This window comes from Elephas maximus, chromosome 8, assembly GCF_024166365.1.
Source record: "Elephas maximus indicus isolate mEleMax1 chromosome 8, mEleMax1 primary haplotype, whole genome shotgun sequence".
NCBI classification, from domain to species: Eukaryota; Metazoa; Chordata; class Mammalia; order Proboscidea; family Elephantidae; genus Elephas; species Elephas maximus.
The window spans coordinates 92,002,171-92,073,127 of record NC_064826.1 but is presented as its reverse complement, the minus strand read 5'-3'; the positions used below and the strand labels follow the sequence as shown (position 1 = coordinate 92,073,127).

The 70,957-nt window shown below is 50.9% G+C and overlaps 1 protein-coding gene across 1 annotated transcript; it reads left to right on the top strand.

The window, feature by feature from the left end:
* Positions 1-35,725: 35,725 nt before the first annotated feature.
* On the top strand, positions 35,726-68,925 carry CRHR2 (corticotropin releasing hormone receptor 2). The gene is made up of 12 exons (XM_049893675.1): positions 35,726-35,987; positions 36,149-36,274; positions 52,107-52,192; positions 53,824-53,927; positions 54,150-54,267; positions 55,717-55,870; positions 56,398-56,458; positions 58,019-58,091; positions 66,060-66,145; positions 66,335-66,470; positions 67,000-67,041; positions 68,508-68,925. The coding sequence occupies exons 1-12, from the start codon at positions 35,885-35,887 to the stop codon at positions 68,646-68,648; spliced, it is 1,230 nt and encodes a 409-aa protein (XP_049749632.1). The 5' UTR covers positions 35,726-35,884; the 3' UTR covers positions 68,649-68,925.
* Positions 68,926-70,957: the final 2,032 nt, after the last annotated feature.

Sequence of the window (70,957 nt, the reverse complement as noted above, 5' to 3'; positions counted from 1 at the left end):
AGCAGGGGGATATGCAGACCCATCTGAATTTCCTTTGTCAGTGTCCTAGTACCCACCAAGGGGAGCAATAGCAGGTTGCCCAATGAATACCTCCTATTATCAGCTGAATCAATGGCATTGTGCTCAGTTTCAGAGTGTGGTCTTTCTTAAGGAAAGAAAAAGCTTTTAAGTGAAATTTTAATACTCCCTTCAGGTAAGGGGTACAACCCACTGCCGGCAAGTCAACTCTGACTCATAGCAACCCTACAGGACAGAGTAGAACTGCTCCATAGAGTTTCCAAGGAGTGCCTGGTGGATTTGAGCTGCCGACCTCTGGGAAAACAAGGGCGGTATTTCTGCAGCCCTTAGGTGGTCCTCCCCATAGAAAGAAGGGCACTATAGCACAGTAGTGAAGAGCTTGAACTCCTGACCCAAACTGCTTGGGTTCAAATCCCAGGTCCATCACTTCTTAGCTCTATGACCTTGGGCTTGTTACCTGACCTTTCTGTGCCTCAGTTTCTTCAACTCTAAAACACGGACAACAGTAAGATTTTATAAGGATTACATGCCGACCTTTTGGTTATCAGCCGTCGCTCTTAACTGCTACATCACCAGGGTTTCCATAAAACCATACAGGATATGTAAAGGGATTAGAATCATGCCTTACGGGGAACAAGGTTATATATATGCATTAGCTGTTATTATTACAATTTCAGGTAACTCCCAAAGCCTTTATCTGGCCTGGAAATGTCGAAGTCAAGGGTCTAGGTATGTGGTTTTACTTTTCCGTTTAATTTACTGTCTTCTAAGAATGGCCTTCCCTAAGAGGATGGGGTGGGACTGGGCAACATTTGGTTCCATTGTTATATTGGTTCGCCCTGAGTCAGGAGCCAACTCAAGGACAGTTAGCAGCAGCAACAAGCACAAAGCAATGGAGGTAGTTTTTTTTTTTTTACTTTCTGCCCCCGCCCCCATCCAATCTTTCCATTCTCACCTCCTTTCACTCCCTTTCTGGAAAACTCCTTCAACTGTTCGGGCCACCTCCCATTCCTCCTCTAGACTCTCCCAGCCCTGAGCTCACAGCCAGCCTAGGCTGCTTCTCAACTGTGGGCAAGTCAGCCTTCCTGGGAGCAAGGACTGAATGTTCCTCTGCTTCTTCTCACCCCCTCTTTTATCCCCCCTAGACTGATGGTCCCTGATGGGCCAGGTTGCCTCTTCCTGTCTTTCCTGAACAGAGCTGAGCTGGGCACATTGAAGGAATCAGAGGAAGGACTAGCTCATTATCACCTGACCACAGGGGACGAGGTCCTGGGAGGGGACCCTGGGGTAAGGCTGCTCATCTGTACAGCAGTCTACAGATCATGAACTCCAGTGACCATAAAAGGGCTGGCTGAAGCACATTGTCCTGACCTGATCCTGAAGTAGATCTCCCAGGATTCACTCCCCCACCATTTCCTGGGGGCTCCCATGAGGGGGCAGCCAGGTATTCAGGCTCCAGGGTCAGAATTAACCCAGAGACCTCACTCTGCCTGCAGTCAGCAGCCTCCAAGTTTCTAACTGGCCTAAACAGCAGGACTCCCACATTCTACCACAAGATGGTCAGCAAGGAGAGGGATGGCCCAGGCCTGGGAATTAGCAGGCCTGTGGGCTCTTCCTTGGTGATCTTGCTAACATGTCCAGCCTAACCCACACAACCGGGAAGCTGAGGGAAATCCCTTCTCTCCCAGTACAAGATGTAGCCAACCTTTCCCCACTAAAGGCTAAGGCCTACATTTATTTATTTATTTTACTAGTGAAGAGTACAGCCACTAGTCTGTCAGTTTGTCATACTGTGGTGGCTGTCACATTGTGATGCTGGAAGCCATGCAACCAGTATTTCAAATACCAGCAGGGTCACTCATGGTACGCAGGTTTCAGTAGAACTTCCACACTAAGACTACGAAGAAGGATCTGGGAATCTGCTTCTAAAAAAAAAAAAAAAGGATCAGTGAAAACCTTATGAATAGCAGCAGAACATTATCTGGTATAGTGCCAGAAGATGAGTCCCTCAGGTTAGAAAGCACTCAAAATATGACTGGGGAAGAGCTGCCTTCTCACAATAGAGCCAACCTTAATGACTTGGATGGAGTAAATAAAGCATTAGGGACCTTCATTTGCTGAGGTGGCATGACTCAAAATAAGGAGAAATAGCTGTAAACATCCATTAATAATTGGAATGTGGAATATATGAAATATGAATCTAGTAAAATTGGAAGTTGTCAAAAATGAAATGGGGTGCATAAAGATCAATATTCTAGGCATTAGTGAGCTGAAATGGAGTGGTACTGGCCATTTTGAATCAGACAATCATATGGTCTATTATGCCAAGAATGACAAATTGAAGAGGAATGACATTGCATTCATCATCAAAAAGAATATTTCTAGATCTACCCTAAAGTACAATGTTGTCAGTGATAATATCCATATGCCTACAAAGAAGACCAGTTAATACCACTGTTATTCAAATTTACCCACCAACTGCTAATGCCAAAGATTGTATTCTCACCAACTTCTGCAGTCTGAAATTGATCAAACACGCAATCAAGATGCATTGGTAATTACTGGTAATTCAAATGCAAAAGTTGGAAACAAAGAAGCATCTGTAGTTGGAAAATATGACCTTGGTGATAGAAACGACACCAGAGATCAAATGATAGAATTTTGCAAGACCAACAATTTATTCATTGCAAATATCTTTTTTCAACATAAACAGTGAGTATACATGTTGACCTCACTGGATAGAATACACAAGAATCAACTCAATAACACCTGTGAAAAGAGAAGAGGGAAAAGCTTAATATCAACAGTCAGAACAAGGCCAAGGGCTGATGCAGAACAGACTATCAACTGCTCATATGCAAATTCAAGCTGAAGTTGAAGAAAATTAGAACAAGTCCACAAGAGCCAAAGTATGACCTTGAGTATATCCTACTTAAATTTAGACACCACTTCAAGAATAGATTTGACACATTGAACACTAGTGAACAAAGACCAGAAGAGTTATGGAATGACATTAAAGACATCATACATGAAGAAAGCAAAAGGTCGTTAAAAAGAGTGAAAAGAAAGAAAAGACCAAAATGGATGTCAGAAGAGGCTCCGCAACTTGCTCTTGAACGTAGTGTAACTAAAGCAAATGGGAAAAAAAAAGATGATGAAGTAAAAGAGCTGAACAGAAGATTTCAAAAAGTGGCTCAGGAAGACAAAGTATTATAATGAAATGTGCAAAGAACTGAAGTTAAAAAACCAAAAGAGAAGAACACGCTCAACATTTCTCAAGCTGAAAGAACTGAAGAGAAAATTCAAGCTTCGAGTTGCAATATTGAAGGATTCAACAGGGAAAACATTAAACGATGCAGGAAGCATCAAAAGAAAATGGAAGGAATACAGCAGAGTCACTGTACCAAAAAGAACTGGTTGATGTTCAACCTCTTCGGGAGGCAGCATACGATCAAAAACTGATGATACTGAAGGAAGAAGACCAAGCTGCACTGAAAAGAATGGCAAAAAACAAGGCTCTAGGAATTGATGGGATAACAATTGAGATGTTTCAACAAACAGATGCAGTGCGGAGGTGCTCACTCATCTCTGGCAAGAAATTTGGAAGACACCTACCTGGCCAACTGAATGGAAAGAGATCCATATTTGTGCCCATTCCAAAGAAAGATGATCCAACAGAATACAGAAATTATCGAACAATATCATTGATATCACACGCAAGTTAAATTTTGCTGAAGATCATCGGTTGCAGCAGTGCTTAGACAGGGAACTGCCAGAAATTCAAGCCAGATTCGGAAGAGGACATGAGCCTTGAACAGTCAATAGGGTGCTGGCCCTGGCAGAGTCTCTGTCCCCCCAAACAAGGGTGGGTGATGCCTGAGCCAGGCAATGTCAGAGAAGGCAGGTCCAGGTGCAGCCGGAGAGGAGGAACAGGGTCTTGACTCAGGGAAGTAGAGAGGGGTCTCAGGGCAGAACTTCCACATAGCAGGAGTGCTGCACCCCTGCTTCTCAGCTGGGGGCTCGGAGAAACACAGATGTGGGGCTGTGCACCAGAGCTGGGACTCTGACCAGAGGCGACCATGAGAACTAGAGCTCCCAGGAACATATCAGCGCCTGGAGAGGTCACTGAGCCTCCCCTGGGACGCTGGATGGCGTGCTTACACCAACTTCAGTTAAATCTCAAAAGACAGCTGTCATCGCATGATAAGAGAAACGGATGGGGAGCCGGGGAAAGAGAAGCCCTTGGAACTCAGGGACGCATGATGGCTGGAAGGAGGGCTTATGCAGCCCACGGCCTTCTTCAGGCCTCTCCGTGAGATTTGAGGAGTTACATTTCTCCCCATCTCTTCTTATTGCTAGCCTTCAGCACTATTGATGTTTTTGTGTATCTTGGAAAGGTAGGACCGGTAAGGGTAAGTCAGGAGGTGCTAGTTTTTAGCTGTCATGGCCTCGATGTCCCCTAATTTGTACTTTTCAGGGCCTTGTCTTGTTCCAGGAACAGCTAAGGGCCGTAGAGAAGAGATCAGAGTCGAAGGGAATGGATCGTAGCCCATGTCACTGACAGGCTTGGGTCAGGAAGCAAAGCAGAGTCGCCATGCTCCCATGGGCCTGATGGTCAGGGTGTCTGTCCCCAGAGTGGCCAAGCAGAGACGACATGAGCTCCTGGCACGGAGGCCAGGCCCCCGAGAATCTGCATGTCTCCAGCCTCTTCCAGGACCTGTGAGAGTCCAGCCACAGGGACAATTTCTACCCTCATTTCACAGATGAGAAAACTTAAGCCCAAAGGATGGAGCTTCCCTCCCACGGCTCACAGCCAGTAAGTGCGGCAGCCCCAGAGTCTGGTCTCCTCCCAGCAGCCCAGGCTCAAGCGCCAAGTGGGAGAAAACTCACAGGGCTCAGGGCCTCACCACCCCACCCTCCACCATCCCACTGACTGTTGGGGGCGGGGAGGGAGTCTCCTCCCCCAACCCAGGCTCAGGGGCCAAGTGAGGAGACAGGCGCCACACTCCCAACTGTCCCACTGAAGTGGATGTGGTGCCTGCCAGACTCTGGCTTCCTCTGGCTTGCTCCTCTGTCCTCCCACAGGCCAAGGGGCAGGCAGCTGTCTGGGCACAGAAGACTTAACTAGAAAAGGCCACCTTCCTGCCAGGCCAGTATGACTCCCGCTGGCCCTTGGCTTTGTCCCCGCATTCGGTCACATTCCCTGGTTCAATCTGCTGTGTCTTGGCTGCCGAGCCACTGGGCCTGACCTGTCCCCAACTAAGGGCTGAGTTCCAGCCTTGCCAGTCACAGAGAGCACTAACCTTTATTAACCTGCTGTCCTGGACTCCCGCCCTCTGGAAGACCCCAAGCTCAGGGATCCCACAAGTCATCTTGCAGCAGAGGAAGCCTTGTGCAGAAGAAGAGGAAGGACATGTCTCCGTGACTCACCTTCTTTGAGAGAGCCAGAGTACACAGGCAGAGAGGGGCAGGGGAGAGGGCAGCTGAGCAGCAGAGGAAGAAGCCTTCCAAGGTGCGTGAGGCACCAGGCCTCTCTGGGCCTTGGTTTTTCCACAAAATGAGAATGCAAACTGAGTGATTGTTGAGGTCCCTGCGAGCTCCTATGGTCCAGCTCAGGACCAGAGCTCAGGCTACTGCCACTTCTTATTTGAAAATCCTCCTGGCTGGTCTCCTGCCTCTCAGCTTGTCCCATCCAGTCCACCAGCCACACCGTTCTTTCTACAATGGCAGTCTGATCATGTCACTCCCACAACCAAGACCTTCAGTGGCTGCCTGACCCAGCCACATGTCCCACAGCCTGAATTCTGTGCATTGCTCAGCCTCACCTTTCAACCGTCGCCCACTCCCAGCCCATGATAGGCAACGGCCTCTGTATAAACTATCCACAGCTGCACTAGCCGAGCCTGCCTCGTTCTCTCTCGCCTCTGGCAAGTCCCTCCCTCCAGTGGCATCATTAGAATAGGTGTCACCCAGTGTGGTAACTCACAGTGTCACCCCCATGGACCCCCTCCTATACTAGATCATATAGAATCCTTAGTAATGCTTTTTGTACTAATGTCACTCATAAATCATTAATTCCTGCATACCACGTCTTCTTTTCCTTTAATCATTACTTCATTCTCAAAAAAGGTTGTTGATATAGGTTCACAAATACCAATTACCACAATATTGTAGCTAAAACACCAGATAATTGGACAAAATCTGTGACTATATAAACACCAGCAACAACACAAAAAACAGCACATGCTTGTAGCACATGCAGAAAAAATCACGTAATTCAAAGCATCACTGTAATTGGGTAATAATGACGGCTCTGATCAGAGCGCATTAGAAGGTTTAGAAAGTAAATTAGCATAGAGTTTTAGCTTCATAGGTATATTGATACATGCAAGCTGGGCTTCTGAAAAATGTTTCTGCTGTTATATCTACAGGGAGATTTTTATAGACGGTCATTTTCGTGTTGCCTACTCTGACTGTGTCACCCAGTGCGGCCCTCACCCCTTGCACCACCCTTATGATACCACTGCCTCCCTCCACCTTGAACGCTCCTTCTGCTTGCCCCTGCACCTTCACCCTTACCAAGCTGAGCTCTACTTACCCTCTTCCCTGCCTTCTCTAACCCCTGAGGCTGGGTTCCCATCACACCCATACTCATCCTCTCCCCAGAGCCCTAATCCTAATCACTCGCCTGTTTACTTGCCTGTTTCCTCCACCAAGCTAGGGGCCTTGTGGAGACAACCAGTGTTTTCGATTGCTGCATTTAATTGGTGCTCAATAAACAAGTGATGAATTCATGCTAAGGACTGTCTCCTGCCTCCCAGCCCAATTCTCTCATAGGCATCCAGGAGAGGAAAAAGTGGGGAATAGGGATGGCAACCAGATTCCACCCATTGTGCAAGAGATTTCTCAAATCCTTCTGTCCCTGACCATTCCAGGCCTTCAGCCCTGAAACTCCCACGGTCATTCCCATTCACTCATTCATTCGTTTGACAAACATTTGTCAAGAGTCTGCTCTACAAGAAAGGGAAATAAAAGGCATCCGAATTGATAAGAAGTAAAACCATCCCTATTTGCAGATGATATGATCCTATACATAGAAAACCCCAGAGATTCTAAAAGAAAGCTATTGGAACTAATAGAAGGATTTAGCAAAGTGGCAGGGTACAAGATCAACATACAAAAATCAGTCAGATTTCTCTACATTAACAAAAAGAATTCCGAAAAGGAAATCAAGAAAACAATACCATTTACAGTAGCCCCCAAAAGATAAATACTTAGGAATAAACCTAACCAGGGGTATAAAATATTTATATGAAGAAAACTTCAAAACATTAGAGCAAGAAACCAAAAGAGATCTACATAAATGGAAAAACATACCATGCTCCTGGATAGGATGACTCAACATTGTGAAAATATCAATTCTACCCAAAGCAATATAATACAATCCTGATCCAGATTCCATCAACATTCTTTAATGAGATAGAAAAACTAATCACCAACTTTATATGGAAAGGAAAGAGGTACCAGATAAGCAAAGCATTATTGAAGAACAAAGTAAGAAGCCTCACACTTTCCAGTCTCAGAACCTAGTATATAGCCATGGTAGTTAAAACATCCTAGTACTGGTACGAAATGACAGACACATAGACCAATGGAATAGAATTGAGAATCCAGACGTAAAGTATTCACCTATGGAGAGCTGATCTTCGACAAAGGGCCAAAATCCATTAAAGGAGAAAGAAATAATCTCTTTACCAAATGGTGCTCGCAAAACTGGATATTCATTTGCAGAAAAATGAAACAGAATCCATGCCTCACGCCATACACAAAGACTAACTCAAGATGGACAAAAGATCTAAATTAAAAAACCTGAAACTATAAAGATCATGGATGAAAAAACAGGGGCAAATTTAAAGACCTAGTCTGTGGCATAAATAGGCTATCAAATACAACTAAAAATGCATAGATAGCAGAAGATAAACTAGAAAACTGGGACCTCCTAATAATTAAACACTTATGTACATCAAGGACCCCTGGTGGCACAGTGGCTAAGAGCTTAGGTGCTAACCAAAAAGGTAGGCAGTTCGAACCCACAGCTGTTCCGTGGAAACACTATGGGGCAGTTTGGAATCGACTTGATGGCAATGGGTTATTTTGTTTGTTTGCTTGCTTTTTTTTTTTTTTTTTTTGATTATGTGCATCAAAAGACTTTCCCAAAATAGTAAAAAGAGAAACTATAGATGGGGAAAAAAAATTGGCAACAACATAACTGACAAGGGACTAATCTCTAAAGTTTATAGAGAAAACTTCAACAACCCAACAACAAAAAGACAAGCAACCCAATTAAAAAAATGATCAAAGGACATGAACAGACACTTCACTGAAGAAGACATTCAGGTGGTCAACAAATACATGAAGAGATGCTCACGATCATTAGCCATTAGAGAGATGCAAATCAAAACTACAATGAGATATAACCTTACTCTGGTAACAATGGCAATGTAAAAAAAAAAACAGAAAATAAATACTGGCAAGGTTGTGGGGAGACTGGAACTCTCATACACTGCTGGTGGGAATGTAAAATGATACAACCACTGTGGAAAACAGTATGGCACTTCCTTAAAAAGTCAGAAATAGAAATACCATATGATCTAGCAATCTCACTACTAGGTGTATATCCTAGAGAAATAAGAGCTATGACACGAAAGATACATGCGCCCCATGTTCACTGCAGCATTACGCACAGTAGCAAAAATATGGAAACAACCTAAGTGCCTGTCGACAGATGAATAAACAAACTTCGGTATGTACTCACAATGGAATACTAGGCAACATTAAAGAATAACAATGAATCTGAGAAACATCTCACAACATGGATGAACCTGGAGGACATTATGCTGAGTGTAACAAGCCAATCACAAAAGGACAAATATTGTATGAGACCACTCTTATAAAAAGTCAAGAAAAGAAAGAAACATTCTCTGATGGTTACCAGGGATAGGAGGGGGAGGGAGGGGAAATTACTAACAAGACAGTAGACACGTATTAATCTGTGTGAAGGGAAAGACAATGCACAATATGGTAGAAGTCAGCACAACATGACCAAGGCAAAGGAAGACACTGAGAGGTACACAAGAGTAAAAGGTAACAACGGTAAATACTATTACGTATAACCCATTGCCGTTGAGATGATTCCAACTCATAGTGACCCTACAGGACAGAGTAGAACTTCCCCATAGACTTTCCAAGGAGTGGCTGGTGGATTCAAACTGCTGACCTTTTTGTTTAGCAGCCATAGTACACTGTAACTCTTAACTACTGTGGCACCAGGGCTTCACTATTACATATACAATCTTGTAATAACAATCAGTAAATTACTAGTGGATACACAGGTAGATATGTAAGCTGAACATGTGTGGGATGGTGTATGGGAGTACGGAGAATATTTCTATAAACACATTTGTATGTGCTGTAGATATAACTATGTATATAGTAGAGCACACAAGGGGCACAGTTATGAAAACTTTCTAGCCATAACTAAATACCTCAAGGGGCAGAGTCATTGGGCTTGAGGGCTTATGTCCCCCCACCAATAGTCTTGGGGGACATCTCGGTCAGTTGGCATAGCATAGTTCATAAAGACAATGTTGTACATCTTACTTTGACAAGTAGCAACTGGGGTATTAAAAGCTTGTGAGCAGCCATCTAAGACACAACTGTTGGTCTCTTCCCATCCAGACCAAAGGAGAGTAAAGAAACTCAAGGTCTCAAGAAACAATCAGTCCAAAGGAGTAATGGACCACATGAACAACAGCCTCCACTAGCCTGAGACCAGAACTAGATGGTGCCCGGCTACCAAAACTGGCCACTCTGATCAGGATCACAGTAGAAGGTCCTAGACAGAGTTGGAGAAAAATGTAGGATAAAATTCAAATTCATAAAAAAGACCAAACTTACTGGTCTGGTAGAGACTGGTGGAACCCTTGAGACTATGGCCCTTAGACATCCTTCAAACCTGGAACTGAACCTACTCCTGGAGATCACTTTTCAGCCAAACAATAGAGAGGCCTATAAGTGAACAATAACACCCGTGAAGAATGTATTCCTCAGAACAACAAACCATATGTCATGAATTGAATGATGCCCCCCCAAACATGTGTGTATCAACTTGGTTAGGCCATGATTCCCAGTATTGTGTGGTTATCCTCTATTTTGTGATTGTAATTTTATGTTAAGAGGATTAGAGTGGGATTATAACACCACCTTTACTCAGGTCACCTCCCTGATCCAAGGTAAAGGGAGTTTCCCTGGGGTGTGACCTGTATCTCTCAAGAGATAAAAGAGAAGCAAGCAGAGAGTTGGGGACCTCATGCCACCAAGAAAGCACCACCAGGAGCAGAGAGCGTCCTTTGAACCCAGGGTCCCTGCACCTGAGAAGCTTCTCGACCATGGGAAGACTGAGGACAAGGACCTTCCTCCAGAGCCACCAGAGAAAGAAAGCCTTGCCCTGGAGCTGACGTCCTGAATTTGGACTTGTAACCTACTAGACCGTGAGAAAATAAATTTATCTTTGTTAAAGCCATCCACTTGTGATATTTCTGTTATGGCAGCACTAGATAACCAAGGCACCATACTGGACCAAAAAGGCAGCATTTGCCCAAAAACAACGTTCAAAAGGCAGGAAGGGGCAGGAAAGATGGGCAAATGGAAACAGGAACTCAGGGAGGAAGTTGGTAGAGTGCCGTCATATTGAGGTGATTGACACTAAGGTCACAAAACAAAATGTGTATAAATTGTTGAACAGGTAAAAAATTAGCTCTGCAAACTTTCACTCAAACCACAATAAAATGTTCAAAAAAAAAGAACTGGCTCTGCTCTAGGCATCCTGTGGTCATTCCCTGGTCAGGATCTTGGTATAATAAGTCCTCAGTAGGACTTTGAACTAGAAGAAAAAAAAAATTTTTTAATGATAACTATGATATTGCCTCATTTCTATAAAACAGCTGTACACACTTGTTCTCATTTGATACGTATAATGGCCCTCCATGGTAGGTGTTATTACCTTATTTTGCAGGTAGGAGAACTGAGTGGGAAAGGGTGGAAGGCATCATAGCAAATACTGGGGCAGGGCAGAGGTAGGTCCATAGACCAGCACCAGAAGCCCAGCACAGGCCACTCCTTCCCAGGGACCACAGTGTCCTGTCCCTGACTGCCCTCAGGATCCCTTCTGTGGGTGTCTGCCCAGCCCAGCCCATGGCGCCTGCTCCTGGAAGGAGCCTGCACCCGGGACAGGGGGACAGCTGTAAAACCACAGAGACGACAACCAGGAGCCAGGGCCTGAGTGCCACCCGGCACTGGAGCCTGAACTGTTCCCGAAAGTGCAACCCCTACAGCTGTTCTCCAGGCACAAAGTTCAAGGCTTACTTCACAAGCAGGTAAAAACTCTGCCAGGGCTGACTTAATCTCTATTAATCAAACATGATGGCTTGTTTTTCTTTAGAGACGAGTGACAACACAGTTGCATCACAACTCAGGCTTGGAACTGGGCTCCCTGAACCAGTATTTTGGGGGAAAAAGAGAGCTCAAAGTAATATCCCACAGAACCCATGAAAAATGTATACAAAAATGGGCAAAATCAATGCCTGCTCTTCCTGCAAATGCTATAAAATTAAGCTCTGAAATTGCACCACAAGAGCAGATTCTGTAGTCTGAGGCTAAATTGGCGTAGCCACAGCTAAAATAAGGAGGCAGCCTCATAAACTGGGGGGATGTCACCTGGCCACAAGTCTGGGGAGAGGAGCTCTCCCTGCAGGACTCCAGGTCCCTCATCTGCTGTGGTGCTAGGTCTGAGCAGTCTCAGTCCCAGACAAGAGACAGGGTCAGTGTAGGAGACTCCTGTCTTAGTCATCTAGTGCTGCTATAAAAGACACACCACAAGTGGATGGCTTTAACAAAAAGAAATCTATTCTCTCATATAGTCCAGTAGGCTAGAAGTCTGAACTCAGGGTGCCAGCTCCAGGGGAAGGCTTTCTCTCTCTGTTCGCTCTGGAGGAAGGTCCTTATCATCAGCCTTCCCGTGGTCTGGGAGCATCTCAGCGCAGGAACCTCAGGTCCAAAAGATGTGCTCTGCTCCTGGTGCTGCTTTCTTGACGGTATGAGGTCCCCCTGTCTCTCTGCTTGCTTCTCTCTTTTATATCTCAAGAGGTTGCCTCAAGACACAATACAATCTTGTAGATTGAGTCCTTCCTCACTAACCCAGCTGCCACCATTCTCCCTCATTAACATCATAAAGGCAGGATTTACAACATATAGGAAAATCACACAATACTGGGAATCATGGCCCCATCAAATTGATGCACACTTTTGGGTGGGTCATAATTCAGTCCATGACAACCATCATGGTAGGAAAAGGAGTCTGGCTAATGTCCCCTTCATCATGCAGGCCCTGCCTTCTCCTCAGACTCCTCCCTGGACTGAGAGGGCTATTTTCTCTCTTTCCTGGGTTGCTGTACTGGCCTAGTGTGCTCTCCTTAACTTCAGACTTCTTAACTTCAGCTTCCAACTCAAGCCTTCAACCCACCCTGCTTCCTGGGGAAACCTTCTAAAACGCAGACCCAACCCTGTCCCTCCCCTGCTCAGAAAAAACGCAGACCCAACCCTGTCCCTCCCCTGCTCAGAGACACATACAATCTAAGTCTTCCTGAGTCGCCCCTTCCTTTTATCACCACATAACAATGACTTGACTGCCCCCATCCCATTAGATTTACATAAAGTCTGGGCTCTCCCCAACAGTCCTGACTCCCAGACATGGGGATACGGTGTCTTACATTTTCCTAGTCACCTTTTATGCTACATTCTGCTCCCATTCAATTCCTTCTGTATTGGTCAGAATTGCTTAGGTAGTAAGTGACAGAAACGTACTTCAAATTAGCTTGGGCGTAAGGGATGATTTATTGGAAAGCTGCCTTACTGGGGGAGAGGCAGAGCTGGCTTCAGCCTCATCTGGAACCACAGCCTCAAAAGCCACCAAGACCTTATCTCCTTCTCTCTTCTCTGCTCCCCTCCATATGGAAGCTTCACTTCCCTCAGCTTGACTTTCTCCAAACAATAGCAAACAGCCATACAGATCCTGCATTTGGCAACTCTCAGTTTCTCCAAAAGAGAGGAATAGTCCCTCTCTTTGGTACAAAGTTCAAAAATCCCAGGGAAGGGCTCAGATTGGGCCAGTTCAGATCATTTGTCAATTCCTGCACCAATCAACTACTGTGGTCAGTGGGGAAGGCCCTCTCATTTGTCTAGCCTGGTCAGGTGGGTTGGGCCAATCAACATTGGCCAGCTGCCAATCAAATCACATGGTTGGAGTAAAATACGTACTCTCAAAAGGGGGCAATATCACCACCAAGGGGGCAGAATCCAGTTCTTTTGGAGGCAAAACAGTCTTAGATATTTCGATGATTTGAGGTCCTTCAAAGGGCTGTAGTGCATAAACAGATATACGGTACGTCTGTGGTATTAAAATATCATAAGAGTGGGGGAAATTAGGGGAAAAAAAGTCTAAAAAGGCCCCTTAAAGGGATGATGATGAAAAGAGTGGAATCCCTGGTGGGTTAGTGGTTAAGAGCTATGGCTGCTGACCAAAAGGCTGGCAGTTTGAATCCATTTACCACCAAAAGGAAGCTCTTCCAGCCCCATCCCTCCTTAGACCTGGCCTACCACCCCGTTCCTTGCTCCCTCTTCTCACCTCTTCTCTTTACTCAGTCCCTGAGACAACCCCCTGCCAAGATACTACTACTCTTATCCCTTCTCCATCCTTGATACCCCACTAAATCTAAGAATTTCCATTGCTTTACTTTTCAAAGCAAGTTAGGTCTCTTTCAGCCACCTCTTTTCTAGACCACTAAGCTTGCCTTTCATAAAAAGGCCATGAAGGCATTTTCAAAAAGCAAAAAATCTGCTCTACCCCAGAGTCCACCATCAAAGGGATCAAGTCCAGAATTTCCAACTTCTAGGCTTTCTTAAAGGAGCCCTGATGGTGCAAAGATTAAGCGCATTGCTGCTAATGGAAAGACTGGCAATTCAAGCCCACCCAGCTGCTCCATGGGAGGAAGGACCTGGCGATCTTCTCCTTTAAAGATTATACCCTAGAAAACCCTATGGGGCAATTCCACTGTCATAGAGGGTTACTATGAGTCAAAATTGACTCGACAGCACCTTACAACAATGTCAAAAGGCTCTCTTAAGGAGTCTATGGGTGGCGCAAATTGTTAAGCACTCCACTACTAACTGAAAGGCTGGTTGGTGGTTTGAACCCACCTACAGGTACCTCGGAAGAAAGGCCTGGCAATCTATTTCCAAAAGGTCAGCCGTCGAAAACCCTATGGAAAATTCTACACTGACACACATGGGGTTGCCATGAGTCAGAAGCCACTTGATGGCAATGGGCTTGTTTTTTTAGGCTCTCTAAAAGGTACATGAACATTCCTGTGCAGTAGCTTCTTAAGGAAGTGTCCCAGAAGAAGCTGCTACAGGAGGGACAAAGCAAGACAGAGGAAAGAGACCCCAGGCAAAGTCCCAGCCTCAGCCTGATCCCACACGGGTGCTCTAGAGTGGCAATTACACCTCAGGGCTAGTCTCAAGGCAAGGGAGTGCCATAGTCATTGCTAAGGTTGCTTTGGGCAGAGGGGATGTAAACTCCTGGGTACATCTGGCCCTCTACATCTGTGCAGCAAGCCACAAGTGGCTCTAGTTGCCAGAGGGCACTCTCCTAGGAGAGTCCCAGGTCAGTAGGGGTGGGAGGGGAAAGGAAGCAAAAGGAAGTGGGCAAAGGGCACATAGAGTCAGTACAAGAGATACCAGGAAGGGATCTGAGCCCAGCACCAACAGTGCCTACTACTTAGACCCTCTGAGAGCTAGAGAAAATCTCATTCTCACGTACCTTCCAGCCTCGGCTTCCACTCCCTGGGCCTTCCACTGCCCCCCACCCTGCCAGGCTGCAGCGGAGCCAGCCTGTACTCATCCAGCTGTTGAAGCCTTCAAGGTGTTCCTGCAGCATCTTCCCCAGGAAGTCCCTCTCTCACTTCCCTGAGCTGCCCCAGCACAATGTAATACCTCTCTTCTCCCATCTCAGCTAGTTATGCCCAGAACTGTGGGCTCCCCGTTCCTTCCTCCACCAGCATGCCCACCACCCCTCACTATAGGCTATGAGGTTGGCCTTGAGGACAGGGCCTTTGCCTTGTACTTTACAGCACCTGTTGTGAGGCCAGCCCTTGAACATGTTCCAGTAGCGCATGCTGAAGAGAACCATCAACTCTTCTTCAGCGTCTATCCACCCTTCAGACTCCTGCTGAGCAGTCATCTCCTACAAGGAGCCCTCTCTGACCAAGCCCATCTGACTGGGCCCAGTGAAGTCATACCCTGTCCCAGGACAAGGGATGGGGTGTCCACCCTGTCACCTTCAAATGAATGGTGGTATGCGGTCAATTCTTCCTCAGCTTTTCCCATATAGTCCCCTGCACCACTGGGCTAAGCTCTCTGCAAAACAGGAGGGAGGGGCAAGAGAAAAAAGAGGAGAGGGAGACTGTTAGGGATTGAATTGTGTCCCCTCAAAACATGTTGGGATTCTATACTTGTGAACGTAATCCTCTTTGGGAAAAGCGTTTTCTTTGTTATGTTAATGAGGCCGTATCAGTACAAGGTACATCTAAGACCTAAATAGATCCCTGGTGTGACAGTGGTTAAGAGCTCGGTTGCTAACCAAAAGGTTGGCAGTTCGCATCCACCAGCCACTCTGTGGAAACCCTATGGGGCAGTTCCACTCCGTCCTATAGGGTTGCTATGAGTCAGCATCGACACAACAGCAACAGATTTTGGTAAAATCTAAACACTTTCAAGGCATAAAAAGGGCAGATGAGACACAGAGAGAAGCAAGCACAGATAGGGGAAAATAGATTCCATGTGGAGGTTGCCAAGGAACCAGGAAAGCCAAGGCTAAGCAGCTGAGACAAGGATCTGCCCCTGGAGCAGACAGAGACTTCCCCTAGAGCCAGTGATGAATTCGGACTTCTAGCCTCCTGAACTGTGAGAAAGTAAATGTCTCTTCTTTAAAGCCATCCACTTGTGGTATTTCTTTTACAGCAGCACTAGGAAACTAAGACAGAGACCGCCAGGCTCTGCCCTCTGGATCCACTCCCCGAACCCAGGCTGGTTGAGGATCAGACTCATCCACTCAGGGCCTTCAGAGACCAGTCCACACCGGGGAGAGACTTGGGCCTATGAGATCTCAGAAGAGGGGCACAGACATGGGAGCTGCCTGGAGGAAGGGGTAGAGGGGAGAGCCCTGAGAACAGAAAGGTGTCCCACGCAGGAGCCAGAGGGAACCAGAAAGTCTGAGTTTCTTGAACTCTGAGTTCTCCAGGCCCTGTACCCACCCTGTGGGTGCCCTCCAGGAGAAAGCTGGGTGCCTCACTAATCACATTCCTCACATGCTTTCCCAGAAGATCCTAACAACGCTGCAGCTGGTGCTAAAGATTTTAAACCCTCGGCACTGCCCACCTGACAGGAACTGCCGCTGAGGGTGCTTCTGCTCTTCCCCAAGAACAGATCTCTTCCTGAGTCCTAACCTGGCCCCAGGTTGGACCTGTGCCCGCCAAGACCTGTACTGCTGAGCCCTGCCTGACTAGGATCACTGAGCAGATTTTAAAACAGGCTGATGCCTGGATCCCACCCCAACCTGTGTAAGCAGAGTCTCTGGGTGGGATTTTGTTGTTACCGTTGTTTGGGTTTTTTTTTTAGCATTTTATTTTGACATAATTTCAAACTTAAAGAAAAATCGCAAGAATTGCCAAATGTTTACATTTTGCCCCATTTGCTTTACTCTCCTATAAAAAAAAAAAAAAAAACTTTTTTTTTTTTTTTTACTCTCCTATGTCTATCTATATATCCATACTTCTGGGTCATTTGAGAATAATTTAGAAATACGGTGCCCTTTAACCTTAAACAAGGACATTTCTTTTATCTTACCACAGTGCAGTTACAAAGCCCAGGAAGTTTTAACAATGACATACTATTATTTAATCCAGCGTCACAGTCAAACTTTACCAATTGTCCCAATAGGCACCGGCACCCATTAAAAGCTCCCCAGATGATTATAATAAGCAAGCAGGGCTGGGGACCCCAGGCCTAGATGAGACTGAGCGCAGCCCCACTCTGTGCTCACGCTGCCTCCAGAGCCTGAGGCCCCCTCCTTCCTTTCTCGTTCCTGGCAGATCCCCTACATCAGTAAATCGGTGGATAAAAGGCATTAACCCCTTCTCTCCAGGCTGGAGAGAGAGTTTGGCCCCTCGGCCGCCCGGACAGAAGCTGCTGCCCAGCACCGCTATAAATAGCCTGGAGTGGTGGGGTGGGGGGAGCGCTGTGTCGCCGCTGCCCTGGGGAAGGGGGCGGAATCCTGGGCCCAGGGCCTCACCTTGGCTTCTTCCAGGACGGTGGCGGGGTGGAGACCGAGGGGGCCGACCCCGCTCTGGCCGGGGGGAGGGGCGGGTCCGGGCGGGACCGGCTGCCCTGGGGCGGAGTGCTTCAGTGCTGGCCGCCGCAGGCATGGGGGGTCCCGCGGGGCCCCTGCGCCTGCTGCACGTCCACCCTCTCCTCTGCCTGCTCTGCCTCCTCCCGCCGCTGTTCAAAGTAAGCACAGGGAGTGGGGGTCGGTCTCAGGGTCCGCGTGGGTGAGAGACTCCGGGAAAAGGGAGCTCCCCCTGAGGGGTGACTGAGTGCTCATTTTGGGGGCCAGTTTCGCTCAGCCCAGTTCAGAGTTGGGGAGCAGGTCTCAGGGTTTGGTGAGCAGCTTGGGAATCCCTGCCTGATTATGGGATGGCAATCTTATGTCCGGGTGAGGGGGCCAAGGGGAGGGGAGATGACCCTCTAACACCAGCTGGGATGGGACCCGGAGGCCTGGGGATGAGTGGAGGTTCTGGGGTGCCGCCTTAGTGTCGCGGACGACGTGCCCTTCCACGGGTCCAGAAACTCCCTGTCCCCGGTGCTCTCTGCCTTCTCCCCATCCCCCCCAAGGATCCTCAAGTCCCTAGCCCAGCCCAGTTCTCTGCCGCCCCCACTCCCAACAGCTCACCACCAGAGCGCTGCCTCCCACCCACAATGCTGCCTAGTCCCCACCCCTCTCCTTGGTGCCTGAAGTCAGGCAGCCCTCGGTGCCAAATGAGCAATAGGGACAGAGGGGCACAGAAGAACCATCCTGTCCAGTGTTTCTCCAAACCATGGGCCCTTCCCTGACCCTTGGTGGAAGTCAGGGCCTGCAGGTGGGGGCTGGGGTTGAACACGTGGAGAAAAACTACATAGAAAGAGCTAAAGGAGTGGGCTTGGAAACAGAAACCAATACAGGAGGAATTGTATTCCCTCTCCCCACCTTACACATGGGGAAACTGAGGCACAGAGAGGATAGTAACCTGTCCTAGGCCTCAATTTTAGTGAAGAGTCACAACAATAAAAGGGACCAGAGAGCAAAACGGGCTAGAGGTCACACAGTGCAAGGGACAGAACCAGGCCAGAAATCAGGAGGCTTGTTCCTGTCCTGACTGCCACAGACTGTCCTCAGGGACCAGTCTCTGTGTCTCCATATGTAAGAGGGCTCATTCACTCAACAGCCCTTCAATAAATACACACTGATCTTCTACTGATTGTGGCTAAGTGACTTTGCCGACAGATCCAATTCAAATCCCTACTTTGCCACTTAGTGTGTGATCTCAGACAGATTACTTAAGTTTTCTGAGTCTTGGTTTCCTTATCAGCAAAATGGGCATGATATTGGTGCTTATGGAATAGGATTGTCATGAGAAATAATTGAGATATATGTAAGGCACTTGGCATAGTGCTTGGTACAGAGTAAGCACTTGGCACATGCCAGCTAGTATTTTGTGCCAGGTGTTAGAGATCAAGCAGGAAAAGACATCAGGGCCCCTGTCCTCCCAGGGTATCTGCTCAAGTGGAAGAGGGGGCAGGAGCGGGCACCATGCTGAGGTGTGTTCGGTGGCCTAATGGCCCAATGGCCAGATCCTTTGAATGACATTTCCAAGACACATTTGGAGGTTGTGGAGGGGGTTCACTACCCACCTGATTTTCTGGCTTTGTGTTCTTTTTGCCTCCTTCCCACTTGTTCTCTGGATGATAGGTGCCTTTCAAGAGAGCAAGGTGTTGGGGCAAGGGTTGCCCCTGGCTCCCCTATATTGAGGTCCTGATGCTACCTGCCCAGGCCTCTGACTGCTGCTCCAGCGCCAGGCAGGCCAGGTGGTGGGGTCAGTGGAGGAGAGCTTTCCCTGGGTTTTGGAGACGTCACAATTGGGAATCTCAGAAGCAACAACTCTACACTCGAACTACCTAGGAAGCCTACTAAAGCTCTGTCTCTAACTCTCTCTCGAAGACCCCAAACTGAGACTGAAAAGACAGAGTTACTCAGCAAGTAACCGGCTGTTGTTGTTGTTGTTAGGTACTGTCGAGTTAGTTCTGACTCATAGTGACCCTATGTATCACAGAAATGAAACACTGCCTGGTCCTGTGCCATCCTCGCAATCATTGTTATTCTTGAGCCCATTGTTGCAGCCGCTGTGTCAGTACATCTTGTTGAGGGTCTTCCTTTTTTTCGCTGACCATTTACTTTACCAAGCATGATGCTCTTCTCCAGGGACCGACCCCTCCTGATAACATGTCCAAAGTATGTGAGTTGAAGCCTGGCCATCATTGCTTCTAAGAAGCATTCTGGCTGTACTTCTTCCAAGACAGACTTTTTCATTCTTCTGGCGTCCGTGGTATATTCAATATTCTTTGCTAACACCATAATTTTCAAGGGCATCAGTTTTTCTTAGGTCTTCCTTATTCACTGTCTAGCTTTTGAATGCATATGAAGCCATTGAAAACACCATGGCTTGGGGCAGGTACATCTTAGTCCTTAAAGTGACATCTTTGCTTTTTGACACTTGGAAGAGATCTTTTGCAGCAGATTTGCCCAGTGCAAATACGTCGTTTGATTTCTCGACTGCTGCTTCCATGAATGTTGATTATGGATCCAAGTAAAATGAAATCCTTGACCACTTTGATCTTTTCTCCCTTTATCATGATGTTGCTCATTGGGAACAGCTAGACAGGAGTAAACTTTGATCTTTTTGGCCCCAGAACTCAGTCTTCCTCCCTCTGGGCCTTCTTGGTGATGGGGTTTGTTTTCTGGGTCCTATTCCTACTACTTTGAGATTGCTGCTCCCTGTGAAATGAGGATATGAGACTCCCTTCAGTGAGGAGGGAAGGCAGTACCAGGGCGGGCTGCCAGCCTTTTTACTTATTCTACCAGTGTTTAAGGAGGACTGCACACATGCTAGCACACGCTGAGAACACGGGCGAGAAAAATCAAGCCATGGTTTTTGATCTCATGGAGTTTATAGCCTAGCAGGAGACCCAGGCAGAAAGAAAACAATGGCAAAGAAATAACCGTATATGTACAAGCCCTCATAATTGCAACTAAGGAAACCTGGCTGAGGGTATGAAAGCTTCTGATTGAATGGCTGAGGTGGGAGTGGGGGCGGTCTGATGGGAGGTAGATAGGATGGCAGGGGTGGAGATGGAGTGGGGTAGGGGAGGGGAGGCCCTGACCCAGATCTTTGAGGCTGCCGAGGGGCTTGAAGTCAAGGCGTGGGGATCGGATTTTATCCCAAGGGCAGGAGCAGCCCCTTAACTGGGGAGACCTGATCTGGTTTATAGTTGTAAAGGCTCCTGTGAGGTTTGGGTTGGGAGGACACCCTGGCTCAGCCCACACGTGGAGGAGTCCCGCTTTGAGCACTGAGCTCCCTGGCATGGGAAGCTCCTGATGGAGGCAGTGTGGTAACTCTCAGCCAGTTCTCTGCACCAGACCCTGTGCCAAGTGCTTTACCAAAACCCCAGAGCTCATCTGCTCCTCACTGTTATCTGGGAGGAGTCCTTGGGTGGCGCAAACAATTAACCCCATCAGCTGCTAACCGGAAGGTTGGAAGTTCAAGTCTACCCAGAGGCACTTTGAAAGAAAGGACTGGTGATCTACTTCCAAGAAATCAGCCAGTGAAAACCCTGTGGAGCACAGTTCTACTCTGACACATGAGGTCACCATGAGTTGGAGTCAACACCACGGCAACTGGTTTTATTACCTGGGAAGGCAGAGACATTAGTTTATAGAGAGGAAATGAAAGTTTAGCAAGACTAAGCCATAAGTCTGCCAGAGTCCATAGCTCTTGATTCTAACCTTTCAGCTACCTACCTCCCCCTCTGTGAAGACTCCAGGGATCCACTGGCCCCTCAGAATTCTGGGCAGTGAGAACATCTCCCATAGGATCTCAGGACAGAGCTCAGTGGCCTCCAACTGCAGGTTCTGGCCTCTGGTAGGGCCATTTCCCAGGGAAAGCTGCATGTCTGCCCAGAGAAGGCTCAGCAAAGAGAGAGATGGTGGGCCCAGAGAACTCCCCACAGTGGCCCGTCCCCAGGAGCCTGGACAAAGCAGCGGGAGAACAAACAGTTGCACGTTCCTAACCAAGGCCACAGTCCTGCACCGCCCCCCACCCCGTACCCCTGGGTCTGTAGGGCAGGGGTCTCAAGAGCCATTTGCCAGAGACTAATTCACTTAATGACTTTTCCCCAAATTTAACTCTCTTCTGAGCATTTTCTAACCTAATCAGCTAATTTAGTTTTTTTCTTTTTTCCATTTTGCTGATGTTTTAGGATCTTTTAAAAACCAATTTGTCTGAGGGCACTGCCCACTTAATCCTGTATCCCTAGTAAGTCTCAAATTTGCAGCACTTTACAAATTATGGGACTATTCTATATCCTCTTAGCTTTCATTTTTCTATTTTATCTAATTTTAACCATTTTAAGTACTCCTCAGCCAGTTTGTCTAAGTAACTTTATTCAAAATTCTAATTTATTAAGATATCATTTCAAGGCAAAGGGAGGATAGATTAGTCAATAAGCTTATTTTATTTATTTTGTTTAAGAGCTACACAGGGTTTACAGCGTGCTGGGCACTGTTCTGAGCACTGATATTCATTCCCTGTTTTAAATTCACAACAGCCCTATGAGATGAGACCGTTATTATTCCCATTCTACAGATGAGGAAGCTGAGGGGAGGTCACTTGCCCAAAGTCACATGGTTGTAAGTGGCAGGGCCAGGATTTGAATCACACAGCCTGACTCAGATTCCCTTCTCTTAACAAAAAAATTTAATGTTAATTTTAAGGTCTGGTTATTCTTAGGATATTCAGACAGATGCCAAAACAAATCAAAAAGGGAGTGACTTTTAGGCAAACTGGCCATTGGATGGAACCCTGGTGGTACCGTGGTTAAGCATTTGGCTGTTAACTAAAAGGTCAGCAGCTCAAATCCATCATAGGGCAGCTCTACTCTGTTCTGTAGGGTCGCTATGAGTCAGAATCGACTAGATGGCAACAGGTTTGGTTTGGTTTTTGGACATTGGATGAGTTAAAAATTTAGGGAGATAATTTTGAGGCCTGTTGCTGGGGCTCCAGCTGGTGAACTTCTTCCCCCTTTCCTGGGCCAAGGTATTCCCTCCCTCCCAAGGCCCCCCTTTTCCCCTTCTCCCTGCCTTCTTCCTTCTCCCCTTAACATCTATTCAAGTGCCTACTGTGTACAGTGCCCAGGGCTTGGGAAGGGTGAGGAGAGAGGGACAGAGGGGAGCAGGGAGCCACAGGCCTTCAAAGCGAAGAAACAGCATGAAGGGGAGATGCTGGGGGTGGGGCTCAGGGATCCCATCTGAGGAAGGCCTGGAAGTCTTTCTGGAGGAGTAGGAGGCTGAAATAAGACTCAAAGGGGGAGTGAAGCAGCAGCAAGAGCATCCTAGGAAGATGGAGCTGCTGGAGCAAAAAGGAGAAACTGCTGGAGGGGAAAACCCGCTTGACTCTGCTGAGGGGCTCTTGAGGTCCTCACACAGGTCTATAAGTAGAACCTAATGCCTAAATTCTCCTTCCAGGAAGTCTGCCAGATGTGCCAGCAAATAAGTACCTACTTCATTGATATGGCTTCCAATCCCTCACCCTCTGCCTCAGCTCCAGTATCCCATCAGATCTGCCCAGACTCTGACTCCTTCCCTCCTCCCCACCTTTTTCCTCTCTCCTCCCCCTTCCCCTCCCTACCCTGGTCCCTCTCCCCATTCTCCCTTCTCTCCCTCCGAAGTCCTCTTGTCTTCCCCTCCCCTTTCTTCCCCCTCCTACTTCCTTCGGTTCTCCCCTCCTTCCTCCCCCACCCCCTTACCCCTTCATCCTCTTCTCCCCCTGCTCCTTTTTCCCCCAGACTGAAGGAACCTGAGTTTCTTCCTCCTCAGCCCCCTGGACTCTAAGCCAACTCAGACAGAATGAAAACCACTGAATGAGAGATACCCGTGGGGAGGACTCCTCCCCTTCCAGCGGAGTCCTTCTCTGACCTTGGGCACAGAGCAGCAGAGAGGAAGGGGTGCAGCCAGGGAGCTCCCTCCTTCCCCTCCCGTCACTGGCAGTGGCCACAGGGCCTGTAAGCTGTAAATCTCCCAGGTTTAGAGCAGTGCTAAATTTAGAGGAAGCATTGTCACCGGGCCCAAGAAGGAGCACTGGGCTGGGCCAGACCCCTGGCTCCAGGGAGTGGCTCCTCTGAGCCTTCTCTGGACCCAAGAAGAGGGTACACAGGTTCTTCCTGGACAGAACCCCACATGGAGGAAGAGCAGCTGGAGTCCTGGCTCTGACTCTCTGCCTCCTCCCACCAGGCCTCCCCTTGCACTTTTGGAAGATGAGATTCCCAATGCCAGGCTTACAGAGGCCTGGGACCAGGACCCAGGCCACACACAGGCTGGGCTTAAAGTGAAAATTCTGAGAGAAGGGTATCTGACAAGCGGGGAAAGCCTAGAGGCAGGGCTCCCAGAATTGGGGCTGGATGTAGCTCAGCCTGGCTGAGGGGCTGTGGTCTCATCTGTCCATCCTGCCTCGCATTCAGCCAGTCAACAAACCTTTATTGAGCATCCACTACCTGTCACCCTCTGGGCTGGGAGCTGGGGACACGGAGGTGAACCAGAGACATGCGTGGTGAACTCACACAGCCTACAGTCTTGTGGGGTGGGGGTGGGGGCAGCTCTCCACCTCCTAACAACCAAGGGCTGATAAATCCAGAATTTCAAGGTGTTCCCCTCAGAAGAGAGAATGGTGGGGCCTATTGGGAGATCAGAAACCCTGCTGTCATAGTGGTTAAGTGCTACAGCTGCTAACCAAAAGGTCAGCAGTTCAAATCCACCAGGCGCTCCTTGGAAACTCTATGGGACAGTTCTACTCTGCCCTATAGGCTCACTATGAGTCGGAATCGACTCAACAGCAACGGGATTATTGGGGGCTCAGAATACCCCTTTTGGCACAGTAATTAAGCACTTGGTTGCTAACTGAAAGGTTGGTTTGAACCCACCAGCCGCTCCTCAGGAGAAAGGTGTGGCAGTCTGCTTCCGTTAAGATTACGGCCTTGGAAGCCCCATGGGGCACTTCTACTGTGTCCTATAGGATTGTTATGAGTCTGAATCAACAATTCAACAGAGGTTGTTAAATCTGAACTTCTGTCCCTTGCATAAGGCCCTCCAGGCAGGCTGAAGTCCTCCTGTGACCCACCGCCCACTCTACGGTGGTGAGAGGGGGCTCTTTAGTGGCTTCCTGAACTCTACAACCACCTGTTTGGGCCTGGGGTTCTCTCAAAATCCTAGGACAACAGGCCTTCATTTCCTCCGCTAGGACCAGTTCTTCCTCTGTGTATCTGACCAAGCTGTAACCAACCAGTCCGGCTCTGCCCCTTACGACTATGTGACCTTGGGAGGTTACTTCAGTTCTCTGGGCCTCAGTTGCCTCATCCATAAAACGGGGATATTTGAAAATACCTCAGGGGGTTGTTTCAAGGATTGACTAAGCTGTTATAGGTAAAGCATTTAGGACCATGTCTAACACATAGTTGGGAGCCCTGGTGGCACAGTGCTTAAGAGCTGCAGCTGCTAGCCATAAGGTTGGCAGTTTGAATCCACCAGCTACTCCTGTGCTATAAAGGTGCTGGCTTAGCACAAAAAAAGCCCCCTCTCCCACCTATCTCGCACCTCCCTCTAATGGTACCCAAAAACCATGTACCTTCTGTTTCCTGAGCAGGCCCTGTGCTTCCCTGCCTCAGTGCCTTTGCTCAAACTCCCATTCCTGGGATCCCTTTCTCCTGTTTATATCCTCCGCCCTGCCCTTTGTCTAAGCCCTCCAGTCTTTTTGGACTAGGCTCCAGTGCCATGTCCTCCAGGAAGCCTTCCATTTACTCAGTGAGTGTTCACTGAGCACTGCTGAGAATTAAGCCCAGTGAGGGAGATGGCGGCTCTGTCTTCAGGGGCCCAGTGTCCACAGGAGGGGAACCGAGGGCAAGGGAGGCCACTTTGGCTAGAGATTTTGGGGGTAGGGGGAGGAAAAGTACAGAGTTTCTAGAAAGTTTTCTTGGAGGAAAAGGGCTTGAGCTGGGCCTTGGGACACCCCACAGTGAGGTCTGACCCCATGTCTCTGAACTCTCTAACCGGGCCCCTCTCCTAAAGTCCTAGAGGAGAACCACCACATAGCATGTGCTTTCCATGTGCCAGGCTCTTGACAGGCAGCACTTTGTTTAATTCTCCCAAAAAACCCTATGGGGTTTATGTTATCCCCATTTTAAAGATGAAGAGACCAAGGCTCAGAGAAGTTAAGTGATTTGGCCTGCATCACAGAGCCAAGAAGCAGCATCCCCAGAAGCCTGAACACTGGGATGTTTTCACTCTACTCCTTCTGAGAGCTTTTCTCAACAGGCCTTGGAATATAATCATTCATGCCTGTGTCCCTGCCTTCCCTGGCTCACTAAACCATATGCTTTCTGAGGACAGCAGCCTCTCCCCCCTCTTCCTCCTCTCCTTCCCTGTCCCCTCACCCCCCCACCCCCCACCACCACTACCACCCTGCCCACAGTAGGTACCTTCAAGGCATGTTGTTAGCTTGAACTGAATCAAACTCGCCCTTCAAGAGAATGAATGTCTTTGGCTATATCAGCTTTTTGGACAAGGGAAAAATTACAGGAGATAGAGCCGAGACCTGGAGTTATTTCAAAATCCACCTCTGATCTGCTCATCCATCTTGCCCAGGCCTCAACAGTACACAGTGATACTGAGCTCGGAGGCCCTGTGGCCTCCAAGGAGACTCAGCTCAGCAAGGAGACTAAGCCACAGCCTTAGACCACCATGTCTGGGACAAGACAGCCCAATGCTGCCTGAGCCCTGGTGGGAATCTGAGACCATTCTTCCCTGGGCTTAGACCCAGGCATTCAGACCCCTCAGCAAGGCTGATATGAGAGCATCTGAGTGTCTGTGCCACCAACACTGCAGCTGGAGGGGGGGCTCTGAGTGGAGGGGAGTGGGCAGGGAGGGACCTCTGAGACCCTCACAGCATTGAGATACAATGTCTTTGTCCGGGTGAGGGTCAGCTCAACACCTCATGGCACTGAGCTGAGCATTGACTCTGCCATGGTCCTCCAAGGCTGGGTGGTTCCTGGGAGCACAGTCCCTCCAAGGAGTTGGTCACCAGCTGCTTCTCAAATAGACCAGGCTGGATTCAAGTGGGAGGGTGATTGGGAAGAGGGAGTTGAGGATGAGGGTGATGGGTCAGGCTCAGAGCCCAACACTCTACTCCGATGCAACTGGGGATGGAATCTCAAGACTTCTTGGACCATCCCAGGGCCCGGAGACTTCCATCCCTTCCCTAGGCCACCTTCCCCTGGCGGGGGCTCGCTGAGCCAGCAAGGCCTTCCGGATACCAGGGAAAGCCAGGCTCTCCAGGCCTCCAGCCCAGGGCTAGCTTCTCAGCTGAGCAGCTCTGGGCAACCCCCCCAGATGTGTAAAAAGTAAGACTGAGGCCTCCAGTTGTCTGTTCCAAGGCCAAGTGGCCAGGGCTACCTGCCGACTGCTCAAGAAGCCCCCGCAGCACCTGTACATACACACACGGTACACACACACACACACACAATGCACATTCTACGTATACACTACTTATGCACTCAGCCATACATACCACACACACAGTGTACACATACTGCACACCCCACACTCACAAATAACCACCTGCACCACACAGACATGATACATAGCCCACACGTACACTTACGCACATATTATACACACTATATGTGCACACTAAATACACACACACTACACACACCTGCTCCCCAGCACTGCTGTCTGGACCCAACCCTTGTGGGCGGAGCTTGGCAGAACACAGGTACATTGAGTACCCCTAAGTAGTATTCATGCCCGCCTCATAGGCTCCCCAGAAGGAGGTGGGGTCATTAATTAGAAGCTCCAGGCCAGTGCTGTGAGGCCCCAGCACAGGAAATGGACTGAGCACGATGTGGGGAACGTGATGTTTCAGGGCTACAGGGCTCTGGCCCACAGGGACATCCTGGGACAAACACGGCCAGCCACTAGGGAGGGAACATCTGACAGGCTGGGGCCAAGCAGGTGAAAGAGGAGGGGCTGCCCAGTGGTACGATAGCGCTTTCTGGAATCCCAGACTCGGGAATGTAAGGGCTGAGAGGGGCACAAAAGTCATCTCGTACACACACACACACACACACAGGGACACACACGTGCACCCCAGACACACACGCTGCCCACAGAGGGGTAGAAATGGTGGTCTTGGGAGGAATGGGGACAAGGATTAGAATTTTATAGAGTGCACTACTATAAAATTCTTTCAGTCTCACACCATGCATTTCCAGGCCTCCCTGCCTTAGCCCATGGTGTTCTCTCTACCTGGGATGCCCTTCCTGGTCGTCGCCCTTAGCTGGCAAAGTCCTACTCACCTTCCATGGCCCACATCAACATGACTTCCTCTGTGACACCCCTCAGCCCCCTTAGCTCATTGTAGATGCCCTGACAAGCTGGTCACCCACCCATCTCTTTCACCAGAAGGTGGTCCCCTCAAGAGCAGACACCACATCTACTTCATCCCTGTACCCCAGCACCCCTGTGAGATGAGGTAGATGATATTTTCAGGATATGGGAGCCTGGGTAGCTTTTGTCCTTTGGATGTGATTGTCACTGTTGCAACAATCACCTCTGCCCCTGGTGAGTGCCCAGGCTGGCACAGTGGTCCCTTCTTTTCCCTCCCCATCCTCTGGTTGCCTCCAAGAGCCACCTCTTCCAGGAAGCCTTCCCAGTCTTCTCAAGCCAGGTCAGGTGTCTCCTCCCTGTGCCTGTGCTAACCTAATGCCCTACGTACCTGTGCAGCAGGAAAACAAAACTTGGTCGTTTGCTCTCCGCTAGCTTCTGCAACTTCTAAGTCTGGGGGATTCCAAACTGCCTGGAAATGCAGCGAGGCCACAAACTGCGTTCCCCAGCCAGGGCCTGACATACTGTAGGCACTCTATAAATATTTGTCAGGGGTAGGAACAGCTGGTGGACTCCCCACCCAGCTTTGCTGACAGAAGAACACAGGCCCTCTCACAGGGGTGCATCCCATCCCATGGCCTTAAAGACCAAGGGATGAACAGACCACACATGTGCCCTGGAGGGGACGCTGCACTGGCCACTTCTGAAGTCTCCCCTAGGTTCTAGCCTGGCCTGGCTGCTGTTCTGCTGTGTGGCCTTGAGCATCTCCCTCTTCTGTGCAATCCTGAGTTTCCTCTGTGTAAACAGAGGCAAGGGGAATGAGGCATAAGTGACAGAACAGAGCAGGGGGCACACTGTGTGCTGCCAATGGCTAGGCAGGGCCTGACCTCTGACCCTCTTATACCCTAGGCAGCCAGGCCGAGAGGGGTGACCGGAGACCAGCCCCTGTGGGCACTGCTGGAGCAGTACTGCGGTGCAGTCATGACCCTCACCAATCTCTCAGGTATATACACCCCCCACCACCACCCTGCCACAGAGCCCAGCAGATGAGGGTAGGCCCCAGGGTCTGGAGGGAAAATGAGGCTCCTCTGGGCCAGCTCGGGCTCCGTGGGCTGGTGGATGGAGACCCAGCTTCCAGGCCTGGTTCTTTCTCCACCTTGCTGGGGTCCTTAGGATCCTTCCCCACTGGGGGCCCAGCCACCCCATTAATGGTAGAGGGCTTGGCCAGGTGCCATCTTTCAGCTCCCTGTGTCTGTACTCGAGGGAAGCCGGCAGGGCTGGCATTCGGGAGCCCTAGGAGAGAGTGACCCCTGTGCTTTCAAACTCAGGGGTCATCAGCAGGTGTAAAATATATTCTCCTGTTGCCGTGGCTACTGGTGTCACCTCTGCAATACCTGGGAAGCAGCAGCTGGGCCCCTGAGTTCTGACTCCTCAGAGCTTTGCAGGAACTGACTCCAAGTCAGAGTCAGCTGCCTCAGAGCTCAGACAGCCCCGGGTTCTCACAGGCTCCAGAGAAGTGTCCCTGGCCCCATCCAGGGCCTTGCCTTCCCAGGCCTCATCCACAGAATCAGCAGGGAGGGAAGAAGCTGGGGGAGGGGCGGCCTCAGACCTGGAGTGGCTGCCAGGGCGCAGGAGACAAGGGACCAAACGCATTGTGAGCCAGGCATCTAAGCAGAAACCCACGCTGCCTGCCTTCCTCACAGGGTAGGGGTCAAGAGCGCAGGTGTTGGGGTCAGACAGACCTGAGTTTGAATCCCAACCCCTGCACCTGCCAACTGCTGACCCTGGACAAGTCGACTAACCTGTGGGAGTCTGTTTCTGCATCTGTTAGAAACAGATCTAAGTCTACCTCAGAGGGTTATGGGAAGATTGAATAGGAGCTGTGGGGGATGCCCCCTGTCAGCAGCCATCAGTCAGGAAATAGAGGCCTTCCATTTCAGGAAGCCCTAACCTTCCCCTCCTTGGACTTGTCTGCCGTCAGAGATGACCCTAGTTTATCAGCAATGCCACCACCTCTTCCCTGCACTCTCTTCCCCTCCAACTTGAAGTACAGACCCTCCCCTTCCCATGTTTCCTAGCAATGGTACCCCATCCTCTCTGTCTCAGAGTCAATGGAGAGGGTCCCCACTTCTCCAAATACAGGGCCTCCCACTGCTTAACTTCTCATATCTTTCATATGTTCACAGAAGGGATACATATTAGTTGTTTAAAACTTGGAAAAAAATATTTAAGAAAACAGTAAGCGTTCATTATCCCACAACCCAGAAGTTTTTCTTTGTATTCTATCTTCCCTCAGAGTTTATCAATCTGTAGAGCATCCTTTTTTTTTTTTTTTTAACAAAACAGGGCTCATACTGTGTCCATAGTTTTGTATCCTGCTTTTTCTTCTTATATCCCAGAGTGAACATTTCCTCGCGTCATTAAATATTCATCCCCATGGGGCTGGTGACGCTGCCTCGAAACCATTGTGTGGGGACACATCACCCTTCATTAGCCATGTCTCTGAGGTGGACATGTAGGAAGTCCCTTTTGACTTCAAAAATAGTTTCTCAGGTCCCCAAATGGTAGTGATCTCCTTATTAGTGTACACGTACAGTAAAAATGAAAAATGACTAACCAAGTTCAAAAACAAATAACAGGAAATGGTATCTCATTTAGACATGCTTGTATGCACTAAGACTGAAAAAAATAAGAGCAAGGGAATGATAAACACAGTATCCAGGAGAATACTCCCTCTAGGTAGGAGTACATAGATAAATATGTAAGTGTTTAGAAATGATCTAGTTTTGGGTTGGGTGGTTGGCTCAAGGGTGTTCATTATATTTACTGTTCCATATAAATGTCTATAAAAGACTAAAATAAAATAAAGGCAGGCCAGGCATGGACTGATGATGACAAAGGGCCATGAATCAAAGATTATGATCCATTCAGTTGCATGCCCCTGAGGTCTAAATAAAGGAAAAACAATCTCAAGAGCCTACTATGACTTCAGGCAGGCTGTAAGTGGATTATTTCTAGTTTCATCTTCACAGCGGCATCTACATATATTTTGAAAAATAATAGGATATATATTGTGAGGCATGCTATTTATTCAGTCTGTAGACAAAATGGAAACCCTGGTGGCACAGTGGTTAAGAGCTATGGCTGCTAGCCAAAAGGTTAGCAGTTGGAATCCACCAGGCACTCCTTGGAAACTCTATGGGGCAGTTCATCTCTGTCCTGTAGGGTCCCTATGAGTCAGAATCGACTTGACAGTAACAGGTTTGGTTTTGGTTTTTTATACACAATGTAGGGGTATGAATGGATTCAAGGATCCCTTGAAGTAGCTTTCCAGTCCAACACACACACATATCATCAGGGTTGGTCAAATGGGAAGACAGCCTTGGCCCAGGGGACACGGACAGAGACCTGGGCTTTCAGTAGTGACTCACTGAGCTCAGGACGGAGTATCCAGATGGTTGCTGGGGACTGGTTAGTGAACAGGACCAGCCCTGCCCTCAGGGAGTCACAGGCTTTTAGAAAGAAAAAACAAAAACCCAAACCAGTTGCTTTTGTGGAGTGGGTTCCTATTCATGGTGACGCCACGTGTGTGAGAGTAGAGCTGTGCTTCATGTTGTTGTTGTTAGGTGCTGTTGAGTCGATTCCAACTCACAGTGACACCATGTGACAGAGTAGAACTGCCCTACAGGATTTTCCTGGGCATCATCTTTACAGAAGCAGATCGCCAGGGTCTTTCTCCCATGGAGCCGCTGGGTGGGTTCAAACCACCAACCTTTCAGTTACCATAGGATTTTCAAGGGCTGATTTTTTTGGAAGTACATCACCCAGGTCTTTCTTCTGAGGCACTTCTGGGTGGATTTGAACTGCCAACCTTTTGTTCAGCAGCCAAACACTTAACCATTTGTGCCGCCCAGGGACTCTGCTGGTAGACAAGACAGGCAAAAAACCAGTAATCTCTGTGAGATACAGAGCAGCTCCTGACAGATGGGGGCACTGAGGAGGCTCACCCAACACAGAAAGGTCAGAAGAGGTGACAGCAGAGCTGAATTTCTGGAGGATGAGTAGGCGTCAGCTGGGCTAACTGGGGTGCGGAGCCGCAAATGCCTTCCTGGCAGAGGGAACAGCACATGTGAGGGACCATAGGTATCAAATGACTCCAGGGAATGACAAGTAGTTCAGAAGGGCATCTCAAGTTAGGCAGGAGGGCTAAACTCTCAGAAAGAACTCTTTGCAATGCCATAGAGTTGGACTCTATCCTGAGGCAATGGGAAGCCACTCTCGTGAGAAGTGAGATGACCGTAATTGTGCCTTAGAAAAATCACGTCATCTGCCATGTGGAGGAGACAGGGAACCCAGTCAGGGGCTGCTGCAGAGAAGACAATGGCCTTGAAGGTGTGGGATGGGGGAACATTCCTTTTCTTTCCCTGGGCATCCATTTGCACATCTGTAAAACGAGAATGTGGGATGGGATGATCTCTGAGGGCCCTTCCTGGTCCCACAGTCTGGTCCTGTGGTTTGGCATGAAGACACCAGGTAGAGCAAGGGCAATGTTTGGCCTGGAGGTACTGTTCCCAGCACCACAGGACGAGGGTGGGCACCTTCAGGCCTTTCCCGAGGCTCCATGCCCTCAGCAGCCCCATCATAGCTCCCATAAGCCCCATAGCTTTCGCCTACCTCTTCAAATTCCATCTTCCCTCTGACCCAGGACAGTCCCTCAGAGGCACAAAGGCAGACCCTGTCCCCTTGAGTTCTGTTTTACAGTGATACTTGAGGAGGGGGCATGTGAAAGAGAGGAGGGAGAATATGTGTGACCTTGTGACAAGGTGTGACTGTGTGACACTGCGCTCCTGTTGAGCTGTGCATGCCTATTTCCTGCCAATGTACCAGACTGTGCACTTGGGGAGCACGGGGGGTGGGTCTGAGCTTGCCTGGGACTGCCTACTTGCCACCGCAGTTGAAACCAAAGGTGGGCCAAGGGGTAAGAGACAGGGCCCCAGAGGCACCTGCTCCCCCCACACTACTCCACACAGGTGTCTTCCACAGTACCTATCACACTTCCCTGCACTTATATGCCAACCTGTCCCTGTCCTCACCAGCCTGGGGTGCACAAACTCTCACAAATACTTCTCCTCTAGTGCCTGGCCTAGCTGCCTTCAATCAAATTGAAGAAAGTTTGGGCTCTTTCCAATTTCTTCCTCATTTACCTCTTTGCAAACACAAACGTGAACTGTAAAATCACTTTGTTCCAGAGCTGCTACCTTTTTTCTGTTTCTCCTATGTCCCATCTAGAATGACAATAGTGCCTATAATGAATAACAGCCATGAAGAAATAGCCCTGCATCCTGGAAACCCAGGGAACTTAGGGTCTGTGGGTCTGTCCATTCAAGATGCAAAAGAGCCGTGGGTTTTGCCCCTGCAGTGCTCACTTCCCAGAGGGACGTTTAGGACATGTGCTGTCCCGGTTAGGAGCAACCCAGGTCATCAAAGCCAACCCTTCCATTCTGCAGAAACGTGCATGTGAGAAGTCCTTGGCTTCCGGTCATTGGGAGCTCACCACCTCTTGAGATGGCTGCTTCCTCTGGGCAGTGGCTCTGGTGACAAGCATGTTAGTAACTTCAGCTTAGCTTGGCTTTGCCCTTTCACCCTGTGCTGTGATCTGGCTTGTGAGGGGCTCTCCATGCATGAAGGAAGCTATTTCCCAGGGAACACAGGGGCTGACCCAGCCAGTCACACTCTGGCCTGTGTGGGACCCTGAGGGGTAGGACTCAGTCTGGGGCTGGGGTTGGGACTCAATCTATCATCCCCGCTCCTGGCACTGGTGAGACACCAAGGGACCTTTTCCTCTGCAGCTGCCCAGAGCAGAGTCAAGGGCTCTAACTATCCATTCAGGAGGCAGAAGACAGACCTGGCTGGCTGGTCTGCACCTTGTACCTGCCAGTCAGCAGGTGCTGCAGACATTCCAGTGCTCAGCCCTGGTCTCTTTCTCTCTCTGCCTGGGCAGTGACAGCAGCATTAATATGGAGGCTGGTGAGATTGGAGCACACAAAGGCAGCCCGGCCGGCCTCTTCCTCTCTCCCTGCCCAGGGTATAACCCTGGTTCAGGGTGGTGCCAGGTAAAGACAGCTTTCCCTGACAGCTTTGGTACCCAGTGGAGGCTGGCAGATGGGATAGAACTAGCTCCCTTGGGACCTCCAGCCCAGCTAGGACTGGGTTCCAGCTCTGCCTGCCCTCAAATGATAGAAACATATACATGTGCACACACACATCTTCCCCAGCCTTTTGCATTTCAGAACCAGAGACTCAGCCAGGAGCGTTTCCAAGACCATTTCACTGATGGAGAAACAGCCCCAGAGCAGGCAAGAGTCCATCTTGGGGTGACATGGCAGGTAGAGTAGAGATAGAGGCAGACACAAAACCCAGCATGCCACACTCTAGGCCAGGTTCAGTGAACCTGAGTCTACCCCCTCAGAAGCCAGAGCAGCAGACCCACCCAGGACACTTTGAGGGTGCAGCTGGAAGCAATTAACCAAGCAGGCAGTCCAGAGGGGAGCCTGTGCAAATTCTGTACTAAGATTTTTAGCTCCTCCATACCTGCTGTGGAAACCCTGGTGGTGTAGTGGTTAAATGCTAATGGCTGCTAACCAAAAAGGTGAACGGTTCGAATCCGCCAGGCACTACTTGGAAACTCTATGGGGCGGTTCTGCTCTGTCCTATAGGGTCGCTATGAGTCGATGGCAGTGGGTTTGGTTTTGGTATACCTGCTGTGGGTCTGATTTTCCCCCGCGGTTGTGGGAACCAGCTTCTGGTGGGCCTGCCCATGCCAAGAGGAAGATTCACATAGCCTCACTTTTCCCTTTACTCTCTGGTGCACAGGGCAGTTAAGACTTGGACTCTGGAAGGCTGCTGGATAACTTCAGCCAGTTTCTCTCTTAGATTCCACCATCCCAGACTTGGACTCTGGAAGGCTGCTGGATAACTTCAGCCAGTTTCTCTCTTAGATTCCCCCATCCCATTAAATAGTAGCGTTAATCACTAGCCACCCCTTTCACCCAAGCAGACACCTGGTGTTATCCTTGCCTCCTGGTCCCTGCTCAAAGCCACCCAACCTAATCCTCACTTCAGTCTCTCCTCACCACGTCTAGTTCTCCCTCCCGAAATCTCTCTCCAAACATGGGCTTCTCTCCATCCCAGCTCCCACTGCCTGGGCATGGTATGCCCCATTCAGGCCACTTTATCTCATTGTCTCGTCAGGTGGCCTGCCAGCTTTTATCCTCCAGGTCCCTCCAGCCTGTTTCCTTCCCACAGGCCAGGGGGGCTTTTCCAGAGCGCGGATCTGCACGCGGACTCTCTGTCCATGGCCCTCTCCATTGTCCTCACTCAGGAAGAAGAAATCAGGCGGAGAGTTGCCCAGCTCTGGTTGGAGTTGAGCGCAGGCAGCTTGTCTCTCAGTTAGGCGGACCGCATGAGTTCCTCTGGCGGGGGACGGGCGGGCTTTGCTGTCACCTGCTGCCCCGGGGCCTGAGATCCTAGAATGGGGCATTCGGCCACCCCAGACCCACGCTCTCCATCTGCACCGCCGCCCTCTGGTCCTTGCGGGTAGAAGAGAGCCGGGGCCGGAAAAGACCGACGCCGGGCAAGGCCCGGGTGCTAGGGGCTGGAGGCTGGGCCCCACCAGGGGAGCCGTCCGGCCCCGCCCCCTGACGCGGTCATTGGCCGCTGCAGAGCGGGTGGAACTGCAGCTCCGTGGGCTCCGCAGCTCCTCTCGGTGAAGGTCTTGACTTGGCTGATCCGGGAGAGCGGGCGCGGCGCTGGGAGGCTACCCGGCAGGTCCGGGCTGAGAGGACAGGGACCAGGGCCCCGCGCTCTCCCCGCGGCTCACTCTAGCACCCATACCGTGGCAGCCTCGTGAGGCGCGCATTCACACGCTCTCTCCGCTCGCTGGTCCGGGGCGCGATGGAAGCGGCACTGCTTCAGAGCCTGCTGGAGGCGAACTGCAGCTTGGCACTGGCCGAAGAGCTGCTCTTGGACGGCTGGGGGCTGCCCCTGGACCCCGAGGGTAGGCAGAAGGCTGGTAGATTCCAGTGGCGTGGTCTCCTTCCCTGGCGCGCTCGGTGCGCGCAAGGACCCGCGCTCCCACCGCCCCGCGCCTTGCGTTCCGCGGCACCCGTTGCTCCCCACGACCCTTCTGAACTCAACGCCGCTCTTTCCTGTCGCCAGATCCCTACTCCTACTGCAACACAACCTTGGATCAGATTGGGACGTGCTGGCCCCGGAGCGCGGCCGGAGCCCTGGTGGAGAGGCCGTGCCCCGAGTACTTCAACGGCGTCAAGTACAACACGACCCGTGAGTGCCCCTGGGCCCACCGCTGTGGGCCCTGCGCTGGCCGCCCAAGCGGTTTAGGGAGTGGGGAGGGTTCCGGACCCAGCGTCGGAGACCTGCTGAGGGTCCTGGTGCCCTGTCACATCGCTGGCTTTAAGAACCCTTAGGGGGTCGCTCCCTCTCCCCCATCCTCACAGTAGCTTAGATCTCAGTAAGGCAGTAGTTTGTTCTTCCGAGTTCCGTGCAGTGAGAGCCGAGAAAGGGGAGAAGGAAATACTGCCTCCTCTTTGAGGGCAAACCTCTTTCCCACGTTGTATAGTCCGAGCATCTGAAGTTCCACCATTGGGGGGGGGGGTCACTTCTTTGTTGCCGCAACGTCTCCCCTAGGAGCCGGCGTACAGGCTGGCTCTCCAACCCCCAAGGTGAGAGTGGTAATCAGACCACTACAGGAGAGAGGAGCGAGGAGAGAAGGATGAGATTAGCGCATTTGTTGAGGGCGGGAGAGGGGGTGCTGGGCATAGAGGCTGCAACGCCACAAGGTGTGGGGTGCCACCCCTTCCCTGACCGGATGTGATGTCCCAGAACTGGCGGGCTGGGCTGTGAGTCAGGGGCCTGTGGGCAGCATTACTCCTTGCACCCCAGGTAGTGCGTGGTATCTCAATCAGGACCACCCCCCACCTCCCAGGAAGAACAGCCTGTGCCTTCCCTCCTCCCTTCCGAATCAGAGACTGGCTCTCTCTCCCTGGGGAAGGCTACACAGCATCCAAATGAGGTTGTTCATACCAGCTCTGGGTCTGGGGTGTGTGTGGTGGGCACCTGTGTCTGTGACCTGTGGAGGGCCCATTAGGGCCAGGTGGGGGCATCTTTGTGCTGTCAGTGTCTGCGTGAGGCTGTGGGCCCACCCTGAATGCCCCTCACATCTCCAGCCCAGTGCACCAGCAGTGACTCCCTAGACCTTGTAGGGAGGCCTGCTTGTTTGAAGCCCCTCATCCTGGAAACAGCCTAGCAACCCCTTTGAGTGTTTGTGTCTGAACAGTGGCCCAGCTCCCCCTCAATACCGCCGCATTTCACATACACATACACACAGGCACACGCACCTACATACACACACACATGCCTTTCCCAACTGGTTAGAGGGCCACAGCACCGTCTGCATGTGATGCCAAGCGGCATTCCCTGGCTGAGCCAGCGGGGGGCTCTGGTGGTCTGGGGAGCAGCTGTGCCCTGAGGAATCTAAGGCCATGGGTGCTCCTAATAGAAGGGGTCCTAATAGAAGGTGGGGCCATGGAGAAAGAATCTGAGGACATGATTCCCATCCGTGATTAAAACACCTTGCTGGAAGGAAGTGAGGTTCTAGACCCAGGAGGTGTGCAAGGAGAGGGGCTGACTTCATGCCCCTTCCCAGACTGAGATTATGAAACTGTATTTCCAGGATTCTGTGAGCAGTACGCGGCGGCAGGGATCAGGGTCCCTGATTCAGATGGGGCCAAAGACTGAGGGTCATGCAGGGAGCAGTGGGGTGGAGAGGGTCATCCAGGAAGGACTAGGGGTGCATCTCACCCCCACAGCCTGCGAACCTGAGGGACTCTGCTTCCCAGCCCTGGCTTTTACCCAGAGCTGGGCTGTCCTCTGTTCTTCCCAACCAGCCTGGAGCCCCCCAAGGGCAGGGCCTGGGGCTCTTCTTCTTTATGGCAGAACTAAGCACAGCATTTATTCAATTTATTGAGCACCTCCTGTGTGCCAGCCAGTGCATTGGTATCAAGCCCCTCACTCACGGCACAACAGACAAAAAAAAAAGTAGTGATAAATGTCCTCATGGAGAGAGCAGGGGACTGTGGAAATGGGGCCAAGGGGAGGGGGAGAACGCAGGGAAGGCTTCCTAAAGGAGGTGCTGGAGCTCATCCCAGGCTGCTCACATCAAAGGAGAAGCTGGGGAAAAAAAGCCGGAGCTCCACTGAGGTTGGCAAATGTAGCACCAATTAGTCCCTGATAGCTAATGAACTCATATTGCTATGAGTTGGAATCAACTTGATGGCAACAGGTTTGATTGTTTTGGGTTTTATCTAATGAGCCATTTTCTTCTTTTGGACCAAAGTGCTGCCCGCACTAATTGCTGGGGAGCAGGAGGAGCAGTGGGGAGTGGGGGGAGCACTGCCATTAACTAGTACCTGGGGCTTCCAGGGAGGGCGGGGAGGACATCAGCCGAGGTGGGAAGAGCAAAGGCAGCTAATGGCAATGGCAATAAAGTGATTGATTTCCCTCCGCCCCGTCTCCTGTGGCTGCTTCCTCTTTCTCTGTTTGCCTTTTCAATGGGATCTTTTCTTTCAGAAAAACAGATGCAGTGAGGAGAATAGCTCCCATGAAAAGCCAGGAGAGAAGAACGAACAGTTGGAGCTGCCCAAGTTTTGTTAAGCTACTGCCAAAACCCCACTGGGACCTCCTTCCTTTGAGGCTGAGGATAGCTCCAGTGAGGATAGCAGCTTAGGCTTTAGTCCCGCAATCTTTCATCAACTCGGCTGAACGGAGAGATGGCTGAGAATATACCACAAAGCAACCAAATGTTGATCACTTTCCAGGTGCCAGATACCACAGAGAGCTTTACATACGTGACCCCTGCCATCCCCACCGTCCTGCAGCCCCCTGAGATAGGTCCTGCTTTTATTGCAAATGAGAAAACTGAGGCTCGGAGACATGAAGTAACTTGTTCCCAGATATAATCAGCTCCTGGGGGCCAGTGCAGGAGTCCCTGGATGGTACAAATGATTAACCCTCCCAGCTGCTAACCAAAAGGTTGGAGGTTTGAATCCACCCAGAGGCACCTCAGGAGAAAGACCTGGTCATCTACTTCTGAAAACTCAGCCATGGAAAAGCCCATGGAGCGCAGTTCTACTCCGACACCCACGGAGTTGCCAGGAGTCAGAGTCAACTCAATGGCAACTGGTGGGGGCCAGGGCAGGCAGTCCACAGTCCTCGCGCTTAGCCACTGGGCAGTACTGCCTCCATGAGGGAAACATCAGTTTGTGAGGAGAGCCTAGAGGGACAGAAAGAAGACTCATGCCTCCACCACGAAGGGTCAGAGAGGACTTAGTGCTCAGAGCTGGGCTTTGGGGGACAGATTAGATTTTAGCAGATGAATGCGTATAGGGAAGGCATTCCAGGCTGAGGGGATAGGGTGGACAAAGGCGTGGAGATGGGACCATGCTTCGTGCCCTGGGACTGGTGAGTAGTCGTTTGGAGCACAGGTGTAGGAGAAAAAAACAGATGAGACCAGACTGGTAGGTGAAGATCAGATGGCACAGGCATTGCAGAGGGCTTCACCTGAGGGGCAGGAGCAAGCCTGGGGAGCTTGAGAGTAGAGGAGCTGAAGGCTGGGGGGCCAGAGGAGAGGGGATGGATACAAGAGAGCACAGGCATTTGTAATTGATGAGGTGCAGGTAGGAGAGGGGAAGGTGAAGGAGGGATGGTGCCAGGTGTATGGGGGGAAATACTGAGCATAGTTGGGGGGTGTCGCATTTGAGGTGCTGGAAGGACGTCTGAGTTGGAGGTATCCAGAAAGCTATTGGCTGTGCAGAGAGCAGCCCAGGAGAGCACCGCGGGCTGGAGATGAGGCATGGTTAGGTAACAGCTACAGGGACAAGTTTGGGAGGCCAGGCCAGGGCTCTGGTTAGTCTCACCCAGAGACTGTTTCCAGAAGCAGCAACCGCCAAGGGAAGGGAAGCAACTTGTCCATGATTGCACATGCTAGTCCGTGCAGAGCCAGGTTGTACTCTCGTGTGTGCGAGTCCCCTGCAGTCCTCTCTCCACCCAGCATGCTGCCACCGTAGTGGCCGAGGTTCCGTCAGGTCTGGACTACCGTTTCACATTTGTTAGCTCACTTAATCCTTACAGCCGCCCAATGAGGAATAGAGAGTATTATTCTCATATCGCACCTCGGGAAACCAAGGCCCAAGGAAGTCAAGCAACTTTTCCAAAGTCACGCAACACATAAGCAACAGAAAAAGGATTCAAACCCAGGCATTCCTTAGTAAGCAATTCAGACTGGGTTAAGCGAAACAGGGATTTGTTAAAAGGATACTGGGGAGCTTATAGAATTACTGCAGAACCCTACTGGTGCCGTGCCAAGAGCTAGGCTGCTAACCAAAAGTTTGGCTCCTGAAATCCACAAGCCACTCCTTGGAAACACTCTGGGGCAGTGCTACTCTGTCCTGTAAGGTTGTTATAAGTCTGAATCGACTCGACAGCAAGAGGTCTTGTTTTTGTTTTAATTATTATTGGGTAGGCTGGAGAGCCAGACTTGGGGCTTCTAGCCAAGAAGTCAGGGCAGAGCTGTCAGGTGAGGAAACCGCCATTGTCCCTGAGCTGGGCCTGCCCGTGCCACCTAATGAGCCACAGCCCTGCTGCCACCACTGCCCTCGGTTTCCTGCAGTCGCCCCTGGAGAAGCTTTCTACCGTCTCCATCTCTTGGAGCAGGTGGTCCTGGTGGGGTGGGGGAGGGCTGGGGAGCTAGGTCACCTGCTCAGGTACTGGCTGCAAGGGAGCCTGGGAGGTGAGGCTCTGGTATTTCAACTCTGTGGACAGAGGTGGGCTCTGCCTCCTACCAGGTTTCCCCAAGCCCGTATGGAAAGCAGGTTCAAATCCTGGGCTGCCAAGAAGAATCCTAAATGTCCATTAAAAAAAAAAAATGTCCATACACAGTATAAACTGGGGCAAGTCCCTCCTCATCCCTCCCCTTCCTGGGCCTTAGTCTCCCTATTTGTAAGAAGGAAAATGGATTAGCCCACAGTGGTTTCGGCCTGAGAGAGGACACTATACTCTATTTCTTCCTGCTTCCTAGCAATCTGCAGACTCCTCTGAGCCTGTGAGTGTGTGTGTGTGTTTCTGTTTCTGTTTCTCTCTCTGTGTGACTGCATGCCTCTGTCTTCCTGTCTCCATCTCTGTGTATTTTCTGCCTCTCCTGTCACTTTGTGTCTCTGTGTCTTTCTCAATTTCTCTCTTGCTTTCTGTCTATGCTTGCCTTCCCCATCTCCCTCTCCTTTCTTCCATCTGTCTCCCCTCTTTCTCCCTCTCCCCTCTTCCTCCTTTCTCTCCCTCCCTTCTCTCCCCTCCTTTCTCCTTTCTCTTCCCTCTTTCCACTCTCCTCTCTGTCTCCTCCCACCTCTCTCTCTCCTTCCTTCTCCCCAGTCCTCTGTCTCTTCCTACTCCACCCCTCATCCTATCCCTCCTACTCTGGGCTTTGTGGCTCCAAAGGAGGGTCCTCTCCTTCCTCCTGGATGTGGCTCAGATTCCTTCTGCGGAGTCACCAAGCCCAGCTTGGCCTCAGCTTCAGCCACCTTGATCTTGGGCTCCCACCATGTCCCACTGGGAATGGCTGGGCTCATCTCTACTGAGGCATCTGCCAGAGATGGGGAAAGAAGGGACACCCACACCTAACCAGACCCCCATCCATGGGGAGGGCCAGGGGCCCTGCTTCCCAGAGTTCCATTCTAGAGACATACTGAAGCATTGATTTGTGTTAAAATGCAAACACATAGCTGGGTGGTCCTGAGGCCAGAACAGGTCTTCCCACTGGGTCTGCCTGGTTGTACAGGAATCCCCTCTTCAGCCTTGAAGGAGCCTTGCAACCCAAGTGGGTGGCCTGTACTGACCTTTGTCAAAGGGACAGGGGTGACAAAAGACCCTCAGGGAACACCAGGCTGCTTAATGACCACACTTAACTGAATCAACAGTCAGAGATTGCAGAGAAGGGCTTGGCGTCCACTGGAGCATTCCTGGAAGGCTTCCTGGAGGTGGTGGGTATAGCCACAGAAGGTCTTGAAGTAGTGAGGGTGTCACATTTGTTGAGGACAGGCCTGGTGCAGGGGTGCAAGCCTCAGGGAGGGTCCCAAATAGACCCTACCCTCTGGTTTGAAGAGGTAGAAGCTGTGGATCGAGAAACTCAGGTCTGCAGTCTCAGTTCCCAGTGAGACTTGGGCCCCATTTCTGCTTACACCCTGACCCCCTGGGCCCTCAGGCTGAAGGGCCAGAAGTTAGTTACACCATGTGTGAGGACTCTCCCTACTAAGAGAGAGGCATGCCCACCCCAGGGCTTTGGGAGAAGGAGGAAAGAGAGACAGAGCAGATGGGGCACCCCTCTGGCCATCAGACACCCAGAGCTGCCCAGCTGCAGGGCCTTTGGTGCTCTGAGCCCAGCCCTCCCTGCCCTTGCTGTTTATGGGTGAGGAATGCCTGTGGCCCAGAGAGGGAAAGACGCCTGCCCAGATCCCACAGGGAGCCTCAGCTGGCTCTGGGAGGTCGTGGCCCCTGCTCTGGCATTTTTCATGCTCCATCATGGGGCTTAGGTGGCAGAGGAGTGTGAAGACAGAGTCTCTGCTGTTCATCTCTCCTAGGCCCCTCTATCTCAGGGAGGACCAAAGGTGCAGCATCCCTGATCTCCTATCCCTCCCTTCCTCCCCAGGGATCCTCCAGCCAAGTAACTGCTCGTCTCCTGCCCAGACCTACCTTTTATCGGGCTTGTGGTTGTGTCGCTCCTTCCCCCTCAGAGAGGGCTACGACCTGAGCCTGCCTTGTTCCAGAGAGACAGAGTCTTAAAGAGAACTTTCTGATACTTAAGTGAAATAGCACAATCAAGTCTGTGGAAGCACATGCGAGACTTTAACTCCAAGAGGAAGGAAAGCTGAGAAGACTTTGGGGAGAAAGTGTTGAATACAGCTTGAGAAATTGGGCCGGTGATGTGTCAGATGGGAGGAGGGTAGGAGCAGAGATGGAGAGGAGAGGTGGGTAAAGGTGATACCAGGCCAAGTGTCTTAGTCATCTAGTGCTGCTATAATAGAAATACCACAAGTGGATGACTTTAAAAGACGGAAATTTATTCTCTTGTAGTCTAGGAGGCTAGAAGCCCAAATTCAGGGCACCAGCTCCAGAGGAAGGCTTTTTCTCTGTCACCTCTGGAGGGAAGGTCGTTGTCATCAGTCTTCTCTTGGTCTAGGAGTTTCTCAGTGCAAGGACCCCAGGTCCAAAGTACACACTCCATTCTTGGCTCTTCTTTCTTGGTAGTAGGAGACCCCTCTCCTCCGCTTGATTGGTTTTTCTCTATTTCAAAAGAAATTAACTCAAAATACAACCTAATCCTGCCTCATTAACGTAACTGCCTCTAATCCTGACTCATTAACATCATAGAGGTTAGGATTTACAAAACACAGGGTAATCACATCAGATCACAAAATGGTGGACAACCACACAATATTGGGAATCACGGCCTAGCCAAGTTGACACACATTTTTGAGGGGCACAGTTCAATCCATAACACCAGAGCATAGGCCTTGATTCTGCTAGTTTTAGAGACCACCCCTCCCCCCAGCTGCTTGTCCATAGCCCCATGGTGCAGGACCAGAATACTCTGGAAAGACGCTGCTCGATTTTCAGGATCCACCACCTAAATCTAAATCCAGTGCTGGCTGAAGACTTTGACCTTGTCCCTCCCCTCTCCTCCCTCCTGCTGACTAAATCAGAGGCTGGAACCCCTCTCTCTGTGCACCCCCTGCCCCAGCAACCACAGCAGGGTCTGAAGCCCTAAAGAATTATTGAAGGAGGAGATCCCCACCCCAAGTGACCCTCAGGGACCTCCCCTAAGGGCTCCTTCTTGGCTGGGGCCCAAGCATAGTAATCTGGACCCTGCTGACCACCAACCTCAAACCAGGTGCCCCACCATCTGGCAGGTAGCTCCTTTCCCAGCACCTGCATGGGTGGGTGGTTGAGGTGGAGAGTGGAAGGAGCTACAGCCCAGATTCAGGAGGGCTGGATCTACATCTAGGCTTGGCCATGGTACACTGAGTGACTAGCAGGTCCTCGCCTTCGAAATCTCAGTTTCTTTATTGTGTGAAGGGAACGGAATATACTGACCTCATGGGGCCATGTCAAGATCAGTAAGACAGTACTGCTTGGGGCTCCCTGTGGACAGTGGGGCATTGTCAGCAAGGGATCAGGAAAGGAGGGGCCTAGGAGGTGGTCTGGGGTCCAGAAGGTGGAGCAATCATGTCCTTGAGTATGGGAGAGTACTGCCCACTCCAGGGTGGTTGTCCTTGTCCTGGGTTGGTGTGGCCCTCTGGACTCTGGATGGTGTCTTGGGGAGGAAGCAGTCTGTCTATCTAGATTGAGAGGGTCTGGTCCCCAAATGTCTCTGGAGAGAAACAGCCCCTTGGCCCCAGGGTGGGATGCCACTGGTGTTGAGGGGAAGACAGGATTCTGCCACCAGAGATGTCATCCTCCCATGACTTCATAGAAACTCTGGGTTGGGGGCCAGTTCTAATGCTGGTCTTGCCTCTGACTGCTTGTCTCCCCTTTGGACAGGTCTTCCCATCTTTGGGGCTCAGTGCCTCTGCACTAGGTGGGGGGTGACCTTGATGAGTTATAGTCACCCCCTTCCCTTGACACTCCTCAGTTCCATAGCAGCATCTGCCTCAGGGGTCCCCCTGTTCACCTTCTCCTCTCTGCCTCCATCTGTGGGCTGGTGTCATGGTGACAAGCCCATTGAGTGTTGCTAGGGATGACTGGAAGGAGGGAGCCTTCACAATAAAGCCTGGAGCCCAGGGTAGGTGCCTCCTCCCACCTGCCCCATTCCTGGGGAGGGCGTTGATCTCACACAATGAGCTGGAGTCCAGCCACTCCCCTTCCCTTCTTCTCAGGCCAGCATGGTCCCCATTCATCTGCTTAGTGCCTCCACCACTCAGTTTCCCCACTGTCTACTGTAAGTATAGATGGTTATCCCTGCTGTGCCTACTCAAGGATGGAGAGGTATCATGAGGGAAAAGTCTTTAGGGGACAGAGACCTGAAAGTTTCTGGAGGTCTATAGTGGACAGTTGAGACCCTGAGAGGAGTGTCCACACAACGCTGAGGAAATGGAATACAAGCTCCCCGTCCCCTGTGCCACTTGTCATAGCACATGGCTCTGGGGAGGCCCTTCCCAACCTCAGGACTGGATTTAGTGATGGCAGGTTCCCAAATCTTTAGGCCCAGCATCCCTGCTGGGTCAGGCTGTGTCTGATCTTGGGTGGGTATCACCAACCACCCCCTCCCTACCACCACCAATGTGCTGTAGTCAGATCAAGACAGGAAATGTTCAAGTTGGATCTCAGAGCTGGCCAGCCCTAGCTAGCCTGGCGTAACATCCAAGCAGGAAGATGAGCCTTGTTTGGGAAGTTCAGGGGAATTCTGTGGATGTCATGATTTTGCCCCTGCCATCACCTGGCCTTGGCACTAGTTTTTTTTTTTTTTTTTTTTTTTATCATCTGGCCTTGGCCACGGCTTACCCAAATGGTCTCTTACCTGGAGGTGAAAAGCAATTAGTTATTCCCCATAGTGTCATTGCCCTGTCGAGATAGAAGAGATTGGGCTGGAAGGGGCCGCTGTGGCTGAGAGGTTTTTCCCCACAAAAGGTAAAAAAGGTGGCCTAAGGTGAAAGTCAGAGCTTTCCTAGCAAGGCTCCAAGCCAAACAGGATGGAGATGACTGGGTCTGGAGTAGCTCCACTCCAGAGAAAGGTAGGAAAGTGACTGAAGTGGAGATGTCTGCCCTGTAAGGCGTTTTCTGTTCCAGGGACCCCAGACTTATGAGTAAGGCTCTCCAGAGGCGGCACAGATAGCTGCATCTGCTGGAACACAGTGAAGCCTGGAGCACCTTTCCCTTTCAGAAACACCGTCCCTGGGTCTCCCATGAAGTCTGTCCCAGAGGAGAGGGATTATTGGGTGACCCTGGACCTGCCACTCTCCCTCTTTGAGCCTTGCCAGACCAAATGAGGAAAAAATTGCGTTCCTCTCCTAAAATCCCAAGGGGATGCCTGCGGACTGAGTTTCCAAAGTGTTTTCCTTGGAATAGTCGGCTTTTTTGTCTGGAATTTGGAGGATACTGACCCCAGGTTTGCTATTTTAGACTGACTCCCCTTCCCAACGTGGGGCTGGATTGCCATGTTGGCAGCTCTGTCAGGGGGCTCGGCCTACCTATGGTGTGTGTATGTGAGGCCCTGGATGCCTCTTGTCTGTGGGACTGTATTGCATTTGCCATGCAGCTTGGCGGAGCCTGGGATCTGAGGTGGCAAACTATGTCCTCTTGGCCCACACTGACCCTCTAACCCTCACTCCAAGTTCCCCAGTAACCTAGACAACAGCATCAGCCTTGGGCTGTCCCAAATCATTTGTATGTAGCTCTGTGCAGCCCTTCCTAAAGGGTCATAGGAGAGGGGGAGCTCAGTCTTGTCGGGCAGAAGGAAATAAACTCCTGTCCCAGGGAGCCCCTGGGTTGGTTGAGAAGACAAGTCTCCTTTTCAGGGGTCAGTGAGAGAACAACCCCAGTACACCCCGAGCTAGCAGGGAGTGAGCAGCTGGATCCTCAGGGAGGTGAACCCTCAGAGGGGAGTGGCCAGGGGGGTTGGAGCCATTATGGAATCCACTTGGAGAAGCTGGGGCTGAAGCTGGGCCTTGAAGAGAGGCATGAATTAGCTTTACCTCCTTGATGTTTTTATTTTTTTTTTTTCCTTGATGACCCCTTGTGGGTCAGAGTAAGAACTATGCTCCATAGGGTTTTCAATGGCTGATTTTTCAGAAGTAAATCACCAGGCCTTTCTTCCAAGGCACCCCTCCATGGATTTGAATTTCCAGCCTCTTAAAAATTTTTTTTTTTTTTTTTTTTTTTTGCCTAGCAGCAGAGCATGTTAATCATTTGCCATTCAGGGATTCTGAATGCAGGTAGAAGGGCTGATTCTTAGGAGCTGTCCAAGGTCCCCAGCCTGCGGAGATGGTGGGGGTTGGGAGCAGTGTTGTTCTGCTGTCCATGGTGCTGAAAGCTTCTGGGCTTGCCAAAACCAAACCAAACAAACCCGTTGCCATCGAGTTGATTCCTACTCATAGCAACCCTATAGGACAGAGTAGAACTTCTCCACAGAGTTTCCGAGGAGTGCCTGGGGGATTCGAACTGCCAACCCTTTGGTCAGCAGCCTTAACTTAACTACTTAACTACTATGCCACCAGGGTTTCCTCTGGGCTCACACAGGGACCTTATTCCTTTAGTAAATACTGCTTCTGGCCCTCCTTACCTCCCTGCCAGCAGCACCCTCCCTCCCTTACTTCTTGTCATTTCCTTTCTAGACATCCAGTGATGACATTGCTGCCACTCCACCACAGTCCCACTCGCTCTTCTGCCCATGTGAACCTGTCTTTTGCACTCTTCCCTTAGAACTACCACCAAAAATGGTCCTTCATGGTCTGTGACTCACATGTTAGAATATTGGAGCTAGAAGTGTTATCCTAGGGGCATTCGAGAGCTACGTAGGAGTGTTTGAGATTTTCACAATGACCTGGGGGTACTATTGGCATTTGGCAGATTGAGTAGTCCCATACAACAAATAATTGACCCACCCGAGATGGCAATAGAGCCTCATTGAAAACCAATTGACATTACTTTTTCTGAGAGGGGAAACTGAGGCCCAGAGGGACAGGAATTAGCCAAAGTCACTTAGCTAGCCAGAGAAAAAACTGCAGCTAGAACATGGACCTCCATCTCCTAGCCAGGCCTGTGGACTACCCCAGGTGACTGCCTGAACCAGAAGCACTTATCAAAGTGTTAGCTTCTGAAAAGGGGCAAGCCTATTATAATGGGGGTTTTCCACAGGTCAGAGCCACTCAGGGCAGAGTCCAGACACACTGCTGGGATAGGCAACAGGTTTCCCAGGCCACAGAGCCCTGAAAGAGAGGACCCTGGCTGCATCATCCAGACCCTAATGCCCCTGGCAGGTCACACCACACACCAGTGGCATTGATCCTCTGCAGGGGCACCTATGTTGCCATGGAAACAGTCACTCATCTCCCTGTCTCCAGTCCATAACTCTGGCCTGGCCATCTGCCCCCAGACTTTCTGTGCCACCCTCCCGTGGGTCCCAGGGGGGCCTCTTCCTGCCTTACTCTCTCTTCTCCAACGTGTGCCTGAGGGCTCAGCACCCTCATTAGCTCCAGCGGACAGCCACCCCCACCCCACCCCCCTAGGAGCTGGCAACATCGGTCTTCCATTCCCCTCATACTCAGTGTCTGTAACCTGAACGTCATCCCCAGACAGGGCTGGGTCCCCTGAGGGAAGCCCCCTCCCACTACCATGTCCCACATCTCAGACTCGGATTTCCAAGGTTTCGGCAGGTCTCAGCCAGTTAGCTTCAGCCAGTGTGTACTCAATGGCTGTGGGTCCTGGCTTACATGGAGTGGGCATCCAGTGACCTCCAGTACAGCCTCTGCCCGCTCATCTGTCTCCAGGGAGCTCAAGTTCAGTGGGGAAAAAAATAGTTGAAGTTCATAGTGAATTATGGCCAATCCTCTAACATAAATTTTTGTTTCTCAGACTGGATTGTGGTACAATAGTGGGCTGTGAAATCAATTTAGTGGGTCATGACCAGCATTTTTATACAAAATGAATAGAAGAACATTAGAATAGAAGAAATAAAAATATTGTGGCTGTGATTAAGATAAATTTTGCCTTGTGAAACTGAATTCAGTTATGTGTGGTATGTGTGTATGTGTAGGTACTAGACTGGGATGGAAAATGTATATGTTACTGTAGTTCAAGGGCTCCAAGAGATGAGAAGACATAGGAGGAAGTGCTTTGCAAAAAAAAGAAAGGATTGCTTTATACCTAGGGTGTTGGGAAGGCTCCATGGAGGAAGGGGCATTTGAGCTGGGGTTTAAAAGATAGGTAGGAGTTTCTCAGTAAGCCATGGGGAGAGAGGAATCAGCATGAGGAAAGGTATGGAGTTGGGGATGTGCCAGGCCTGTTAGTGCGAAAGTCATAGAGAGGATGCCGTGTAGAGTGGTGGAATGGTTAGGAAAGTGAGCCTGGGGAAAGTTAGCTTTGGATATCACACCAAGAAACTTGCACTTTATTTCCGAGAGCAATGAGACGTCACTGATGCTTTTAAGCAGGAATCGGCATGGTCAGCTCTGGGTTTTAGATGACTCTGGCAATTAGGGTGGAGGGTGGAGAGAGTGGAGGAGGCAAGAGAAGCAGGGAGGCAAGACAGAAGCCTATTGTGCCTGTGCAGGCCAGAGGACTAGAGAGGGGTAGGAGGGGGGTGAATTCCAGGAAAAAATGAGGAAACGGAATTCATGGGATTTGGGACCCCCTGAGCATTGCTGTGAGGAATGGGAAAGGTCTCAGGTTTGCAGCATGACTATCCTGACCCCCCTCCCATCCACAAGCCCACCCCATGGTCAGTGCCTCCAAGAGATACCATCATCAGGAAACAAGCATCTTTTGATCCACTGGGTTTGGGAACAGTCAGAGGTATTTGCTTAAAGGGGCCCCCTCCATTCTGAGGCCGTGTCCTCAGGGAGCCCCCAGGCTGATCAGAGAGACCAGACTCACCCACCTGGGCAGCTCAGGCCAGGTAAGGAGCAAGGGCTGGAGTGTGGGGGTCTGGGGAAAGACATCGGTGGAGTGGGAGCAATCAAGGAGGTCTTCCTGAAGGAAGAGCCCTACAGCTGAATTGCAGGCAAGCTAGATAACATTTATAAACACATTCTCAGAAGATAAATTTTCTGCCCTCTGAATCACAGCCAAGATCAGGACTTTTCTCTTGTCACACAAACCTGTTCAAGGGACTTCTAAACCCCCATCAGGAAGGGACTGTTCATTTAACGGAAGGACCTGCCCTGTCCAAGGTACCTTTATGGGATCCTTTTGGCTTCACCTCAGGCTCTCCCCTTTAGTTCAATGATGTCCCATCCCATGTTAAGGCATCATTTCCCTTTTGGGAGCATGAATGTCAGCGAGGAAAGTTGATCCTATTTATCAAATTAACTTAATATGCAAGCTTTCAAGAATAAAACAACCCCGAGGAAGAGCAAAGCCCAGCTGGGGAATTGGGGGCCAAGGTCAGGGGACAGAAGCCAGTGTCTTCACGCTGGGGGTCAAGGTCAGCATCACACAAGGCATTCTCATGGCAGACTTTGGCCAGCAGCCAGCAGCCAGAGCCTGGCCAGAGGGATCCTCAGCACTGACAGACCAGGAGGCAGGAACAGGCTGCTAACAACCCCGAGTCTGAAAACCTGTGCAGTCCAGAACACCAAATTAAAAAACGATTAAGCTAATAGAATCTCCCCATTGTTTTTGCTCTTTGGCAAGTGCTCCTTAATAATTCCTTTGCTTTTAACTCAGTGTCGGCTCAACAAAAGTGGGTTTTCTAAGTAACTTAATTATTTCAGAACTCACTGCTTCCAAAAACAATCTTAAGGTCCCCCCTCCAACTCTGCGACTCTGTGCTCTGCTATTTATTTTTTGTGACTCAGTGAGCTATTTAAAAATTAGCTTTATATTGTCTATCTAGCATAAGCCAAAAAGAAAAATCCACAACTGCCCATTGACCAGAGAGCAGAACCCTGGTACAAATCACCCCCAAACAACGAATTATTCAGAATTCATAATCGAATGGGGGAGATAAGATACATGCTAATCAGGTAGTGGGGGGTCTCAGGTGGGAGGGGTCATCCTGGTTGGAGGTTGTAGGTGGACTCCCTGGGTGCAAGGTGGCTTAGGAACTGGATCTTGACAGTGAGCTAGAATTTGGAGAAAGGCAAGTATGAGCAGTGTTTGACTTTCATACATTCCTCTTTGGTAAAACCTGCGTTTTTGTACATCAGACATGGATGCTCTGAAATGTCTTTTCACACATCACATTCCAGCTTCAATACGGAGGCCGGTCCACAAGCACTTAGCGGCTTCCAGGCCACCGCAGCTCAAGCTCAGCAGCACAGCCCTGTTGCCCCCAATTTCCCTCATTCCTCTTTGCCACTGTTCTATAGCTTGTTGTTGTTTGTGACCATCAAACCAGCTCCAACTGATGGCAACTCCATGTATAACTGAACAAAATGTTGCCCAGTCCTGCACTGTCTTCACGATCCTTGGTATGCTCGAGTCCATTGTTGCAGCCACTGGGTATTTTGAGTGCCTTCCAACCTAGAGGGCTCATCTTCCAGCACTATATCAGACAATATTCTGTTGTGATCCATAAGGTTTTCATGGGCTAGTTTTCAGAAGTAGATCACCAGGCTTTTCTTCCTAGTCTATCTTAGTCTGGAAGTTCTGCTGAACCTGTCCACCATGAGTGACCCTGCTGGTCTTTGAAATACCGATGGCATAGCTTCTACCATTACAGCAACACGCAAGCCACTGCAGTGTGACAAACTGAAGCGAGAGCTTCTGGCTTTGAATCCTGGCTCTACCTTTTGCAGGCTTCGTATCCTTGACAAGTAGCATAATCTCTTTGTGCCTCTGATTCTTCCTCTGTAAAATGGGGTTAATATTAGTACCTGCAGCATAGGGTTGTTGTGAGGATTGAATGGACAAGTGTATATACAGCAGTTAGAAGAGGACCTGGCCTTCCATGGTAAGCACATGCTAGGTAACTGGTAGCTATTATTATTGTTAAAATGAAAGTGCTGTTATTGATAAAAGAAGTTTGAGTCTCATACATATAAAATGGTTGAAATAAGGATGGAAATCGTTTGATACGCTAAAAGCAGTGAACCTTCAGCCACAACCTAGTACTCAGAACTGGGTTTAACTTGGAAGCAAAGTAATAAAATGAAAGAAAATGTACAATATACTTGTCAAAGATTATATCTAAAATGGGTTTTTGCATGCTTTTAAGCTCCATGTCTGGTGAGCCTTTCACATGTCATTTATGTGAAAACTTTCAGACACGCATTGTGTTTCCTGGCCCAGGGAGGCTGAGGAGTATGAACCTTATTCTGTGGGCACCAGGGAGCCAGGGAGGGTTCTTGAGGAAGGGAACGACATAACTCTTGGTAGTTGGCTTCTTTTGTAGGAAATGCCTATCGAGAGTGCTTAGAGAATGGGACATGGGCTTCTCGGATCAACTACTCACAGTGTGAGCCCATTTTGGATGATAAGGTGAGTGGCCCCTACCTGCCTGGCCCTGGTCCTTGTACAGGTATTAGGAACTCAGATGAAACATGGCGGATCCCAAGGGTGGCAGAACCAGTCCTGTGTCACCTGCCCTGCCCCCGTGCCCCACCCTGTGCTCAGTGACACTGGTGGGGACAGAGAAGGGGAACATGGAGTCCCACCTCCAGGAGAGCTCGGGCTGGTGGAGGACACATCCAGGGTGGCATAACATAAAAAGGGGAGTGACCGTGTAACCAGTACTCCCGGACATCTAGCAGGCTGTATGGTGCTCACCTTCCTTCCTTCTCAGGGCCTGAGTGTCCCCATCTGGCATTCTGATTCTATAACTCCACACAGAGACAAGGGCAAACCCCAGAAGGATAGCCCCCACAGAGCTAGCCCTGCTCAGACCTCACCTCAGCTCTTGCTGGGAGGCTGCCTGGAGGTGGCAGCCTCCTCCTCTTAAAAAAAAAAAAACAAAAAACCCTTGGGAGCTGCACCTTATTCCTGGCCCAAAACTATAATTCCCAGCTTCATCCCCTGCCTCATTCCCTTAATGAAGCCCTCAGATGAGCTGGAATTTTCCCCTAAATGAAACCCAGGTTCAGAGGGGAAAGCATTTGTCTACGCTGAGAGGGTGTTTCTACAAAGCGTGAGCCCGAGGGAGCCTGTGGTGAGGGTGCAAGAGTGGCAGGCAGGACAGGTCATAAAGGTTTGGAGGAAAGAGGTTCCCTCTTTTCCTCTGTCCTCACCTCTTAATTTTTACAGCTCCCTGGGTGGTATTGAACCAAAGTAGGGGCTGGGGTGGGGTGGAGAGATGGTCTGCCCTGGCAGGAAGCTGCATTTTCTCACTGACTAGAATTGCCAGCACATGGTGATAATAAAAAGCAGATTGACTTATTCAGTTTTAATATTATTCATTTTTTGAAGTTCCTGGGTGGTGCAAATGGCTAACATGCTTGGCTGCTAATCAATAGGTTGGAGGTTCAAGTCCACCCAGAGGTAACTGGTGATCTACTTCCAAAAAATCAGCCATCAAACATGCTGTGGAACACAGTTCTACACCGACACACGTGGGGCTGCCACGAGTCAGTCGACTCCACGGCGACGGGTATTAGTCTCTGCAGAGAGTGCACCTCTCCCTCTGCTGCACCCAGGGCAGACCAAGCCCCACGTGCCCTGCTTCTGAGGCAGGAGGGCAGGCGGGGCAGGGATGGTTGGCCCCATTGTACAGATGTCAAAACTAAGCCCTAGAGATCAACTTGCCTTCAGTCGCTCAGCTAGCTGGGGTCTGCAGTGAGACTAAACCTAGGTGTGGCACCTCCCAGTCCAGAATTTAAAAGAAAGCAAAATCTCCACACACACCTCTGTGGCATATCTCAGCATGGGCTGTGTCCAAATGTGCCTCTCAGGTTGCACGTTTGCGGGCCTGACAACAGCCCTTTCTAACATGAGCCTCCCGGGGCCAGCAGAAGCGAACTCTGGGAGCCAGGCGAGGGGGTGGCCCTTCGTGCCACTTCTGACCCCAAGGCCAGGACACACAGTGGTGGTCATTGGTTAGAATGTAGCCCCACACTATCTGTGCCACACGCCTCCATCAGCCCATGTGTCTGTCTCTCTGTCTGTCTGTCCAGCAGAAGTATGACCTGCACTACCGCATCGCCCTCGTTGTTAACTACCTGGGCCACTGCATTTCGCTGGCCACCCTTGTGGCCGCCTTCCTGCTCTTCCTAGCCCTGCGGTGAGTACGCCCCTCCCCTCCCTGCTTCTCTCCCTGCTTCTCTCCTAAACAGTCTTCCCTCCACTGTGGGGCCCTGGAGCCAGCGGACAAAGGGGTTGGCCTCAGTGACAGGAAACCAACCACTAGAGGCATGTGGATGTAAAGGGGGAGCTAGGCGCTGGTGGGGTGGCAGTCCCAGCTGACCCCTGACCCTGGCTGACCCCTGACCTGGACCTCCCACAGGAGCATCCGCTGCCTGCGGAACGTGATTCACTGGAACCTCATCACCACGTTCATCCTGAGAAATGTCTTGTGGTTCCTGCTACAGCTCATCGACCACGAAGTGCATGAGAGCAACGAGGTCGCTGGGCAGAGAGCTGGGGCTGGGCCTGGGGGAGGGGGACCCATCTCTCTGCTCCATCCTGAGGTGCAGAACCCAACCTGAGGCCATCTCCGCCCCAGTCATTGTCCCATCAGAGCCAGAGGTGACCTGTACCTTACACTGAGTGGGCATCCAACCCTGACCTACACTTGGCCCCAAGCCGAGCCCTGCCCAATACCCAACCAAGCCCCATCCAATTTTGAGTGTGCTCCAGGCCAATATTGGCTATACTGCTAGGATGTCACTTAACTCAGAAAAAGTAAGGTTAGGAGGAGGGGATCTTTGACTTTCCACCGCAGCAGGACCTTCTTAGAACAGAGGAGGTAGACAGTTGTGCTGGGACCATGGGGGAAAGCCTGAGAGGAGGCTCAGCACAGAGGACTATCTGAAGGCCGAGGATGGCAGAGTGGATAGAGAGGGGCACACTGTCCACAGGGCCAGCGAGCCCTATCATAGGGCTTCTGTGGCCCCAAGCTGGCTCCAGTACTCCCACATCCTGGACCCCTCAGCTCTGTGGGTACCCTGAGACAAGCCTGTAAGAAAGGTGATCAGATGGGTTCTGTTGGGAAGACCCCTGGAGGGCTGGACTTTGGCTCACTGTGTGACTCAGGGCAAGCACTTCCCCTCCCCGCCATGTGTCTCCCCTCTATAACGCAGGCTGTGTAATCCCACTCGGAGGGACAGGGACCGATTCTCTTCTGCTGGTGAGGCTAAGAATAACCACAACCACAGCAACAACTCTATTTATTTGCCCTGTAAGGCGACATGACTGTTTCCCATGGTACGGTGAGGCTCAGAAAGGGAAAGCGTCTGGCCAGAGGCCTGGGAGTTAGCCAGTCTCCTCCAGAACCAGCCGTGGTCCCATTACCTCCAGAATTTCCCACTCCAGAGTCTTTGGCAAGCCACCCCCATGCCTGCAGCCCTCATAGCCTGGACTACTGTTTACTTAGCAATTTCCTTGTAATTGACTCACTTTTTTTCTAAATGCAATTTCATATCCATCCCTAAGTGGAGACCAGCGTCACTTGCTATGCATGGGAAGTTACCCTCAAAAAGATAAACAATGGAAACACAGCAATGTGATCCAATTCTAGCCTTTGCCTGCAGATAGCTCAGAGCCAGAGGCTCCTTCATTCTTCATGAAAAAGGGGAATTAAAAGGCATTGCGGAGAGGTTAAAGACACTGTGCTGGAGGAGACTGGCTCGCTGACTCAGTCAGGAAGGTTGAAGGAGAATGAGAAAGGATGACCCTTCCAGGGTGAGATCTGTTGGGACTTAGTGCCAGGTCCATGAATGACTGAAATGACTGCCCCTTCTGTCCATGTCCACACCCCACACTTGGGAAGCCCTGTGCCTCGCTCCCTGCTTAGGTGGGAATGGCCTTGCCTCGCCCACACGGAGCTTACTGACAGCCCTGCCTGGCCACAGGTCTGGTGTCGCTGCATCACCACCATCTTCAACTACTTCGTGGTGACCAACTTCTTCTGGATGTTCGTGGAGGGCTGCTACCTGCATACAGCCATCGTCATGACCTACTCCACTGAGCGCCTGCGCAAGTGGCTCTTCCTCTTCATCGGATGGTGTAAGGGCCCCTGGGGGCTGACAAGGGCCTGGCTGGGAGGCGACACTGCTGCAAGGTCATCTCCCTGTATCTTGGGTCTCAGGGCCAGACCACAGCCCTGCCCACAAACCCCAGGACAGTTCCCAGGCTTCAACCACTTCCCTCCATGCTGAGTGAGGAAAATGTAAACCCAAAGCAACCATGGATAATCCCGCCAAATGGATATTCCACAAATTGGCCTCCTTCTGCCTCGAATGACCAATCCCAAGATGTTTGTCAGTGGCTTCAAAAGAGAAGCCGGCCAGCTCCCCTTCTCTATCTCAGTCTCTCTCTCAGCCCTCTGACTCACTAGGAGAGGATGGCCTAGAATGGGGGAAAGGGAGCAGAGGGCTAGGGGCAGGGCATTCCCTGGGCCCATGGGTATCCCCTGGGATCATGGATGACCTGCATTTGGAAGATCTGAATGAAACATGCCCCACCCTGTGTTCTACAAGAGAGTCCTCTGTCCATCGGTCCGTCCACTGCAGCCTAGTCTGTCCTTCTTTCAGGCATCCCCTGCCCCATCATCATTGTCTGGGCCATTGGAAAACTCTACTATGAAAATGAACAGTAAGTGAGACAGGCCATCTGCGGGGAAGGTCACCCATGGGCTCAAGCCAAGCCATTGGGCGGGAACTGTAGGTAAGCTAGGGCCACCTCACCTTGGCTCCAGAGGGCATTGCCTGATCTCAGAGGGAAAGGGTGGGCTGAGAACTGAAGAGACAGATTCACTTTCCTGCTGTCTTTAAGAAACAAAAATCCCTGGTACCCAGCAGTGCCCACACGGTAGATCTCAATTCAACTGTTTACTGAATTAGGAATCATGGTTCCTTCAGAGCCCCTAGTGCATGACCCTTGGCCTTTGATAAGGCTTTCTCCTCAGAGATGGCTGTGGCAGGTCTGGGTTAGGGTTCATGGAGGCCAAGGGCTTGCGGCTTTCAGCTCAGGCCAGGTCCAAGACTGTATCCATGAGTATTTATCAGAGTTCCAGGCCAAGACGGGTTTACCCTGATCCCCAATCTCTGCCTGGGGTGCAGTGTCCTCTCCTGGGACCCTCCCTCCACCACAGACTTTGATACATGGAGTCACAGCCCAAGTGTCGGCACCTCATTCCGTGGGTCAGCCAAGGAGAGGCTGGAAGTCTGGGTGCCACCAGCTGGGAGAAGGGACCGGGAGACTCAATCTCTGCGTGCAAATCTCCAAGGGATCTTAGAGCTTGAGTAAGCAGAGGTGGGGAGGAGAAGAAATGAGGATGGAGTTCCAAGTCTCTCCTCAATATTAGGAAGAGCTCATAAAGTTAAAAGCTGCCCAAGAATGAGAGGGCTGCCTTGGAAGGTAGTGAGCTTCCTCTCAAAAGGAGTATTCAAGCAGACAACGAAACCCTAGTGCTGGGAGACAAAGGAGGAGATACCTGTCCTAGGCTATATGCTGAGGTTAACCTCTGAGGTTGCTGAGGACACAGTTTCTAGAAGTTGATGGAACCCTACCCAAGGTCCAGTGGGAAGATGCCGGGAGGGCCAGCCTGGCTCCTGGCCCAGCCCTTCCCTCTGGACCTGAAGCTCCCCCACCTACCAGTATCCCCAGAGAATAAACCAAGCCTTTGGCAGCCAGTGAGGCAAGCCAGGCAGCGGGCTTCCTTTGTTGAGCAAAAGAGGCTCAGCTCGGAGAAAGGCTGGGTTCCGGGCAGGAAGGCTCCCGCCTCCACATCTGCTGGCTTTGTGCTGTGTGAGTACCTGGCACGCAGAGCAGCGGGTTCCAAGCAACGCATGAACAGGTGGTACAGGGCAGTTGGGCCGCCGGCCAGTGAGGGAGTAGTCTTTCCCCTTATTCACATGCCTTCTGGGTGCCCAGCCCCATGCCCAACAGTCCTGGATGGCATGGAGGCCCAATAGGAAGAGGCAACACAAGACCTGCCCTCAGGGAGCCCCAGGCTGGCAGAGACCAAACTGACCACGTAGGGCAAAAAACAACCCTGTGGAAGCCAGGATGGTCCATGAAGGTGGTTTGGAAAGGGGCAGGCCCAGAGATTGGGTCTCAGAAAGGATCAAACCAGAGGACCCTGGGCCTGGGCCTGGGGTGGTACCCAGGCTCCGCTCAGCAGGGCCGTCCACAGCCATGCTGTCTTTGCAGGTGCTGGTTTGGCAAGGAGCCCGGTGATCTGGTGGACTACATCTACCAAGGCCCCATCATCCTTGTGCTCCTGGTAGGTCCACAGAGGGCACTGGGATAGGGTTAGGGCAGGGGGGGGGACAGCAGAGGGCCCATCTAGGCAAGAGACAATGTGGGGGACAATGTGGCCTGGGGCAGTCCTCAGCACACATCAGGTACACTGTAAGCACTACCCGGCTTCCTGGCACAGCCCTCAGCACTTACTTAAGTACACTCCCCGCCTCCTCCCATATACCATACGCCCATACTCTGTTCCCCACACTCTCCTCACCGTGTTCTGTGCCTGGGTGCAGCCCCCTCTCCACTCAGGGCCTCAGGTGGAATCTAACTGGTTAATTTCTAGTGCCTTTCCAGATCAAATATCCCCTTGCTAGGTACAGTGCTGAGAATGCCAGGTGACAATAGAAAGGTGTGTGGGCTTTTCAGCCCAGCCCAACATCCCCTGCCCCTCGCGACCCTTCTCAGAGGCCCAGCGCACTGCCCCCAGCCTGGAGCGCAGATACCAGAGTGAGGCATAATGAGGCAATCTTTCCCTGTCCAGCTCCCCACCCTTTGCCAAATGTATTCGCATCCAAGATATAATTGCTACCACGTCTTTAATCTACAAGGGAGCTTTAACTAAGGTAGAGTTTAAGTAGAGGCTGCATTCTGCAGAAACGAACCCATTATATATCCAAACCAAACCAAACCCAGTGCCATCAAGTCGATTCCAACTCATAGCGACCCTATAGGACAGAGTAGAACTGCCGCACAGAGTTTCCAAGGAGCGCCTGGCGGATTCAAACTGCCGACTCTTTGGTTAGCAGCCGTAACACTTAATCCTACGCCACCAGGGTTTCCCCATTATATATCATACATTTAAAAAAAAAGAGCCCCGTATGAAATTGGCATTTGCGTAAGACTTATTTCAGGCTCAGTAATTTCAGGCTCCTGTATATACCGGCTTCCTTAAAGGGCTACTGGCTCCTTGTGGGAGTCTCAAGAGGGAGCTGACCTCCAGCACACAGCAGGTGCCTAGTAGGGGGTTCTTTTGTCTACCTTGGAGACAATTACTGTTTATCTTTTTTATTTCCTTGCTTTCCTCCTTTTTGTGATTTTTTGCGAGATTCATCTGACCCTCATCTTTGGGGTGTCCTTGACACATGTGAACTAGAGAGAACCAAAAAGGTGTTTTGGATAAAAATTCCACCATCAGGACTTTGTTCATTTAGACACAGAATCCAGGTCTTGTTAGCAGTCAATGGGAGCAGATTGGTCCTTGGGCTCCCAGCTGCAGTGAGTCAGTCATTCACCTCTCAATGTGAATGGAAACCCCTTGAGATGCTTTCCCTCCCAGCCAGCTGCTGGGAGCCTATTCTGGAGGGACAGGGTTTTTGATGAGCCTGAGATGCAGCCAAGGAAGGCTGGCCTGGACAGGGAAGCACTGGCAGTTGGGAGGGAGCCCCAGCTGTATGGATATTGGACAGGTGATGAGGAAAAGGAACAAGAAAGGGGGATGAGGTGTGGAAGGGCTCGGTTTCAAGACCCAACTCCCTCACCTCCTCTTTCCATGTCCTCTTCTCTGGTCCACCCCCTCCCCTCAGCTCAAGAGGCCTTTGCTTGTCCTTCCCTGTTGGTCCCAACCAAACTCAGCTATTTGCACCAACAGAGGCTTCCAGGTCCCCAACTGAGCTCTTCCAGAAGCTCAGTCTACATTCCTGCCAATCCTTACATCCTCAATGCCCAAGAGATGCAGGGATTATGCTCCCCATTTTATAAATGAAACTGAGATATGAAATGGCTTGTCCAAGGTACCAACTAAGATCAAGCAGGCCTCCTGCCTTATCACCCATCACCTGCCTGCTGTCCTCTCCCTTGGATATGTGCTTGGGGTCCTGCCACCCTGTCTTTCCCAGTGATTCACAGCTACATTTCTGCTGCTAAGAGACACACTTATTTCTGGGTTCTAGAGAATGAGTCGGGTGGTTGAGTTTGCAGGAAGCCTGACTTCTGGTGGTTGTAATCACTGTTACTGTCATGGGAAAGGGAAGTGGCATTTGTTGGTCCCCTCTCTGGCCAGGCACTGAACTGAGTGCTGTCCATGAATATTTCAGCGCCTATCCTTCTTCCCGGATGAGAGGCAGGCTCTGTGGTTATCTCCACTATACAGATGAGGGAGCAGAAGCTCGATGGGGTGAAGCAACTTGTCCAAGGCCATGCAGATCCAATTTGGAACAGTCAGGATTAGAACCCTGAGACAAGGCCTAGGAGTTCATTTGAGAGGTGATCCTGGAGGCACCATGAGGGTAAGGAATGGAGTTACGGAACGCAGGAAAGCCAGTGCAGAGTGGGGTAGGGAGCAGGTTCGTTGGTAGCTGCCGTACAGTTGGCTCCAGCTTATGGAGATCATATGCACAAGAAAATGAAACGCTGCCTAGTCCTGCACCATCTTCACAATCTTTGATATGCTCAAGTCCATTGTTGTGGTCAGTGTGTATTTTGAGTTTCTCCAACCTAGGTGGCTCATCTTTCAGCACTATATCTAACAATATTCTGCTGTGATCCATAAGCTTTTCATTGGCTAATTTTCAGAAGTAGATCGCCAGGCATTTCTTTCTAGCTTCTCTTAGTCTGGAAGCTCTGCTGAAACCTGCCTGCCATGGGTGACCCTGCCAGTATTTGAAATACCAGTGGCGTAGCTTCCAGGATCATAGCAGCATGCAAGCCACCACAGTACAACAAACTGACAAACCAGTGGTGAACAGGTTACCACGGGGCAACTGGAGCTCCATTTTGCTATGGTCCCCCAAGGAACCATGCAGAAGAGGCTCAGAATTGTATCACTGAAGGTTGGGAGCTGAGTTATTAATCCACCCCCTCCATCCTCACCAGTGGAGATTGCAGCGGGGACAGTAAGCCCCCCGCATTTCCAGGCTGCCCTGTTTTGGGGCTGAACAAGCTCCCATGGCACCAGAGAAAACCTTCAGGCCATCCCCTGTAGCTACAGGTGAACGCAGGTGGGCCCGGGGGATGCGGACAGGGCATCAGCGGTATGTGGCACATCAGGTTTGTCTGGCTAATACCTCGATTCTTCATTCCACAAATGGTGTCTCGTAGCTCAGAGCTCCTCCCAGCAACATCCCAGCTGTGCTTTTCCCAAATACAGATTCTGGGGCCCTGTTGTTCCTGCTGGTAGCCTGGGTGGGCCTGGAATCTGCATTTCTAACAAGCACCCAGGTGCCTTTGAAGTGCTCATTCTAGTTGGAGAGCCATATGTCCAGGGGTACCTGGGCATGGATTCATTGCCAGGCAGTGATGTGTGTCATCTGGGTCCTGTATACAGTAGGGCTCAGAACCTGGACCTTGAGCAGGACTTTGTCTAGAAAACACCAATCCATTGCCTTCAAATTAATTCCGACTCATAGCAACCCTATAGGACAGAGTAGAACTGCCCCATAGGGTTTCCAAGGAGGGTCTGGCGAATTCAAACTACTGACCTTTTGATTAGCAGCCGAGCTCATAACCACTGTGCCACTAGGGCACAGCTAGAAAATGCCAGCAGGAAGGGAGAACTTGGGGCATCCAATGGAGGACCAGTCTCCCAGGGACTGTGAAACAGACTGGTCACTGAGCATCTGCCACACCCCTGATTCCAGCTTGTGGGGGCTCCCTGGTGACGAGTCAGCAGGTTCTGCAGACCCATATGGGATGGACAGGGCATGTTACTAGGCCTGGAGAATGTGCAATAGACAGAGCACAGAGCCAGGGACCAGGGAGGAAAGAACCTGAGACCTGTTACGGCAACTTATTTAAATACCCAGATTGTCTCAACACCCAGAATCGAAGGAGAGCAGAGGACGTTTCCAAAGGCAGGGACCTCTGCTCTCAACCTGGGTTTAAAAGAAAAAGATCCATGCCTGAAGCCAAGTAGGGAGAGATGAGCCAAGACGTCTGGTGCTTTCGCCCTCCCTCCCTTCTGCAAACGTGTAGACAGTGAAGGTTTGGGAGCAAGGAGGGGATCCCATGTGCGCTTTGATTTAGCAAACACCTCAGCAGGGGTGGAGGGAGGTCGGGGTGACACATGCTCTGGAAGTTAACCAGTGAGCAGCGCTTGCTGATTTCCTCCGTAGGGGCCACATGCAGTATGGCGTCATGGACTGAGCAATGATTGGGGCCACCTTGGCTCCATGGTGTGATCCTGAGTAAGCTCTTTGCCCTTTCGAAGCCTCAGTTTCCCACCTGTAGCATGGCGATGCTAATCCCTGCTTCACAGGGTTACAGTGAGGACTAGGAGTCTCTGGGTGGTGCAAACAATTAACACGCTAGGTTGCTAACCAAAAGATTGGAAGTTTGAATCCACCCAGAGGCACCTAGGAAGAGAAGCTGGTGATCTCCTTCCAAAACATCAGCCATCAAAAACCCTATGGAGCACAGCTTTACCCTGACAAGTGTGGGGCCACCAAACCGAAATTCGTTGCTGTCAAGTCGATTCTGACTCATAACGACCCTAGAGGACAGAGTAGAACTGCCCTATAGAGTTTCCAAGGAGCAGCTGATGGATTTGAACTGCTGATCTTTTGGTTAGCACCATGAGTGTGAATCAGCTCAGCAGGAATTAGAGGTGAGCTATGGGCACTGTGCTGGGTGGCCCTGGGTGTCAGACTCTTGCAATTCCCATCAGCCCTGGAGTCACAGGCTCAGGATCCCGTCTGATAATCCTGCCAGTGCTATCCTCCTGAGTGCAGATCCCCAGTGTAAACATTGAAAATCATCGATCTCAGGGCCTGGATGTGTGAAATTACTTCCCTTTGGTTCCCACCATTTGGCCCACGTTTCATGAACTCCAGTGGGAGTGGCAGCATGGTGTAAGGGTCAGGAGAGTAAATACTGCAGCCAGCTGTCTTGGTTCAAATCCTGACACCAACCCCTACATAGCCTGGTTATTCGATTATACGGACAGGTTATTTAGCCTGTTTGAGCCTCATTTTGTGTGTCTGTAAAATAGGGATAGTAATCGTCCCTGCTTCCTAAGATTGCACCTTGAGGAACAGTTATAAAATACTTGGAACAAGACTTGAAATGGCCTAAGTACCGGATCCGCATTAGCTGGCATTCTTATTATTTGGAGGGCCTCCCATATGCCTATCCTGGTGCAGGTGCAAGAGATTGTAATGTCCCAGGTCCCTGGTCAGAAGATCATACCACTGGGCTCTGACCAGGCTCCGGCTCCCACCCCACAAAAAAAAAAAAAAAAAACCCCACAGCAGAGCCTTATTAGGGGTGAAGCCGGTTCCCCTGAGGAAGTAAAAGATCAGCAGCTGACTGCCGCCAGCATCACAGTGTCAGGACAAGACTGGGCAGGATGATGCAAGGCTGTGACTTCTCCAAGCTTCTGCAGGGGCCTCTCCCGGACACCCACCCCCCTGCAGAGTTCCCACAGCCCACCACCTGCAGGATGCCCTGAGAACATTCCAGGCTAGCAGGACCCTGCAAGGGGCTTATTCTAGAAGGAGGTGATTTTACTGTTGTGACTCCCAGTTGGTCCCACCCCTTCTCCGGCCTGTCTCTTGACTCCTTGATTGTCATTCTCCACCACCTGAGCAGCCATCAGGCCTGACCTCCCCCCCCTGCCCCACTTTAGGACTTCCTCCCTTGGCCTTTTCTCTGCTTGGAACTTTCTCCCCCAACTCTTCACCAGCTAATGCACCCTGTCCTTCAGGTCTCAGCTCATGTCAGGCCTTTCAGACCCCTTAGCGAAGAGGCAATGTTCCCCCATGCCACCCCACCCCACCCCATGCTGTAAGCCCTCTGGGAGCAAGGATATGCCCATTTCTCTACCTCTTGTCCAGCTCAGTATATGGCACACAGTAAGTGGATTCATTCATGAATGAGTGAATACAACCAGAAACCAGGCTGAACAAGATTAAGTGGAAGAGCCAGAGTTGGCTTTTGCAGGGGGGCGGTGGGGAGAGGTTGGCAGGGAAGAATGGAATCCAAGAAGAGAGAGCTGGAGAGCTCAGGCTAGGCTGGGTGGTCAAAAGCTCCCTAGAGGAGGGAGGGAGGTACCTGAGGTGGGACTGGTGCAGATGTTGTAAAGAGGGGAGCTGGGGGCCAAGCTCAAAAGGAAAGAATGGCGGGGCCCCAGTTCAGGCTGCACAGACCTTGGCTGAGAGGGTAGAGGCAGCATCACTGAATGTGTGAGAACAGGGGATAAGGCCTTATCTTCCAGACCCTCCACTCTGGACCCTGTTTGAGTTATCCGTATGTCTGCCCTTACTCTTTGCCTCGGCACACAGAACAGGGCCCTTATCGGGAGGCGCTCAGTAACTGCTTGCTGACTGGGTGGATGGATAGGTGGATAAAAAAAAAAAAAAAAAAGTGGATACTAAATGTTAAATAAATGAATGAGTGGGTAGGTGGATAAATTGAAGAATGGATGTTTGGGTGGAGGGGTGGAGTGATGGATGGATGACAGTGGGTAGATAATTGAACAAATTGGCTGCTGGGTTGATGGATGATGGGAATAAGATTTAATGCAGGGAAATGTAGCAGAAATGAGAATATATTTTGATTCCAACAGTCTCAACTCCCAGACAAGTCAGGAAGAATCAGAAAAGGTAAAATACTTTGTATCACTTGTATGAGAGAATTAGGAATGACCTATGTGTTAGGGTCAATCCCAGGGAATATATGAGAAACTCAGGAGGTAGAAATGAACAAGCCTTAAGAGAAAGCAGGGGGCAACAGGCCAGGAGTGGCCCTCTCTGAAGGCCTCCTTCCCTGGCTCACCAGGCCATCCACTGTGCAGCTTGAGAGCAGCAGGCTGTGGCTGAGGAGGTTGAGCCTGTCCCTGCCCCCAGAGCCACTCTCAAGCCAGGGGGTCATCCAGATGACTGTCCCACAATGCCTGCCTGCATCCCCCGACTCCTACCATGGAACCTAGGACTTAGGAAGGCCCAGCCCACGCATAAGAAGTGATGGATTCTCTAGACAGATGCTCAGAAGGGGCGTGTGTTTGTGTGCACATGCGTGTATATACATGTGTGTACACAGATGAGCCAGCAGACACTCCAGGCTAATGCGTATCCTTCGCTGACCCATGGGCATTTGCTTAGTGTGTGAGGCCTACACACCCTCCCATTCCTGCCTGCTAACACTTAGAGTGAAATGCAAGTATGTACTCGTCCACTGATGCACACACACAGAAGCACATTCTCAGGGGCGAGCACACTCACGCGGCACACAGAACAGTCCCACAGGCCTGCTCGTGTGCTCACAGAATCATAGCACACGGCCCCACAGACAGGCTTGCAGGCCCACAGAGATCTCCACAACCTGGGAGGCTGACTGAAGGGCATGCAGTCGGGTTCCAGGGAGAGGCTGGGTGGGGCGTATACTGATGCCGAGAGATGGCTCAGAATGAAGATAAATGAGGCCCGTCCTGGAGCACTGGACTCAGCCTGGCAGCCCATTCATCATAATTGCCTCTGGAGTGTCTGGTCTGCAAAGGCTCTGGAGTTTTCCTGGGCATAGGGGATGGGATGGTGAGAGATTAATCACTTGCTTGGCACCTGAGTTATTAAAATTACTCCCTGTGGCCTGGCCTATCCCCTCAGGGCCAGGAGCCTCAGCGAGACCCTCAATCAACTGATGGGGACCCTAAGACAGAGGGGCGGGGGCTCAGGCAGAGCCCGGGGCCCGGCACCTGTGCAGTCCCTGAGTAGGGCAGGGCCGGGCCTTGGAACTTTCTGTGGAAGATGGGTCTTTGTGTTACTGTTCACTGCCTTTAGAGGCTGCATCCTCCTTCGGGTCTGGAGCCCTCAGGTGACAGGGAACTGAGCAAATGGGTGTCCACCTGTCCTGGTGAGGGAGGAGAAGACGCCTTGGGCCCCTTGTGCTGGGTGACAGCTGGGAAGGGTGTACGTGGGATATGAGTTTTCAGTGGGCTCCAGGGGGAGGGAGCTGCCCCTCAGCTCAGCCCCCACTCATGGTCCTTTTTTCCTCTCTGCCTCCCCACCTCCAGATCAATTTTGTATTTCTGTTCAACATCGTCAGGATTTTAATGACAAAATTACGAGCCTCCACCACATCCGAGACGATCCAGTACAGGTGAGTGAATGCATGCCTTGACCCTGGGCAGGGAGGAAACAAGGAGGCCACGTGGGCCATCCCCCTGCCTCTAGGCAGGAGCTCGCTCAAGCTTCCAGAAGGCCCTGCTAAAGCGTCTCCCGACTTCCCACCTGAATGAGGCTCATCTGCAGCGTGGGCTCAGACCTGAACCATACCTGTCACCCCCAGGAAGGCGGTGAAGGCCACCCTGGTTCTCTTGCCCCTTCTGGGCATCACCTACATGCTCTTCTTCGTCAATCCTGGGGAGGATGACCTGTCGCAGATTGTGTTCATCTATTTCAACTCCTTCCTGCAGTCCTTCCAGGTAGGTGCATGGCCAGTGAGGGATGGGAAGGAGGTCACCGGAAGCTCTCCCACCCTCACAGAGATGGTCCCGTGGGCCTGGTGCACGTGGGGTTCATTTACATACACACTTAAATATAAGCATATGCACACATAGCCTGACCCTGTGCCCAGCGCGATGATGCCCGAGCCATCCAGAACTGAGCCGTGACTCTGCCACCCCCACCCTAGGGCCCAGGCTGAGGAACTCCCCAGGTGAGCCCACCCCTGACTGGGTCTGGGTCACACTAGCCTGCACCTACTGCTGTCCCAGCTCCTGTTCTGAGTGGCACCCGGCTAAGTGCCCTGGGAGAGGCTGCAGGCCTGAGACCACCCCTCAGTTGAAGTGCCACTGTGGCGTACCGGGACCATGGGAAGCGGGGTCATGTGAGTGGGCGCCCTCTGTGGTCCTGGTCACTGAGTGCCTCCCCTGCCCATCCTGTTTCTCACTTCACTCTTCCAGGCAGGACAGCTCCCCAGCAGGTCACTGACAGCTCTCCCTTCCTTTCTAGGGTTTCTTTGTGTCTGTCTTCTACTGCTTCTTCAATGGAGAGGTACAAGGCCGGGGAGGCTGGGTGCTCGCAAGCCTCAGACCCTAGTCCAGGGCAGCTCCAAACCCCACCCCGCCTTTCAGGAATGCTGGGGTCCCTGGCTATACCCAGCTCTGCCCTGCAGGAGGGAGGGAAAGGCCAGAGAAATGACCCTAGCCTTGGGAGAACAGGACTCCTTCCCACAGGGACTCCGCCAGTGTAGAAGGTCAACTATGTAGGCTGAAAATACTGTGACAGCTCTCCCCACTGCCTTCGGAGAGCTGGGGAGGTAGGAGCAGAACAAGGAAGTGGCAGGAGACAGCTTCCAGGAGAAGGTGAGGTGCAAGCCATGCAGCCAAGACTGTATGGACTTGGGGAGCAGAAAAGGCACTTGTACATTCTCCCCACCTCAGAAAAGACCACAGACCCCCCAGCCAGCCTCTGGGGAGCGAGGCACTGGATGAAGCCCGGTCAGCTGACAAGGCCCAGAATCCCAGTGTGGCCAGGAGAGGCCCACTCACACCAGGGGTCGGTGAGGACACATCCTGGGTTCTGGGAGGAAGAGCAGAGGCCCTCAAGTTACAGCCCCCAGAGTGGAAAGGAATGCATATGCACATCCAAGGCCACTCCATCTGCATAGCCACAGGGAGCAGGAAGGTGTCCATGCAGTTCTGGCTCTGCCAGTGGACGCCACCTCACAGCAAAAGGCCAGCAGCCGAGACAGGCCCACAGGCCACAGGTTAGGAGCGAAGGAGCTGCTAAGGCAGACAGACAGCAAATGAATGCTTATGGAGCGTTTACTCTATTCACGCCATGTGCCAGGACAGGGTGTGGGAACACAATCCATTTTACAGAGAAAGCCTTCTATTACAGTACAGATGAGAACCAAATGGTACCAGATATGATCAGGCTTTGAAATGAGTGTTAACTTTCCGTTTCGGGCAGTAAGTGCTATGGGAAGCATGGAGGGATCTATCAGGAAAGGCTTCATGGAGGAGGTGAGGCTTCAGAGGCAGGAGAGGAAGGTATTTCAGGAGGGAGGATTCAAGGTGAGAGGTGGGAGCTGGAATGTACATTTCCAGAGCCTGCAGGAGGAGCAGGGTCCCTGGAGGGAACTGAGTCAGAAGCTGGGATCTCAAGTCCCCCTATGGTAGTTGTGAGGTAACAGAGCAAGCCAGGGGAGGGAAGGCAGTGTGTCCAAAGGAAACTGGGTAATTGGACAGTGAGGCACAAATGAAGCGTGTGGGTCACGCTTCTCCAGGAGAGGGAGAGGGAGAGGGAAGGAGAACCCTGCAGAGGGGCCTGGGTTTTAAGGGCCTATTTTTTTTTTTATGGGGCCAGGGGGAGGAGCTTGGTTTTGGAACCTACCAGTCTCTTCCTGTAAGGATGCAGTCAGAAGGGTCTCCAATGACAGGGAGCAGGGTGAGAGACCTTCCCAGTCCCTCGGGACTGGCCTTGAGGGCCCAGCTAAGCCTCTGCTTCCCCCGCAGGTGCGGTCGGCCGTGAGGAAGAGGTGGCACCGCTGGCAGGACCATCACTCCCTGCGAGTCCCGGTGGCCCGGGCCATGTCCATCCCCACGTCGCCCACGCGGATCAGCTTCCACAGCGTCAAGCAGACGGCAGCAGTGTGACCCCTCGTGCGCCCACCACCCTCTCACTCCTCCACCATCTGCGCAGTTTTCCTACCCTCCCCTCCTGTCCCTGGGTTCCCCTCGCTGCGCAGGCCCTGCTGAGGCAGGGAGAAGGGGGGCAGAAACCATGCTCAGCCTGGCAGAATAGGGCCCCGAGGGGCGGGGCCAGCCGGCTGGAAGTCTCCATGCCAGACAGAGCGGAGAGGGGGAGTCATAGGAGCACCCTCAGAGGACCAGGTCACAGGTCAGCAGGCTTTGCCCGCTGGATCCTCACTGTAGCCCTATTCGCGGGGGGGTGGGAAACTGAGGCCCAGAAAGGGGAAAGGGCTGCCAAATCGCACAGCTAGTTAATGTCAGCTCGGGGCTCTTAGCTCCCTCATGCTACTCAGTGATGGTTGGGCCTTGCTCCCTGCCTCTGCCTCCTTGCTCAAGGGCGCCCTCTGCAGTTCAGGAGGCACACCAGCACAAGGAAAAGATTTAATCACCTCTCTTCAACCCAAAGGCTCGCTGGTCCCCTGCCCCTGACCTAGCCATCCCTCAACTCCCTCGCCCCCAGCCATCCTCCTGCACCTGAGGCCTACAGGAAGGATGCTCACTTTGGGTGTGGCTTCCTCCCATGGGAGACATCTTTACAGCCCCCTCCACAGACTCGGGGACTTGGGGAGGCGAAGATGAGGAGGAAGATGTGGCCAGGGTAGACAGAACTCACAGGGCAACCAGAGATAGTACAGGACAAAACGGGGAACAGAATAGGGGGGAGGGGGAGAAGTGGAGTTGGAATCGCAGAAACCAAAGTACGTCTTTGGTGATTGGGACCAAGGCCCCACCTCAGACTGGACTTCCACCCTCTTTCAGAGACACCTCTGCTCTGTGTGAAGTAAACCATGCCTCCATGGAAATGGCCTTCTCTCAGGCTGACTCAGCCAGGCTCCTGAGGGCTGGTGTGGGCAAGGATGCCGGCCTGGGCTTGTAGCTCGTCTGAGGACAGGGAGGCATCCATGCTCTCCTCCCTGGGGCATTAGCACGACTAGGCAGGGTGCCTGTAGGCCCCTCTGGTCTGCAGAGAATGGCTCTGGCCCGGGGCTGATTCTCCCTCTCTGACATGTAGGAGGTTTGGAATCTTTATGGCCAAAGCGCCTGTAGCCCCTGTCCCTCATCACCGCCCACCTCCTGCCCCCACCCCAGATCAATGTCTGCCCTCCCAACCAAGGGCAGTTTAATTCAGCCCATGGCGGAAGCGTGTAGCCACTCACCCAGTACGCCCAGCGATTGTCCCAAAGGCCAGGGTTCTGGAATGCGGAGGGAAAGTACACAGACCCCCTCAGTGTCCATGAGCAACAACACAACACGGGATGGGTTTCCGGGTTTGCCTTCCATCCTAGAGAGCTGGCTGGAGTCTGGAGGGGAGGGAGGGCACTGTCAGCTGGGGTTCACAAAGGGCTTGTGCTCTCGTCCCCCCTAAAATAACTTGAAAAATCATGTATCCCATCTTGTGCATTTTTAAGTTGACATCTAATTTTTTTTTCACATAACTTTTAAAACTTGCAAAGGATATAATTCCTGGCATTTGGCAAATATTTATATTTTAAAATAAAACCACCACAGCACTTTAAAACACATCAAATGGAATCTAAACACTGTAGTGATTTTATACACATCTTCATCTATTTAGAAAAAATACATGAATAAGCTCTTCTTTAATAGATGGAAATTTTACATTGTTCCCTTTCTCTTTGAACTTGAATTTGTATTCCATTTCCTACAGATTTTAAGCTAACACGATATGTTTTTATGGTTGGAAGTCTTATTATTATTATTTTTTTGCTCACCTTATCACACTTCTCTGCCACAAAATATGTTTTAAAATTGAAATATTCAGTTTCCTGTGACCAAACATTCAAAGAGTTTTTTAAAAAGTCTTCTGGATTGAGTTGTTAAAATTACTTTTTGATATAAAATGTAGTAGCAATAGATTAAAACAACATAGATTCTAAATTTTTTTAATAATTGTTAGACACAAAAAGAAAAATTATTAAAAGCACATCTTAATGAAATGGATAGGAATTTAATTGTTCATGAAATTATGGATAAATATTTATTACTAGAATGAATCTGGCTCATCATTTTTTATAGCTGTAAGTGCTGAGAAGCCTGTCTTAGGCTGGGTTCTCTAGAGAAGCAAAACCAGTGAAGTGTACATAGAGAGAGAGAGAGAGAGATTTATCTCAAGGAAATGGCTCGTGCCATTGTAGAGGCTGGCAAGTCCCAAGTCCATGAGCCGGGAGTCAGGCCGGAGGCATCTCCTGACT

Coding starts and splice junctions, on each gene's coding strand:
- CRHR2 (XM_049893675.1), top strand. CDS start 35,885: ATGGAAGCGGCACTGCTTCAGAGCCTGCTGGAGGCGAACTGCAGCTTG. Junction 56,459..58,018: donor CTCTACTATGAAAATGAACA/GTAAGTGAGACA, acceptor CTGTCTTTGCAG/GTGCTGGTTTGGCAAGGAGC. Junction 66,146..66,334: donor TCCGAGACGATCCAGTACAG/GTGAGTGAATGC, acceptor TGTCACCCCCAG/GAAGGCGGTGAAGGCCACCC.